This window comes from Amblyomma mixtum, chromosome 2 (assembly GCF_055824585.1).
Source record: "Amblyomma mixtum isolate Tamu chromosome 2, ASM5582458v1, whole genome shotgun sequence".
In the NCBI taxonomy this organism is placed as follows: Eukaryota; Metazoa; Arthropoda; class Arachnida; order Ixodida; family Ixodidae; genus Amblyomma; species Amblyomma mixtum.
The window spans coordinates 285,074,803-285,145,998 of record NC_143013.1 but is presented as its reverse complement, the minus strand read 5'-3'; the positions used below and the strand labels follow the sequence as shown (position 1 = coordinate 285,145,998).

The 71,196-nt window shown below is 45.2% G+C and overlaps 4 protein-coding genes and 1 long non-coding RNA gene across 5 annotated transcripts in view; all 5 read left to right on the top strand.

Annotated features, from left to right (window-relative positions):
* Positions 1-4,718, top strand: part of LOC149364338 (carboxylesterase 3-like) — an 8,766-nt gene extending 4,048 nt beyond the window's left edge. The window contains exons 4-5 of the mRNA XM_089570084.1: positions 2,932-4,377; positions 4,580-4,718. Coding sequence (XP_089426210.1) covers positions 2,932-4,377; positions 4,580-4,718 — 1,585 coding nt within the window. The remainder of the gene's footprint in view (positions 1-2,931; positions 4,378-4,579) is intronic.
* Positions 4,719-6,709: 1,991 nt separating this feature from the next.
* On the top strand, positions 6,710-14,630 carry LOC149364337 (uncharacterized). The gene is made up of 5 exons (XM_089570083.1): positions 6,710-6,980; positions 7,651-7,723; positions 11,858-11,864; positions 12,164-12,253; positions 14,302-14,630. The coding sequence occupies exons 1-5, from the start codon at positions 6,905-6,907 to the stop codon at positions 14,542-14,544; spliced, it is 489 nt and encodes a 162-aa protein (XP_089426209.1). The 5' UTR covers positions 6,710-6,904; the 3' UTR covers positions 14,545-14,630.
* A 2,274-nt stretch (positions 14,631-16,904) lies between these two features.
* Positions 16,905-27,985, top strand: LOC149364336 (uncharacterized). The gene is made up of 4 exons (XM_089570082.1): positions 16,905-17,162; positions 24,184-24,278; positions 26,031-26,132; positions 27,756-27,985. Exons 1-4 carry the CDS (start codon positions 17,111-17,113, stop codon positions 27,906-27,908), a joined length of 402 nt encoding a protein of 133 aa, XP_089426208.1. The 5' UTR covers positions 16,905-17,110; the 3' UTR covers positions 27,909-27,985.
* Positions 27,986-32,940: 4,955 nt separating this feature from the next.
* Positions 32,941-37,586, top strand: LOC149364335 (uncharacterized). Its single transcript, XM_089570081.1, has 4 exons — positions 32,941-33,088; positions 35,028-35,074; positions 36,214-36,318; positions 37,452-37,586. The coding sequence occupies exons 1-4, from the start codon at positions 33,043-33,045 to the stop codon at positions 37,554-37,556; spliced, it is 303 nt and encodes a 100-aa protein (XP_089426207.1). The 5' UTR covers positions 32,941-33,042; the 3' UTR covers positions 37,557-37,586.
* A 12,307-nt stretch (positions 37,587-49,893) lies between these two features.
* Positions 49,894-59,768, top strand: LOC149364334 (uncharacterized). Its single transcript, XR_016288222.1, has 5 exons — positions 49,894-49,912; positions 51,790-51,872; positions 55,666-55,718; positions 57,843-57,929; positions 59,667-59,768. It is a non-coding gene; the product is annotated as an uncharacterized LOC149364334 (long non-coding RNA).
* The last annotated feature ends 11,428 nt before the right edge of the window (positions 59,769-71,196 follow it).

The window sequence follows — 71,196 nt, the reverse complement described above, 5'->3', positions numbered from 1 at the left end:
TTGACGGGCGATTTAGGACGAGCTCGAAATAGAGAAATTTCCTGGTTCACATTTTCTCTTTTCTCCATTCCTGCTCGTCCTATCTTGTTCTCGTCTTCCTTTGTCCTCTCTCGGAGTTTCTTGGAGGGACTACGTAGGTGGCACGGCGACGCCAGGTGTTCGTGTTTTGAAGCATGGAAAGGACAGAGCAAAATATCGTTTGAGGAGAGACTAGCAAGAATGGACCAGGAGAGGTGGACAACCAATATATTAAAAAGGAGCACTGAGGAGAAGTTGGCTTGTATAGACAGGGCACCGCGTTCTGGTCGCAAGGGGAAATACACTCTAATCAAGAACAGAGCTTTTATAAGCTAGGAAAGGTCACAATACAAAATGCAGGTGTCGCCATCATCGGCCGATTTTGCAAGTGAAATGCGTACGCCGGCACTTATTCAAACCGCGAATCTCTGAGTCTACGCTGCACCGCCATTGGCTTCAAAACGTTGGCAGCCAGTCCTTTTCGGTAAGGATGCCAAGAGCATAGAGTTTCTTACTATAGCCATAGAGAAAGCTGGTGGCACTTCATCCACCAAGGAGAGGCGGAGAAATGCCGGGAAAACGATGCTTCTTACTTGGCTTGGCTATTATGCGTGACAAGTCATTAGGCTTCGCCTCGGCGAAGCTAAGAGAAATGCTTAGAGAACTGCGTTCCGCTTCACTCTAGTACAAATACAGAACCACTGCTGGCCTTACACGAATCGATGAATGCCTTCCACACATGTCACAGGGGATACTGGGAGCACCAGAGTAAGCCAAGCAACTTTAACACAAATACGAGATACTTTGAACGACAGATGACGTAAGACGCACTCCCATAAAATGATGCAGCAGCCGTCCGTGCATCCAGTAATCGTGGTTGAAGCAGTTTGAAACGACAGTTCATTGACTCCCGTGTTGTTTGAATGAGAGCAGCTTGCCACCAGGGACATGCGAAGTTGAGTGTTTTGCTGGCAGTTAGTTATGCTGTAAATTGTAACGAAAATGAGAAATGCGCGCTTTGTCCCTCTTGAAAGGCGTTAATAGCTAAGGCGCATTTTTTATTTATGTGGAAATTATCCTGACTAAAGCCATGCAGCTTTTGTAGAACATGGAGCGCGAGTCAGGTAACTTACGATTCAATACACAAGCTGCTCGCACGCAGTAACATTTCTTTATGTGACAGCCTAACCAGAGCAAAAAGCCAGCGGCAACCGTCCGGTGTTGTACAGAAAAATTCTGTTTGGCTGACAAGCAGTGAAATCGCTGATGACGTAGTGAGAAATCGCATTGGCTGTAGGGAATCGAGGTCACGGTGACGTAATTAGAACGGAGAATGCCCATTGCCTGGAGGGAAGTGACAACCAGACGGGCAGTGAAGCCACCAGATCAGGTTCGTCTGTGTGAATCCTCCGCCTCCCAACCGCGGCGGTGGCGTACGCGAACAGCTCGGAAAGCACTGCTCGGGAAGAGCAACCTGGGACTCACAAGCACCGCAAGTAATTTTCTCCAAAGGCATGCTTCGAATGCTTTCGCATTGCCAGCATATATTTTAATTAGGCGGCCCTGCGTTTTTACTGCAAGTACGCATATAACGTCAACCAGTGGTGTCGTGTGTGTGCCTCCTTGTTCTTGTCCTGCGTCTGTTTCGCTGGTTCCTCCTTTGCGCATTATGAAACAACTAGCCTAGAAATTTACTCTATTTAACTTCCCCTCTTTGCTAATCAGGGAACACATTCCCCCTTAAATTATACTAAACTATAAAAGTTCTGCGAAACTGGGGTATACTACATGGAAGTATTCAGCGAGACTACCGATCTGCTAAAATTTACAATGCCTTGTCTTCCGCTGTCTCCACAAGCATTGTTACGGGACCTATGAGTTCCGACAGAAGTGTATGTGCGTATGAAGCAGCACAGCTAAGCATCTAAACAAAGCAGCGACGTCAGGAAGCGAAACCAGAGATTAAATGCATTCATGCGTTGTCTTCGGTCATCAGAGATTACCGATTAACTTTTTGAGCTGCGCTTTTGTCACAGCACAAATCGCACCCGCTTGTGATCACCGATTTGAATTTTGTCTCTGAATTCCTACCAACATTCGTGGCTTCTTCCACAACTTCGAAGATTTTTGGTGAGGCTGAGCAAATACTTATTGTTGTCTAATAAACCCACTAACTTCTATCTCTAAATCAAATTTTACTGCTACATTTTACACATTACATTTGTTTTTTTCGCTTGTGAAACCGCTTCATGAACGGCTTCAAAACTGAGTCAAAAGTAACAAGCTTGATGATTAGGGATTAACATTTTGAGCTACATGCTTTGACAAGAGGACTTGTCCATGTCTGGAAGACTCTTCTCGAAACGTTGGAAAGCTCCCCGAGGCACCCCCTCTCTTGTTGACTTTGTGTTTGCATGAAATCCATCTACGTGCCCCCTCTCCACCATGCTGCATGCTTTGTTACTCTGACTCGACAAGCACGATAAGCCTAATTACTTTCTAGCGTCAGAATTTCTTTTAGCAGCAATAAAGTTAACATTATTGTCAGCCAGGAGGGTGTACAGGGTGACAGTTTTGCTGCAGTTTCGTTCAAACCTGATGTTTTCGAACTGATCAGTGTTTGGTTCAGAGTTGAAAGATAACATCGATGCTGCGTCCTAGCCTGGGTCGTCTTGACGACGCCTGCAAATATCACGCCTGTCTGGTGCGAGTTTACAAAAGGGAGTGAGAACTCGTTGGGCCCCATTTTTTAAAAGAAACTTCGGAAACGCATTTTTAAAATATAACCCCCCTGCCCCATACCACCCACTAAGAGATATGCTTATAAATGTGTCTCTTATGTCTGTCGGTATTTTAACTTGACATGGAAGTACCGCAAAAATCTGACATGAAAATGCTACATTGTCCTTGCAGGAAAAGCTGGGTAGCTGTCGGGTTTTCCATTATCGTAATCCTTACGATCACCACCCTCGCTGTCATGTACTTGTGGCCACGCTACCGCCACCAGAGGGTTTCCGCCTCATTCGACCCTTGGGCCAGCCTTGAAAACCCTACGGTGACTAACCTGCCTGCCTGCGTCGATCCATCCATTCAGCTCGCCTTGGCACTACCCGGTGGCACAGTGTTCGGATTCCAGAGTGCTCAAAACAACCACTCCAGCGCTTCGGTTCGACTATTCTTTGGCATCCGATACGGTGCTTCCACGGCGGGGAAAGACCGCTTCGGTCCAGCCATGTCAGCTACGACGTTCGGCGCCAAAGGCACGTTCGACGCCTACGCACACGGCCCTCCGTGCGCCCAGTTGGCGCCTGGCTCATCTGAGCCAGTAGGGTCCGAGGACTGCCTCACGCTCTCCATCTGGGCGCCGTTCATCTGCAGTCCTAAAGACCCATTGAAGAAGGTCGTCGTCGCCTTGGCGTCGGACTGGTTCAATACTGGACGCGTGGCAGAGTATGAACACCTCTGGCTCACGATGGCCGCCGATGGAGACATAGTTGTGGTGGCTCTCAACGTCAGGCTTGGAGTCCTGGGCTACTTGAGCTCGCCCTCCGAGAAAGCACCGGGGAACGTAGCCTTCACCGACGTCTCTCTCGCCCTTTCCTGGATCCGTGACAACATCGCGACCTTCCACGGGAACTCTACTGGGATGGTTGCACTGGGCTTCGGCGGAGGTGGACTGATCCTCTCTACGGTATTTCTTGGCAGCATAGACTCCCAACCTTACTTCCAGCAGCTTATCCTGCACGGTCTGACTCCGACGTCTTTGCTACCACGGAATGGAATCGATAACGTCTTATCTCTAGCCGAGCGTCTCGCATGCAGCGACGCCCCCACTAACATCGACAATATTCTGAGCTGCCTAAGGAGTCGCAACTGGGAAGATGTCGTGGTGAAGAGCCGGTCTGCACCTCCGCTGGAATTCGTGCCTTCCAGGAACGCAGCACCGCTGACGTTTGGTTCCTCCATCCCTAAGTCATTGCAGGGAATGAGCATTCTTTGCGGATACAATGAAGAAGATGGTCTTGCAATCGTGGACGCCATCATAAAGAATCAAAATATGACGCCAGAAGAAGATAAATTGGAAGAGATTTTCGCTCGCGTAGCCCACGTCTTCGCAAGTCCGAATAAAAGCGAGGCATTCAAGGACCTCTCCACGATACCAGAAACGATACTTGAGACCCTGAATGACACCGGAATCCGCCAGTTTCTCGCCGACGCCATCTACCACTGCCCGCTAGTAGAACTGGCCACTGTTACCAATGATAAAAGAGCCACTGTGTACTTCTACATCAGCGTCGATCCTGGCGGCTTTGAACCAACGGAGATCTTGACTGAGGTCATGACATTTGTGAAAGAGGGGTGAGTTTGTTTTTATGAATGCATTTATGAATATATTTTATGGAAAAGATTGTTTTTGTTACATCAGCAGAAAATTTGGGTTAATTTTAGTGCAGCGTAGCTGTCAGCCAAGGACACCGACTTTGTGCAGAGCTTGTACTGTCATTTCGACCGAAGCGAGGTAAAAACTATAAACTGTTTCTCTCATTTTCGTGCTTTGCAGAATACTACACTGGGCGCCATTCGGCGTCTATGACAACGTCATGGTCCTCAATGGCACTGCCAGCGTTTCTTCTTCCAAAATGCTGCGAAAGGAGCCTTGTCGCATCACACGGGAGATCATCGATGCACTTGTGACGTAGAGCGACCTTGTTTATCCCAAGGGACAAGTGTAGAAATACTAGGAGTTAAACGTTATCCCATTCGGCTTGATGCATTGCAAGGGTACCCAATCTTATCAACAAATCAATACATGAAAAGACTTTCCAAAACGTGGTTCAGATATTCGCCAGTTTTATTCTTTTTTATTTCGCTTGTGCCGTTGTATGCATTCATGTGCACTTTTTAACTATAGCAGGTTCATAGTAAAGGCAGTGAGAATATGCTAAATGATGCCCCGATATTTCAGAATGTGAACACTGGTGTTGAAGATTATGCGAGACATCCTATCGCCGCCCTCACCTGCCGTGTATAGAAACGAACTGCTGCTACGTCTATTGTAGTTGCTGAGCCCAATAAGCAGTACTCCTCTTTCAAAGGGCCCACTTTGTGAAGAAATTAAACGATTCTGCGGCTAGTGTATTTCTTGAGCTCTGTAAACAACCTTCCTATGTCACATAGACCTCTTCTACACACACACACACACAAATAATAAACTGACTGCTCCTGAATACGGCCTTTGGTGAGCCCACTAAACCGCCATCGTGGTGAGCCAGATGTTCAGCAAGAAGCAAATATTTAGCGCCCTGGAAAATTGAAGGCTGGAGTGAAAAAATATGCTAAGTCAGCTGCTAAGCAAGAACCAGAAAATAGCACACACACAAAGCGAAGGCAGGGGACACGGATGGAACCAGCTGTTCAACGAGAAACAAAGTTAGCACAGTGGAACATGTGGGCTAAGTAGAACGAGTGCGGAACCAGCTACTCAGTAATAAGCAAGAAATAAGCCCACTCGGCAAGCGATGGCATGTGTGGGACAGCTAACTACACTAGGGCTGGGATTGTGCTGAATCAGCTGCTCAATAAGAAGCCCATATTTCGAACACCGCAAAAGTAAAGGTTCAAGTAGGATCGCTAGCTAGAAGAGTATCGAGCCACTTTCAGAAACAAGCATTGTCAAGTAGAGTCAAGAGCAAGGTTGAATTTCAAAGGAGCATTACAAACAAAAAAACTGGTTTGTCTGCCTCCTCACGCTAATTTCGAAGAAAATAACCTCGTGGGAAGCGAATACGGGGAGCTTTGGTTTCATTCCCGTTATAAATGCTAAATGCAGAGACACTGTTTTTGTTCAAATACTTATATGTTAATGTGAATATTCGTGTTTTGTTATTATATTGCCCTTCTAAAGCAAGATGTACGCGATCGCATAACGTGCAGACACGACCACCTTAACTGTGCGTAGAATATTTTTGTCCACTTCTCACTCTCACTAGCCTGTTTGAATAAACGAACAAAATTTATTATACTGCCGTTCTTGCTCCCGGATAATCACTGCTTAGCCGACACAACCCGGTTCAATATGCAGGGGTGGTCACCAAACTGCTGAAAAGTCTTCGAACGACGTGATATGCACAAGCGTAATGCCCAGAAGTCGAGGACGACATTGGAATGAAATGATTTCAAAAGCGACCATTAGGACTTGTCACGATGTCTCAGAGGCTTCCTTGCCTAGCACTGGTTCAAAATGAGACGTAAGGCAAACCGAACAGAAGGAAGGAAGAGACGATGGCTGAAAGCTTTTTCTTCACAGAGCTGAATTGTCACCTGTCTTTCTGTCACCTTTGAAGGAGGCGCGAACATGAAGACACATCATCTGATGGAGTGAAAGTATTCAGGAATGGGGTGAAGAGTGGGTGCTTATACTGACATAGATTGCCGGCGACGCATGCATGAAGACGGCGACGAGGTCCATTCATTGCTGGGCGTCGCCTCTCGACGCGCCACGTCCATCACGAGACGCAAGGAAGGTCATGCGGAACGTGGCCAAATACGTCTCGGTACTTTCTTCGACGTGGCCCATACGGGCGGCACAGGAAGAATCGATTGTACATCAACGCCACCGGGGCTTACGGACGGTCCCTCTCCTCTCTGCTTCTGACGACGAGCCGCCACTTGCTATTGGAAGACGGGCACCCCCCTTGCGTCTTTCTGTTGTCTGTTCCGTATATCCCGGGCCGGTATAGCAATAAGCTCAGAGACGCAGTGGTAAGAGATATCTTCAAGCTGGAAGGTGCCGAGCGCCATTTTTCTCGAGGAAGACTGCTCTGAACATCGTCCAGCCTGTCCTGACTACGCTGTAGCTTACTACTAACGATATAGGTTTCGTTTGATGCTTGGAATTACGCAGGCTAGCACAATGACCGTGCTCAAGAAAGGCCAACTCCTGATCCTTCTCGTTATAGCAGGTGAGTGGGTTGTGCGCTTTGACCTGGTGAATTTCTTTGCTGGGTACTTACGATACCGGCTATATTGTCACGGACATGTCAACCACAATAGCAATTGTCCCCAGCAAGTTTAAAATGAAGAGCGCAGTCTATGAGTGCTCAGAGAATGTAGAAATCTTGGTCTCAATAACCGTTCTCTCGCTGCGTGCTACGTCACCTTCTCTTGGATAGCTGACACGAAACAGGCACCGAATACAGACATACGGGACAACGAATAGGATTTTTAGAAATTTTTGAAGTTATTCATTCTTGCAACCACAGTGTGTCTCTCAGGCGAGCAGTTGTATAGCGTTCTTTATTTACGGGTTATGTCACATGCCACGTCCTCTGTGTTCTTTTCATGAATCTCCGTCAAGATCTGGTGCCTAAGTTCAGCGAATTAACTTACCCTCTTTGTTGTTTCCTTCGCCTGCACTTACCACACTAGAAACTAAATCAATCCCGTTTATCCGACATTTAACCGAATTCAGCGGGTACATTTCGGTTCCATGGTCTGCTGTGCCTGGTTGTCGCAGCGTGGTAGTCAGCAGATGAGACAGTGTGACCTGAGCCGACGGGTTAAGCGTTATTGTTTCATCTTTTATTTCACGCTTGGATTATGTACACTGTAAATTGACCTGTTTTGCTTCAGCCGCAGTCGCTGCTGCACCTCCCCATCTCTGCGACACTGCGCCAACTCCGAACTGTTCTCTTGTGTTTCCCAAGTATCCTGGTAAGCCTGCGCCACCTGCACCCCTGCTATTTTATACGTGTGTGCCGTCTTTTGCATAATTCGCTCTTCCTACCAGCATTAGCTCTAAAAGCAGGTGACATGGTCAAGTGAAGACCAGAGTAAAATTTCTGTTGTACCGCAGTTCACGCTTTGTGCGATGAACATTTCATGGTACGCGTAGCCTCCTGCATCGTGTCACTCACTGGTATGGCCGGAAACATATCCATATATTAATCGATACAGAAGGGAAATCGGTATGATAAACCACACAGTCTGCTCAAAGCACCGTAACGAGTAACTAGTACTCGGAATAGACCTCAACGGTAGCGCACAAACCAAATTCGCTCATGGGAACTCGCTTTTTATATTCCAAGGGAAAAGGCTTCGCTACACACCTTAAAATTTTGTAATTCTGGCCCGTTGGCTTTGTGAAATACTACTGCAGCATGCAGTGAGACTAAGAGCTATTTAAGAGTGGATATATCTACAGATTACGTAATCTGGTCCTAAAAGCGTAAACATAGCTAGATTAACTGTACAAAAGGCATACGGTTCGATAATGCATTGTGCATACAGCCTTCCTAAAGAACGGTGCGCTGTAGTAAGCGGGCCTCAATGCAAGCAGCATGCGCTGCAACCCGACTGCTGATTTACGTAGTGGACGCGGCAAAGGAACTGAGTAGCCAAGGATCAAAACAGGTTCTCTTGCTGTTTTGTGGGTGCTGCTTGTTAAAGCACGAGTGAAATTGTTTAGCGCCAGTCATGTACAGTCTTTGTCAAAAGTAACCTGGCAAAGGTGGTTTGTTTCTTAGTCGCGTAGCGAAGCACTTATGGCAGGCCTTAACCTCTGAATCGGTGTAAAGTAAGGTGAACCCTTGCCCTCATGTTCTGACACATTTCGGTCTTGAGAGGCGCCGTAAAGGCTCCGTTATACGGTTGAGCAGCAAAAACCTGCTGCTCGGTTACTTTTGGTTTGGTTTGGTTTGGTTTATGGGGTTTAACGTCCCAAAGCGACTCAGGCTGTGGGGGACGCCGTAGTGGAGGGCTCCGGAAATTTCGACCACCTGGGGTTCTGCAAGGGGGGTACATAGCAGAAAATGCGAGCGAGAGCCATGTTGTTATTCATGCTGTGAAATCGTTGCTAATCCGCTATAGACTCATTTCACGCGACAGCGTAAGGGCCCCGCTCTGCAGAAAAGCCATCGTCGGCGTCGCCGTCGTTGTCCGCGTTGTTGTCGCCGAAAGATCCGGGTTGTTCGAAAAGGAAAATGTTACAGGAGGCTCCCATAGATGGCGCCAGCCTCACCAGTGACGTATCGGATCTTCGGCGATCGGAGCAACCGTGAGCAATGCGCCAAGCGTACGGGCCGTCGGTCTCCGTCTCCTTCCTCACCCTCGTATAAACGCGCAGCAGAGGACGGGTCACCTTACTAGCGTCGCCTCTCAACTTGAGCTGCTACGCAAACACACCCATCGCTTATCCCTGACAATTGAGTCAGATGCTACGATACCGCTAGCCGTATGTTCATACGGTTTGGTTAAATTAAGCCTCTGTACGTATGTCGTGTAGTGTTTGACATAAGGATTGTGACTGTGGGAGAGGAAACTGTTTCTCTGTCTGTGTGGGCAAGAGGAACAGCTGTCGCGTCCTAAAGCTTAAAGGCGAAGCTTAAGTATTCTCCCAATTTTGTTTTTTTTTCTTTGGAATTAATCGATACGCAGAGTTGCATTTTAAACATTTTTCATTTTAGGGTTTTTTTTTTGGCCAACGTGTGCACAGAGCACTACCCCACGCAGAATAGCTGAAACGCGCAGAAAGTCTCTTTTCGAACCCGTTTCATCCTGACATCGATGCTATACGTAGCTGGCTATCTATCTTCGGAGAAGCGACGAAATGCCAACATAAAAATGTTTACAGGGCGACAAATAATTCATATATATTATTGGAAACAGAGGTGCAGAGTTCAATACTATCACAGCAATCATCACGACGGTTGGTTATAGTTACGCATCACAAGATGGCGCCACAGTTCTGTTTGTAGTCCTCTGACACGAAATTCAGTCTCTTGCGGGAGATGGAGAGAGGTTCGCCATATGTTGTATGCTGTTTATTGCTCCGAAACTGCATCTGGCTTATGAAAGACTCCGTAGTGGAGGGTTGCATCTTCATTTCTACTCTAATTTCGACCACATGGTGTTTGTAAATGACCACTAACATCGCAAAGCGCACGGACGTTTCGCATTTATCCCCAGCGAAATGCGGCCGCCAAGGATGGCATTAAATCCTCCAACCGCGTAATCTGCAGCACAACGCCGGCGCCACTTTGGCTGGTACACGCAAAAAAGAACGGGGGGGAGCAATCGACGTGGTAGTAAATTGCTGTGAAATGCAAAATTTCTATTCCCACTTGATTATTATCCAATGCATGTACATATTACCAGTCATGCATGTACTATCGTGATTGAAAGAAACGCGAACAACGGGGGCACCTATGCGATTCTGCTGTTTGAATTTCTTTTGATCGCGTTTTTACCTGAGTAGTAAGAATAAAACTTTAGAGTCCTCCTAGAATGAATCACGGATCGAGTCCCACCGAATTAAAAGCGTGATGAAAAGAAATGCGAAAAGCGGAGCCCCTAGGCTCCACTCTGTTCGCGTTTCTTTCAATCGCCACTGTACATCAATAGCTAAAGATTGGTTGATCTGTTAACTTGTGCATTAGTGAGCGATTCTGACTTGGTACCGAGGAACGGCTCCACCCTTACCTCTGCTGCCATGCAAGAGGCTAGTGACGAGTCAAGCAATATTTCTGTGTTCGTTTTTTTTTTTGTTTCTCAGGCCCAGGACTTTCCGCTCGTCCGCCCACAAGTAACTAGAAACATTGTAGTAGGCTGCGCGCACACAAAACAAAAATAACATGTAACGATGATGACTGTAAGCTGTCTATTCGCTAGTGAAAAACATGTACTCATCTACACTAAATCCAGAGCGAAATCATCTGCGATACAATGCTGTGTGGTGGCAGTTTCTACTCTTGCTCTTCGACTGCTGGTGAAAGTTCATCTACCCTGCAACTGATGAACTATATAAAAGAAAAGATAAAGGAAACGAAGAAAAAGTGAATCACGTGGTCAGCAAGCTTAGTGCAGCTGGGGATGTCTCGGAAGCTTCGCTCTCACCAGCTATGTTCAGTTAGCGGACCACCCGATTCACACATAGCTTTTGGCTGTCAGTCCCGAGAGGCTGTTGAGCAGCTGACAAGGGTGATAGTCCAATATGCGACACAGTAACCGGGGCTACGCATCTCTATGAATCGGGCAAGCGCCCACTGATAACTGAACCTGGCCACAGTAGCACTATAACCTCGCCATGTGAGCCTGACGCTTAGCTATACAGCTCAAGGACCTATTAACAATTAATCAGGATATCAAGGGGCTTCAGACCAACCGTAAGCTTCTGTGAGGTTTTACGTAGTGTTCAAAGCACATAAAAGTGTGGTTGGAAGGGAGTAGCAATAAATCCCTAGTAGTTTTCTCTGCTACATTTTTTCCTTTTAATTTTTTTCTAGTCTCCTTGTATGCGCCAGTGTGCGTTCTTATACAGGGTGTTTCACCTAAGACTTTCTGCAATTTTTAAAAGTAAGCTATTTGAATTAGATGCGCGCTTTTTCTGGCATAGCATTGTCAGTGGTGTAGTACATCATAATGCAGCTAAGACGTGCTAACTAGCACGCTTGTTAACCAATATTTAATAGTTAACTTTTAAACTATTACCGTTGGGCTCCTTAATTATTGAGAGGCATGTAGCCCACCGTAAGTAATGTCCATATCCGTTTTTAGAATTTCGAGAACGCGATTATCCTCGGCGCTGTGGCCCAACAAATTTTGGCTATCTCGACGAGTTAGGTACACTGGAGAGGTTGCTTTGACTGCAAGCTTCTCAAACTGCATGTATTTTGGCGCGATGTAGGCGAAATTTGTTGGGCCACAGCGCCAAGGGTAACCGCGTTTTCGAAATTCTAAAAACGGATATGGGCATTACTTACGGTGGGCTACATGCCTCTCAATAATTAAGGAGCCCAACAGTAATAGTTTAAAAGTTAACTATTAAATATTGGTTAACAAGCGTGCTAGTTAGCACGTCCTAGCTGCATTATGATGTACTACACCACTGACAATGCTATGCCAGAAAAAGCGCGCATCTAATTCAAATAGCTTATTTTTAAAAATTGCAGAAAGTCTTAGGTGAAACACCCTGTACATGAAACCAAAGTGTTTCCAGGAGCTGCATTGATACCATTATGATATTAATATTGCTGTCGCTAAAAAAAATCAATGTTTCTTACTCACATGCTAATAAATATGCACGTCACATTGCTCGAGAGATCCAGAAAAATAAAATAGAACGCATTTGTCTTCCATTCGTCCGCAGTTCTTGAACCCGTGCCAATACGTGTGCTTCGAGCGGCTCATCTTGCCCAGCATCTCCGTCCGCAAGCACAATGACGGCACACTCTGCACGGTAAGCCCAAAGCGCGGCCTGTAGCTTTCATACTGCCCCGGTACAGTTGTTGCGGTTCTTCTCTGGTATAACTTTTTTTTTTTTTACCGAATATTTTAAAAGAATACCGCTGACAACTTCACACAGTTTTGGCTATCGATAAAAATCGATTGCTCGACGCGTCGTAGCTGTGGTAACGTTTGTTCAGCAGCGAGACATTTATGCTGAAAGAATTTGATTTAAAAACGAAACATTTTCTTCCTCACCGCTCGATTCAAACTCGTGACATCAAAACCGAAAGTGACTCCTTGAGCAGCTTTTGGAAGTGAATGGGGGCGTAGCCTGGCATCAATGATCTGCGCTATAAAATAGGTATTGACATCATCGCAGTATGCATGCGAAAGCGGCCGGTAGTTGTACCTGTAATCATTGACTGGTCTTTTCCGGCTGATAAAAGCTCCTTTCGCAGCAGTGTCTTTGGCATAACAATGCGGCAATCTATCAATATAGGCCAACTTAATGATGGTTATCAGGAAATAAAAGGCGTGGCAATTGTCTCACTTCTCTCTCGACACCTCAATCGCGCCGTGAGGGAAGAGAGGAAGGTGGGAGGGAAAGAAGAAAGAGAGAGAGAGGTACCGGAGTGGAGGGCTCCGGAATAATTTCGATCATCTGGGGGTCTTTAACATGCTCGGACATCGCACAGCACACGGGCGCCTTTTTGCGTTTCAACTCCACCGAAACGCGGCCGCCGCGACCGGGTTAGAACCCGGGTACTGCCGCTCAGTAGCCGAGCGGCCTAAACACTGAGGCACCTCGGCGGGTACAGGCCAAATTCAATTTGTCACTCATGCACGGCAGGTTCTACAGTTCTACGTGTTCCAGAGGCATGCGGGAACACAGGGGAGGAGAAAATAAGCGCTGAGCGTTTCTCTTCCCTTCTCTTTTTCTTTGGTAGGTGTGTGTTTGTGTGTGTATGTGAGCGCGCGTGCGTGCATGAGTGTCAAGGGGTCCATCCTCTGTCCACTTTTTATAACGTTAATTGACAACTCGATGCATTAGGGCAAAGACTCGGTCGACCCATTCTTATTCAGCCGCACCCACGTCCACTAATGAGCTTTAGCACGCGAGGAGCGTTTGAGTACAGCGTGGTACACCGTTTTGTGTAAAGCACTCGAGCGCTATGCAGCACACAGTAAGAATCGAAACTATAGTCTATAGTTGGTGTGTTGGAGGTGACTTGCCATCTTGAAGGACGGTGCAAGAACGAATGCCAAAACACACTGGAAAGACAGAACGATTCAAAGGCGCCGTGTGTGAAGGAGCGCTAGTGCGAATCTGGCTTGTAAGTTTGTAGGTAAGCTTGTTGTTTGCTTCCAAGCAAACACTGTCTTTAGAAGCAAGCACCTGCATTCAGACATTGCTTTGTTTGCTGCGCAGTGCGCCTTTCTAGCGCACTACACTAAGGTGATGCGCATATGATAATCGAGAAACAAATTCCTTAATTTCGTGATGATTCACAAGGGTAGAAACTTGGGCGAGTCGGTAACGGTGATCCATGGTACGTGAGGTAGCGCAAAACGGGACAAGGGACAGAGAAAGGCGCAAACAACACAGGCGCTGTGTTGTACTGATGTGGAAGAAATCCGAGAGCATTCTTCGCTACTATTTCTTCTTTTGTGCTATCGTTCTGCATCCTAGAGCATGAACTGTACCACTACGACCAGTACATGTACTTGTAACATCACTAAGCCACTATATCATTACTAGAACCAAATCACTATCACCTGCCACTGAAGTGTGCTTCCGAAGTAGCTGTCACCGGTGTTTCAATATATCCGGTGGTTCATTATATCCGGTGTGTCATTATAGCCGGTGTTTCGTTTTAGCTGGTGTTATAGAAGGTGGTAGGTCGAGAGCGGGCATTCCCCCTGCTATGATCGGTAGGTGGAGGCTTCACACAGACGCTGGCGCCGTCATGGCCTTCTCAATGTTCTCACATTAAGAAACACGCACTATAAGAGAGACCAGATTCGCTGCATGTACTCAATGAGTACTCTGTTTCGCAGCCCGCCTTCGGTGCCCTTGGCATCGGCACCTGCCACAACGGCACCTGTGTCCTGCCTGAGAACTCCGCACGTACGACGCATAGGCCCTTGGTTCACATCGACCGGAGCACCTTCGAGCCAAGGCAGCTTACGTCCGCAGAGCGCCCACAGTCTTCGACAGCTGGGACCAAGACCGTTCCGTCCACGGCTACACCAACTAAGCCCGGTGAAACGACCGTCCGTGTAACTCGCATAATGCCTTGAATTAGGGGCAAGCGCCCCCAATGAAACTGTCCGTAAGCTTTTTCTTTCAACAGAAAATAATAATAATACTGTTTTTATATTTCTTACGTGTGTTTTGTGCTCTGTTTATTCTGATTTACAACAATTCTTGGCAAAAGCGTTTTTCAGCGGGAAAACTTTTAATGAATGCAATTTCTTCAGATAATGCAAGATTTTACTATAACGATCATTATATCCGCAGATCACTCGACGGCAGTCTTAAATTCTGTTTTCTGTTAACGTTAACGTTTTTGCGATCGACAAAACCGTTCCCCATTGGTTTTTTATGGAAGTCTCAACTATTCGACGCAATCGAAGGTAACACTTTTAAAAGAAAGATTTTGCTACATATCAGAAGAATGAGCCATTACCTTCAATATTTCCGCAAAAAAATCTTACAATTTCCCAAATTTCAAAATTTTTGTCCGAAATTGATGAACATGCAGTTGCCTTTTACTGTACATAAGGTTGCAAAGAGGAGCCTGGTTTTCCCTACAGCAGGAAAAAGGGGAAAATGGAAATATTAATTGCTCCTTTTGTGTGCATGCTACTTAATTGGAAGACAAATTAGGGAATTGTCTGATAAAAAAGTAAGCGACGTACAAATACAATGCAGTAGAAAAGGAAAGCAAATGAACGGGGCGCGAACTTCACTACAGACATTGAAACTCCAAAGGGAGCCTTGCTGCGACTGCTCCCCTGGACAGGTCACAGCAGCAGAAAAAGCCACGCACAGTCAAAAGTGAAATTAAAGTCGAAAGAGTTCAAATCGTCGAGGCTGGGGGAATGTGCAGAATAAAGGAGGTCCGGGCTTACTCGAGCTGGTTCATAGTTAAGAAATGTAGATAGAACATAGCAGGGAGAAGATATGAAAGGGTGCAGGAAAGTACGCGTCACGTGTTTTCTTTTTTTTCTTTTCTTTCAGAGTTTGTGCTGAAGCTTCCGTAATTGCAAAAAGAGGGTTTCTCAGAGCTACTTCCATAGCTCATTAAGGCTATTCAACCTGTTCAGACTGTTCATTAAGAAATAGCATCTCGAAAGGAGAACGGCGGGGGGGGGGGGGGGGGGGGGGGGGGGGGGTGCAGACGGCGCAAAAGCAAAGTAACCCCTTCATTTTACTGTTTCATAACGAACGCATGCTAATTTGTCCAACTATCATCATTTATGCAGGGTGTGTTCACGGCAGACAGGTGGGGGTGGCGGTGACAATTATGCATTTGAAGCTTTTACTAGCTTCGCTATCAGGCTGATCATCATCATCATCATCAGCCTAACTACAAGGAGAGGGCAAAGGCCTTTCCCGTGTCCTGTCCTTTGCCAGCTGCGACCACCGTATCCTCGCAAACTTCTTAATGTCATCCACCCACTTAACTTCCTGCCGCACCTTGCTACGCTTTCCTTCTCTTGGAATACACTCCGTTACCCTTAAGGGCCAGTGCGGTTATCTTGGCTTCGCATTAGATGCCCTGCCCAAGCCCATTTCTTCCTCTTGATTTTGACTAGGGTATCACTAACCCACGTTTGGTCCCTCACCCACTCCGCCCGTTTCCGACCTCCTAACGCTACACCTATCATTTTTCTTTCCATTGCTCGCTGCGTTGTCCTTAAGCTGAATACTCTTCGTTAGCCTCCACGTTTCTGCTCCATAGGTTAGTACCGGTAAGATACCGCTGTTGTATGCTTTTCTCTTGAGGCCTCCTCAAACCTGCTACCACGCGGCAAACTAGACACACTGTCCAGATACTGTACAAAAGTGCTATATCGGCATCACCGAATATCTTGGCGCACACTTCAATATGTCCTTCATACACGAGATAGCTAGAACAGACGTACGGCTGTTGCGACAGGAAAGTAGACCTATCCAAAACACCACAATACTTCCACAGCCATCGTAACATCTGTCCTGGCTGCCATCCTACTGCGTTTGCACGTAACTTGTGCCCAACTTTAAGCGCTTGCAACGCGTTCAAGTTCACAACATCCGCAAAAAGTGAATCCATACACCAGCTGTATTTCTGCACTCGATAAGAGCAGGGCCCTGTGAACAACAACGAGCATTCTCAGAAACTGTTCGTCTTCAAAGCTTTTCCCTTTATCGACATATTTTTTCATTGTTTCAACTTCCTTCACTCCGTACAGGCTTTGTGCGAAGCGTTTTTCCAAGTCTGCAACGTAGGCAATGCTTAAAAAGTTTCAATTTGTTCTTGCAAACGTGTTCATCAAAAAGGAACTAAAAAAAAAAAAGCTGCGGCCAGACCAAAGGTGAAATAAAATACACGCGCAAAAACAACATTGTCGGGACTCGCAGACAAAGCACAATAAACTTCACATTCAGGTACGACGGTCATCGCGCAGCGACCCGCGAAAGCGCGCTTCTGAGACAATGCCTTCGACGACGATGGGCATGGCTTCGCAAGCTGCTGTTCGTCGCTGTGTGCGCTGAGTTACAAAGGTCGCAGTGTCCGGCTTTTTTACAACACGGCGCTACGGGTGAACAAAGGAAGAGACTCTACTTTGGACTTCTTTTTCGCCGTTGGTTAGCGCCACGATGCCAGCAGCACTCCCCTGGATTCGATGGCTATTCTTCGCTGGTCTCCTGGGTACGTAAAAGCGTTTTGGTGCGTTTTGGTCTCGCGCAGGTATAGACCCCCATAGGTGTTTTTATAAGCCTCATTACGTTCCACTACCGCTAGACCATGCAAATAAGATTAGAGAAATACCATGTAAAACTCAAGCATTTAAAAAATCATTTTTTTTTTCTCAAAACTATAAGCGAATGGAACAAGCTTCCATCCAATGTCTCAACAATTCCCTCAAATGAGGTATTTCTTAAATCAGTAGGCCTATTGAACCAAGCTAGCATATTTTGTTTGTGTGTGTGGAAAAGTTTGGGCAAAGTTTCTTTCTTCATGCACGCACGATATGCTCATGGTACTCAAGACGTGCATGATATGTTGCGTTATCTGCGTTATTTATTGGTTTTTGTTTTCTTCTCCCGCCCACTCAAGCTTTTAATCCTCAGATGAGTTTCTGAGCACCTGGAGGGTTCTGAGTACAACTATTACCTCATTCCTTCTCGCATTAGGAAATGTGAGGTTATGACGAAGGCCGGGCTTTGTAATGTACGCCTTAAGGGAAAAAGAACGCTAGTGTGGTAGAAAATGTTCCCATATTTCTGTGTCCATAGCCACGTGACCACGCAAGAATTCTGCTCACAGAGAGAATTCTGTTAAACTATTGTAATACGTAGTGGCCTGAAAGTGAGGAAGAGCTTAAGGATAAAAGCTGAAGTCAGCATCTCGGTAATCAGAGAAAATTCCCCGCAGAACATTATGCAGTTCCATATAAGTGGAACCTACAGTCGCGACCAATCACTAGCGTCGAAATGACGTCACCAGCTTGTGCCCCTACAGCAGGGTAGTTCAGAACCAACAGTTGTACTTTGTATTGGATTCTTTTCATGGTCAATTAATTTTCCCCCTTGATATTGGCCAGCCCCACTTTTATTAATACCGGAGTTAGTGAGGAGCGTTGCATTTCAGCCATTCCCTCTGACTTCATAAGCAGCCGCTACCAATGGCGGACGGGCAAAAGGTTGGGTGAGGAAAATATTGCTACAAAATACAGCCTCAGAATTCTTCACAGACGTCAATTACAAAGTTAACGACAGTAGTGATGAAGCTACGCATATAGCCATAACTCAATACGTAGCACAGGCAGCGGCATGGAAGATCTTTCAAGGAATATAGAACTTTCGCACAGTGCACAATACAGCCCTTATATGGGAGCATGACAACTCACTGCTAGCATGTCATTACTTTCTTTCCACCGTGCTACCACGTGGGATAAAACAAAACTTTCTGATGAAAATTTCATTGAGGAAATACACGCGGCTCATTCCCTGGAAAACGAGACAGAGCAGAAACTTCATTTCTGGCACCTGATGCAACAAGTGCCTGCGGGCTTTTTCGACTCGCGTTTTGTTGACACGCCTTCGTGGATGCCTCCTAGGTTGTGGCCAACAGTTCTGTTTGCTGCGAGCAAACAATGACTGCCGTGTTTACTGATTATACTTTGGCTCCAGGATTTTTCCTTTCTTTTTTTTTTGGGGGGGGGGGGGGGGGGGCTGCAACCTGCATGCATGTAAAAAACTTCTATGCAGTAATGCTGTATACCGGCCCTGATGACTAATTTGTTTTGGAGTCCGGCTGCTAAACATTATTAGGTCGCGGGATCGAATCCTGGCCCCAGCGGGCACATTTAGATGGAGGAAAAAAAAACCATATGCCCGTGCTCTGTGCTATGTCAGTGCATGTTAAAGAACCTCTGGTGGTCGAATTTAATGCGGAGCGCATTCCAACATCAAGCCTCTTTCTCTCTCTCTCTCTCTCTCTTTTCACCCGTCTTTCATCCTTTCCCAAACGACAGGCGGGTGCCAACCCATAGCGCTTTACCATTCCTCTTAACCAACAATTATTAGTACTCACAGCGTGAACAAGGGAGGGGAAACCATCAGACTGCTTGCCAACGTTTCGACAATAAAAAAGGTCCTCTTGTCGAAACGTTGGCAAGCACCCTGGGGCCTTCCCTTTCCTTGTTCACTTTGTGAGTGTCAAGAAAGCACCATCTACCTACCCTGTCTCTACCATGGGCTCCACTATTAGGACCAGTTGTAGTGTTGTTAAGCGCAGCAATTCATTCATAATAGACGTTTTCATCGAACCCATTGCCCCGAATCACAACGCCCACTGATTGTTTCGGATGAGGGGATAGAAGAGAAAGAGAGGGAGGGGGGGGGAGTGCTTGCGCGTGTGCACGGGCAATATGCGTCGAGCTGCCAACATATCGCAACGCTATGCAACTTCAGCGATGTCGACACACACGACGACGTGCACTCCTCTCTTCCTTTTGGCCGGCAAGCGATGGTGGCGAAAATTTAGCAAATGCATTCTATTGCTTCGAGTGCGCTTGCTTTTGTTTGTGAAGCTCGAGATCGAAGGTGAGAAAAATCGAGTATTGTATTCGCATTACAGTATTCGCAACTCCCACGAACGGTGGCTCCGCCGCGCGGCCCGCACCGAAAACCGCGAGCATGGCCCGACAAAGACGAAGAACAGTTGGGCGCTGTTTTGTTCTTGCGCGCTGCATGCTTTGTTCGCTATGTGTTCTTTTTGAACACGGCATGCTTGCAAGACGCTTCTGATGTTAGTGAAGTGCACTGCTTAGAATGACCAGGTAGAACCCCAGCGACTGGATTCGTTACAACTCATACATTTCAGACACATAGCTCGAAAGGCAACATAACCCCGCATGCGTCTGTTCCGGACGAACGGACGATGCGAGAAGCGGCGAAAAAATTGCTGGCAGTTTAGCATTGCTATATAAGCACGAAATATTGTGCGAAAGCGTGTTTTTTTTGCAGGTGGACACCACCGCCATGTGCCTCAAAACACAAATCAGGTGTCCATTGACCCAGTGAGCTAGTAACACTTGCTATTCAAAGGCTTCACATATACGAACACCGCTGAAACCCGGGGAGTGTGGTTAGAAGTACACGCAGCCGTTCGGTCGGAAGCGAGCGGCGTCGGCGTGCGGCGTGCGGCGCACCAGCTGCGCGGCTGTGCCGTCACTAGGCTCCTCGCGCATGCGCACAAGTGGTGTCGAAGGCCCACAGCGAAACGACGAGTCTGCGGGTCATGTAGCTCTCGCTACAAAAAATGGATAACACATATGCAACTAGCTTCATCCGTAAGCAGTACGAACGCGAGAATCCAGACCGGAGTCGACATGACCCGAACATCGCTGTGGCGACCGATCACCTCAAAGGTCGCCATTTTGGATTATCAACAGCGCTCTCTGTAGTCTGTGAAAGTTACGAATACATCACCGAATTTGGCCGTAGAACAGATGTTTGGAAAGCTGTTCATCTCTTCATGAAACGTTCATCTGGCAAACTTCTAATCGATATATACCTTCAACTAAATTTTATCCATGGAGACCGACGCGCGCTGTTGAAAATTTACCACTCGTGCCTTCATAACTTGAAAGCTGAGGTTACTATCTTAGCTCAGCGACCTTCAGTTATTAAATGAAAGCCTAGAACCTTGGGAAAGAGAGAGAGAGAGATACAGAGAGGGGGAAAGGCAGGGATGTTAACCAGAAAGTTTTCCGATTAGCTACCCTGCACTGGGGAACCTAGGGAAAAGTAACGATTTCGCGCAAAAAGGCATTGCTATATTTCAACTCCTGATTCATGTTATGCTTGCTTGCTTGACTCAGTTCCCGCAGAATCATCACATACGTCATCCTATTGATGTATTAGCGCAAAAATGTGTGCAATTTCTTCTTTATAGGGCTTATTGAGGCATGCCATTGGTTGTAAGAAGCCTGCTGAAGGCTCGTTACCTTGAAGGCGCAGCTATTTTTTATTGTTTCCGAGAACTACAAAAAAAGCCCGCGGTTTCGCTACAAGCACTCCTTATACCATTCTGAGAAGCCGCTGTAGTTTTCTAGCAAACCATATTTTTTTTTTTCTTAAAGTGAACTAATTCCAGAAATCATCAGCACCTTTCGGCACAACACTGACTGTTCCTCCGGATGGGTGCAAACATATAAGAACATCGCTCTAAATAAGTATGACTGCTTGTCAGACCAGACATCCATTATTGGGTGTTACAGACACCCTGGCACTTTAGTTCAGGGGGCGCCGTGATGGGACTTATAGGAATATTAAAACGTCATTAAGAATGTAATTGAGTTTGCAGTGTACCCTTTCAACACATTCACTCATGCATCTTATATGTTTCATAAGTACGTATGTGGACGTTTAACTAAGGTAAATTACCTTAGTTCAATACGCAAGTATACCACTGGTTGTAATGGCGGATAGCATAAATTTGGGGTATAAATGTAGACAGTATCCGGCGGATATATCTTGCTTTGGTCCTAGTTTGTGGAATGGTTGCTTCTTGAATTCTGTGACCTTAGGCGCTTTGTTCGCCTCATTCCATTGATATCTTGAGCCTAGTTATTTTTACAACCATGGCCTCATTGGACATGCCGTAACTCATTGTTGTCTGTGGCAACTCGAAGTCTGTATTTTCTGGAACAAGCCCACACTCGCAAACCATTAACATCCTGCAGGCACAAAAAATGTGCTTTACTACGAGCATGTGTTGGAGGTAGGACACAAATGATTATGGGGTGGTCCTCATGGTGATCACAGTTACCGGACATCTAGTGCAGATTGTGATAAACAGTCGCCATCTTTTTCTTACACCTACCGCCGTTATGTAAGAATATGCGAATAAGAAGAATGAACAGCATCTTACCAAGCAACCACTGCTTTCTCCGCCCTTCGTGTAGAATGTTTACGTATTAAATTGTCCTTGTAGTAAAACTGGTGGAAATTTACTAGAACGCGCATCGTAAAGGTGTTTACTCCACCTTACACCTATTATGGGATGATTAATTGTAAGGGTGTAAATTATAGATGCATTAAAATACCCTTAATAATGCAAATTCTTTCACTGTGACAATGATAGCCTCATCTCGATCACGTTTCCATAAAAGCACCATTTCTAGAGCCCCAACTTTTCGACCACAGTGGCCTTTACAAAATCCCAGGCATGAACTGGTTGTAATTCACATTTCCCTGCAGCTTAAAGCGAGAATTCTCGCTTAGGAAATATGACTGCTACTTATATGCCCTTTATGCCTGAAAAACTTGCGTACTGAGCTATTGGGGTAAAAAAAGGCGCTGAATACACTATTTCTGCCGTATCATTTAACACACGGTTTGCGAAAGAAACGGCGCATGCAAGCAGAGCTGAGGGGCCGTTCAGTTATTGCTGTCTCCGCCTACAGCACATGACATATTTGTGCAAAGGCCGTGTTTGAACATTTCCACTTCATTTAGCACACAGAAAGGCATTTATTATCCCGCAATATTCATAATGCAGCACCATCCACTTAAGCAGTGCTATTTACCAGTGCTACGCAACATCTGAGTCAAGCGCCCTTCGCGATTGCGTCAGCTGTCTTAAAAGCACCCTCTCCTCTATTTGACGGGTCCTCGAGCAGAGGCAAGACGCTTATGACGCAACCGCGTGAAAAATGTAGCCGGCCATTTGCTGTACATTACGAAAGCTGCCTCGCAGAACCCCTTTTGACGTGAGGCGACAGTTTGAAAGCTTGGAGCGGCACGGGACAGAGACGGACTCAAAGGCAGGATGAAATGAAATGGCGGAAAGTAGAAATGTTATAGTGACGGTTCGCAGCCAAAGGAAAGTGCATTACGTTTCTCTGGGTTGTTGAGCTCTGTTTAGTGCATCGTGGTGTGTGTTGCAAGATACAACGGAATGAAGATTCCGGGATTAGGTTACGCGCTTGAGCAATCAGCGTTCATCGCTGCATCTTTTTGCGGTTACCCGCTAACAGTGAGCATAACTTGCATTTTCAGAACATTGCATGGTCTCAACAAAGCAGTCGAGCTTCGGGACGAAGGCGCGATAGGTTGTACATTAGCACGTCAGTAACAGTTAACTTTCAGATAGGAGATTAAACTAAAAAAAAAACAAAAATTAATAGAAAGCAGCAGTTTCAGTGGTGCGCAACCTGAAATGCCGGCATATCTTCTTAACTAAACACGCTGACAAATAGCTCATACAAAAGAAGCCAACCGTAACCGAAACAGAGGAAAGCACAGAGGAATGTTTTTTTTTTTTAATTTGTGGTGTTGGTGAAGTGGCAATTAGTAGAGTTATCATTTTTACCTGAAATATTATTGGTTATTGAATGATCATTGATAAAAGGCTGGACAGCTGCCGACATTCCTCAGTTGGTAGAGCACCCTACGCGATATACGGAGGTCGTGGGTACGGATCCTACTTTAGGCATGTGGCTGTTTTTTTCTTCTACTTTCCAATAAATAATATTTCGGGCAAAAAAAATGAAAGCACGACTAATTTCCCGCTTATCAAGACCACAGGTCAAAAAAGAAGTCATTACCATATGATTTCTTGGGTATCGATGAGTGTTCACTTCCTTCATAGATATGTCATACAAAGCCGCTCACTTCCCTATTCTTCTCTGCTCATTTATACATGAGCCAATATGTTCAGTTCATGGCGGCTACTCCCATCCTCAGCTTTTGAAAATAATAAGTAAATCGGCTTATTCATCCCCGGCTGCTTTCTCGTCTGCTGCGCTGTCGGTTTCTCGCGTTATTCTCAAACAATAAGATTCCAAGTCCACTTTGAGATTCTCTGACATTGGCACGAAATCTGCACCGCAAACACGAGTTGTGCTCGGGATTGCACTTGTGAAAAAAAAAAAAGCAAGGCGGCAAAGTCCAACACCGTGGATATATAACAAGGCTTTCGTTTTCATTTCCTTGTCAAGATGATCCCAAGAACAACTATTGTTTCAGCAAATATCTCGATCGCAACGTTATTGCTGTACGTTCAATGTATCCATAGTCTTCAGTGAAAACGCTAAGACAGAAATAGAAAAAAAAATGGCGAAACTGAGTTTTAAAAGGGCCCGAAATGGCGCTGTTCTGCAGGCGCAGGAACGAGCATACTCAACACTTAGTGTTGCTTTCATTTTTTCTCTTTTCAGCGTTCGTCTGCGCCCGAAGAATCCAAAATACAACCGAAGAAACAACTCAAGAAACGACCCTACCGAAAGTAAACGCAGCATGTAAAGGAGAATTGGTGAGTTCTGTAAATGGCTTACGTGTTTGTGAAAAGCAAAGATTATAAGCTCTGGAAATACGTGGGCTACAGCCGAAAGAGAAGGAAAGTTGTTGCATATATGTCAGTGCAGTCAGCTTATAACCAGAACGACAAAGTGCGAAACTTCATTCATTTCTATTATGTATCGTTATGCAAGTAAAAGGGAAATTATGCAACCAAGAGGGAAATTGTTAGGAGTGTAGCAGCACTGCCTTGGAAGCGGGGTATTAAGAGTGGCATAGTTGTCAGGGCATTGATTCAAGTACTTCTGTTGAAGCTAAGCATAATCACATTCCGAGCAATTGCGTGAAAGTGCCCTAAAAAATAATTTTCCTGGCATTTTCTTTGATGCGTTTCAGTTTAATATTAGTTTACTATGGTCCTCCTTTCGAATCACACGTAGTGTTGATCGCGTACTGCTGGACGTTACTGGCCTCCTAACATGTTCTACTCCAGGTACACTCTAAACACGAACACACAAATTCACAAAAAAAAGCTGGAGAGCTGAACAACAAAACTATGGGGTGTGGTCGATTAGATCACAACACAGTCAGCTGTAAGCAAAATTTCTATACCAAATCACACAAACTTCTTCCTTCCTGCATTTCCATGGACATTAGCAAAACATGTTTTAAAGATGGCAAAAAATGTTTTTTTTTTCTTTTATTTCATTTGGGACTTCATTCCACACATGGGCTCCGTTATATTCTAGGAGCCTCTGGCCGTACCTTTTATGAGAAGGTGATAAGTCAAATATATTGTTAGTTGCAAGTCTTGTTCGTTTCATTGGTAATCTAAATAAACCAAGGGACAGGGGGTTCGTTCCCTTATACTCCCTTTTATTTTTATTTATCTTTAATTTTTCTACTGTCTTCTTTGCTAGAATGCGCGTAACGTCACCGTGCTGTTGCTCGTGATGTCACTCTGTTCAGACCACTCAGCGTGGTGCGTGGCCACGGCGCTTATGCTTTGATGTCATGCGTGACGTCACTGCATGCTGACCAATCAGCATGGCGGAATTTTAGGCAACGTCGTTGCCGCTGAACCTGGAAATGTGCCCTTAACAGCAGTCGCTGTAAAGATAGTAATCAATTATCAGCGTATTCAAATAACGTCTGTCTATTCTAAGAGAGCATAATCGCAGAGCTATGGATAACGGCTTGTCATACAAAAATGCCTCTGGCATTTTTCACTCTTTGCACAGAAACTTGAAACCGCTTGCATGAAACATTCCTGAATCGAATAGACTCTTCCCAAAATGCATGAGCATCATTGAAAATAGAACTCTCTCTCAGTGCGTATTACGTTTGTCGCTCATGATTGTAACTGTAAGCGTTCCATCATTAGCATTTTACGGTAGCCAAGATTGCGTCCTGGCATTTTTCTATGTGGCCCTTGTCTACAACGCCCCAAACCCGTAGCCGCATCCAGCAATAGCCTGCAGTTTTTGACCTGGAGTAGAATATACAGTAGTAGAGTATACAGTGGAGTAGAATGTACCAACTATAACTGCACCTTGAATTGTCCCCCCTTCGGCCGTTTGCAAGTCACAGCCACTTTCATCCTTGGAATAACAGCTGACCTCTACTGCTAACAAAAGTTGCGACGCTTTAACTGTTGGTACAGTGAATTAACCTTGAAAAGCGCCAAACTATAGAACACTCCTTGGTTTTGCTGACTGGGTTGTACCTGATTTCTGATGACTCTAAAAGAGACATGTACGCTTTTCAGCATATTCCTTTCATGCCATGTAGAAGATACTGCCGAGTGAGCTGGATCGCTTTCTTTCCCAAGTATGAACGAGAGGACCTTCCAGACGGAACGAAGTGCAAGGTACGTAGATTGGCCTCTCACTGTTTTTTCTCAGCCTTTCTTTCTGACGGACCACAAGATTACTGACTCCCAATGGTCCCAGCGGTCGTTACAGCGCCTAGGGTTTTTCGTACAACGTCCCTTCTAGGTAATCTTGGTAACGGTGGTAATCTTGCGTGATAGATTGCGCCAGTTTCATGACCTACATAAAGTGCGCATCATATCCTGTTTTCTTTCCTCTCTCCTTCTTCAGCACTCCATCTACCTTCCCACAGCGCAAGAATGAAAACCCATAAATCTCCCCTTTCACCCTCCCTCCCCAACCGCCCTCTTCTCTGTTGCTTTCTCTGCATGCAGAACACTTAAGCTCGCATAGGCGCCTTCCAGCATATAGCCCGGTAAGCGACCAAGCTACTTCCGCTGCGCAATATGTTTTCACAATGCTAAAGCCACGGGAAATTCGAGTTTCTCTGAGGTGATCTGCATCGAGCGGTTTCAGTGTCAATAGCATGAGATAATGCCCAGTGCATTTGGTTTGAAAAAACTGAATAAAACTAAATACTCTCCTTGATTCGTCAGCACTCAGTCCCACATTTATGTATTCGTAGATTTAAATTACTGAACTACGTGACAGTGCAGCCTCCGTCAAATTACCAAGAAAAAAATACTGAGGCAGTTTTCCGTTCATTGCGCAAGGTTGTCCATGCCTTTTAAGGACTCTCGCTTGCACCGCTTCCCCTGTTGAAGTCGTCGCCACCACAGTTAATAGGCAGACATGCATACGACAAACATGTCGAAGCCAAAAGCCAAGATTCGGCACATTTTATGATGCCACTTGCTTATAGCCTTCGATATATGCCGCTTTTCTCGAGAATATTTTCTTCGTTTTCGTATTCTATTTCTACTTCTTCTTTCTTTTAATTAGTCTTCGTCCCCAGGCAGCACAGGCAATCGGCGCAATATCGGAAATGTATTGGTAAATGCCCGTCGTAAACAGAGGACCAGAGTGAAGCCATTCATTTCCAATGTTGGGCCTTACCTGGGCTCCTTGGGCCCTTTTTCTTCTGATGTGCTGGGGCTTTGCGAAAATATAACCAAAAAGCCCAAGTTTAAACATTAGCTAAATATAGTGCACTGTTATGAAATGGACGCTTTGCAATTTGCTTGCCATCGCGAACCATCGAAGCCAACCTTTCACTTCGTTTGGCCTTCTTTCTTTTTGTTGCGAACGCAACACTACGCTAGTCGCCGAGCCATTTCGCGGAGCCGAGGAAAGGCCATACTGCGCATGCGCGTGGAGCAGTGACGTCACACGTCGCACAGCTGGCGCGCCGCCACCGTCGCTGCGCGGGTGACTCAGAGGTGGTGCCGCCGCGCTCGCCAGTTGCGCATACGCAGTAGCTGCGCATAGCTAGCGTGCCGGGGCCGCCGCCGCTGCCGCGCGCTCTCCATCACCTCTCTCTCTCTCCTCGTTGCTTTCGCAAGTCTCCAGGTTTAACCAGAGCTAAAGCACTGCCAATTTTTTCCTTTGCTGCTCAATTTTGTTTCGTCAGATTCTGTTTACCGTTACGATGCCACAGTGAAATATTTCGCGAAATAACAAATGTTCTCCTAAACATTTTTTCCCCCATTTTCCTTTTCCAGAGGCTCCTGCTATTCAAGGGTGTATGCAAGCACGGAAAATGCGTGAAGAAAAAACGCACAAAAGGAACGAAGGCACCGAGGTACAATTACACCGACATAACTCGGACTGCCGAACCGTCTACTACCACCATGGCCACTTTGAGCGCCGAATAAAGGACAAGGCCATAGAATCTAGACGCCCACGGCTAAATGTTCTGATCGGAATGAAAATAAAAGAACTCGAACTGGCAGTCGTTATTGGATATCAAAGAGGCAACTTTACGTATTATAACATATTCTAATGTAGGTAACAGTAAGGCTTTAAGAATGAGGATCTTGTCATCCCCTTTCCACCCACATTTGTCCGACGTGCGTTACGGTCCAGACGTAACATTTCAATCACTAGCGCCCTCCACTGGGGACGGAACTACTTCGGCTGGATGGATGGATGGATGGATGGATGGATAGGAGCGCCCCCTTTGAAACGGGGTGGTGGCAATTGCCACCATGCTCAGCTTTTCTTTATTTATTATTTTTTTTTGTTTACTGTGTTGGCAATTCTCATTAAGATTTCCCATCACCTTTACCTACGGTTTCCTACAATTCTAACTTTATGCCACATCTCTGCTTTTCAGCCACCAATCCTCCAATCGCTTTTTGCTGACTTCCACTGCAGATTTATTTACATGACCATTGTTATCTTTAAACCCTAGGGCCTCAGAAAGAGTGACTGTGCCTGCATCGACATCCGGATGGATACCATCACATTTGATTATGAGGTGTTCAATTGTTTCCACAGATCTACCACACACTGCACATGTGTCATCTTCTTCGTTAAATTTCTTTTTGTAGCTGCGCGTTCTAAGACACCCTGATCTAGCTTCAAAAAGTAGGGCACTCGTCTTCCAACGCTCACGCTACCTGGCGGTCGCAGTCAGAGACGTTTGCTGTAGCATCGCGTCCACATCGAGATCGCGTCGGAATGTCGGCGTCATTCAGCCGGACTTCCTTCCCTCTCCACTTTTCCTTTCTCCCGCCCCAGACCCGTTTTGGTGGAAAGTGCGGAATTCAGAAATTGGGGCACCAGGCCGGCGCTTTAAAAATACACTGAGGACAACTGCGTGCAATTATTTTTCTCGGTAAAAATTGATTCCCTGGATCTTTCTAACTATGTTGAAGTTTGTCCTGCACCAAAAGCAGCATTTATCGGGGAGTAAATTGCGCTTAAAAATTGAATTTTGAAAAAGGACGTGTTGGCCATAGACCTCGCAGATGGAGATGGGCGTCTCCATTCACATCTTTCACATTGCGTTCGAGCAGGCACAAATGCGGCAACTATTGTTCCTGCATATATAGGAACATATATAGCATATATTGAACATATATAGGAATATATAGCATATATATAGAGCATATATAGGAACACTAGCGGCAACCAGTCGCGAAGTTGGGATGTTACACCGGAGGCCGGTGCTAAAGGTAAGCAAATCTTTGCCCCATGTGTCTTCGACGCCTCCTTCCGCCAGCTTCTGCAAGAGTAAATTTGCGAACTCACGCTATTTCTTATATAAATGTACAACATTGTCGGGCAAAAATTTTGAAAATTGGAAAATTGTAATACATTGTTATGTAAATATTGAAGGTAAAGTTCCATTCCTCTGATATGTAGCAAAATCTTGGTTTTAAAGTGTTTCCAGCCACCGAATCGAACAGTTAAGACTCCCATAAAAAACTCATGGGGAACGCATTTGACGATAGCAAAAACGTTAATAGAAAAAAAATGGACTGCCATCGGGTGATCAGTGGATATATTGATTGTTATAGCTAAATCTTACAATATATGAAAAAATTGAGTTCATAAACGGTTTCCCGCTCAGAAATGCTTCCGTCTAGAATTGTTGGGATTGATTTTACACAAGACAACAGCATTTTCCAAAACACGCACGCCTCTGCGCATGCAATCAATCAAAGTAGCTTCAGTCAAGGGAGTAAATATTCATTAATATCCACCTGAGCGGAGCCGTACGGCTACAACGAAAAGCCACACACTTTTCTCAGAACCATCGTAGCTGGTGCGAAAATTCACCCAGATCCGCAGATAAAACCCGGCACAGCCGTCTCTCCATTGCAGTCGGTCTACCAGCTAAGCCAAGAAGAGAATTGCGTCATTGATTAGATTTCTCGGTCTCTTTTTATCATAGAGTTTCCCAAACTGACCTTGATGGAATATAGGCGCAACGTCTTTGCGAAATTCTTAAAGAAGCATTTGAGGACATCTCTATGTAATTATTGTTTTCACTAAAATTAATTTCCCAGCTCTTTTCGGCCACATTGACGTTTTCCCGGTACCAGAAGACGCACTTAAGGCTGAGAAAATTGAATTTATAAGACTTCCCGCCACTCTATAAAAGCTCGTGATGACCACATAGAGAAAGACTGGTTGCCGCCATTTTCAAGGGAATGGCTCTATAGTGTAGACTCTCGGATCCGCAGTTAAAAAATCGGTGTAGACGGAAACAGTTTGCTTGGCGACGCCTGTACTTTGTGTTTGGTTATTTACATCTTTTAAAAGCCCCGTCATCTGGGAGAGTGGTCTCTGTTCTTAGAATGCCGTAATATGCCGGTACAAGACAAAGTCAATTAGTCCTTGCGAATTGTTCTTCCTTGGTGGAAGAACAATTTATCCACAAAAGGAACGCCAGTAAGTGGGCACTTCGGATTTGGCTTGGTTAATCTTGGCCGAAAACATGAATTCTATAGGGCGAAATCAAAGCTGCTCCTCGATGCTCCCCACTATGCGAAAGTTAAACTTCTTGAACCGCGATTTTTACACTTTCGTAATAAGCTTGACGCAGGGGAATGTTCAGTAGCAGACTCATGTCAACATTATCGAAGCATTTCCTAGAGGTTTGGCCCGAGAAAATTTAGGTGGTTGCGAGTGAATCCAAGTTATCTTCTAAAAGCACTAGCAAAGCCAAATACAAAGGGCGGTATTACGAAACGATTAATTTTGTTTTCATTTCACTTGGTCCTCTGACATTGGTCGTTACTCCCGGTGACGTAGGCCGCGAAGGTTGACGCCAAGCTGGTCATGGCAGGAACACACATATGATGCCATTAGGCAGCTTTAGCATACGGTGTACCGTGCTACCGTTACCATTGCCGGAATACCGGCAGCCCGCCCACCGCCAGTCCGCACGCTCTGATTGGTCCCGATGCGACAGGGGCGCGCGCAACTCCGAGTACCTGGCGCTATCTGGCGCCCTCTAGGAGATATGCGCATGCGCACTGGTGTCCCGCGGGCTCCCGGCACTCCGGTAACGGTAACGCGGTACGCTAAAGGTGTCTATCGTTGCCGTTACCGGAGTACCGGGAGCCCGCGGGACATCAGTGCGCATGCGCAGATCGCCCTGAGGGCGCCAGATGGCGCCAGGTAGTCGGCAGCTGCGCGTACGCCTGCCCCATCGCGACCAATCAGCGTGTGCGCACTGGTGGTGGGCAAGCCCCCGTACTCCGGTGGGTGACGGTATTGGAAACGCGGTAAATGGTATACTAAAGGTGTTACTTGCACAACGGGCACAACACCCATGGCGCACTGACGGACCAACGCCCACGCAGAAGAATGACGGAGCCTGGTGGCACGTTTGCACGTCTTCTGAGCTTCGTTGGCCCTAATCCAGTCTTTGGAAAGAAATTGTGCGGTGGCTATGCGACCTACTTGCGGAGCACGGTACCTCTGACTCGGCCGGACTGGATGCGGCGGCGGTAGGAGGTCTATAGAGGAGGTATAGGGGGGGCCTATAGCGCGCGCCGCAACCAGACCAGCCGTGCCTGTGGCTGGTCTTACGCTTCCCCACCTGCTGTTGCTTTAGTCACGATTGACGTAACGAACAAATGAAATGAAAATGAAATGATTTGCTATATAATACAGCCTGAAAGTGTTCATTTCTGGCATCCCGGCGCCTGCCCAGTGTGGTTGAGCGACCATGGGCCTCTTTTCTCTTTCGGTAATTTTGAGCAACACGACGCTTCACGAGACTTTCGAGATAGAAAAGGCTAACGAAGTGCAGACAGTCTTGGCATGCAGAATTCATCAATCATATAAGCACAAGCTGGCATCCAACTCGACTTAAGGGTGTCTCGACGCGGTATTACACTCTAAACACAAATACACCTATATGGAAGTAAAACAAAGTAAGCTGTGTCTAGCGTACTCCCTTTTTTAAAGTGTGTGCGCTAGAGGTCAACTTTAGTTCCTTCCGCATGAGTACTGTGCAATTCACTAACGCTAGTTTTTTGCGTGTTCGAGGTTACTTTTAGAATCATCATCATCACCAGCCTGACTGCGCCCACTGTGCACTCTAAGCAGAAAGGAGTAAAAAGGGAGTAAATTCTTCCTCTAGCGCACATCCTTCAAAGAAGGGAGTGCGTTAGAGGACAACTTACTTCTTTTACTCCCATATAGGTGTATTCGTGTTTAGAGTGTAGGGCGAAGGCCTTTCCCACGTCTCTCCAATTAACCTTGTCCTTTGCCAGTTGCGACTACCGTATCCCCGAAATTCTTAATCTCATCCGCCCAGCTAACTTTCTGGCTCCCCCTGCTACGCTTGCCTTCTCTTGGAATCTACCCATTAACTTTAAGGACCAGCGATTATCTTGCCTTCGCATTACATGTCCTGCCCAAGCCCATTTCTTCCTTTACTTTACAGTCGCTGCGTAGCAACTTGTTTATCAACCCAAAATGGCGCGACAGTGAAGGAAAAAACGTGATACGTGAAACCTTATTTCCAGGTCTTTTGACTTTCGAGTGTCTGTATAGTCACGCGAAAGCGCCTGTTCACTGGGAACAGCTGCTGGCCAAAGAGAAAGAAACAACGCGCTTGGTATTGCACGCAGAAGCCCTCAGTCGATTCCCTGGAAAGATTTTAAAAAAAATGCTACAATGCTTCATGCATCATTGCCTCCTGGCCACTTCGAAGCTTTCCAACACGAGCTACCGACTTATCTTTTTCTTTTTTTTTGTGAGACCCTCAGCGTGTCTACAGAAAACACGCGAAGCTTTGCGGTAGAAAGACAATGGGCGATATTCTCTGGCACCGCGCTTAGCTAAGACATGGCGACAAATATGAATGTGGACAAGAAGCTTAGCCGATGGGGGGCAAAGAGACACCTAAGGGCTTAACTCCAAAGAACAATACCCTTTCCTTTTTTCTCGGATGCTGACGCCTCGAGGAACCTTTCTCCCCGCACGTATGTGCTGGCAATGGTAGCCTGCTGCTGATCAAAAAGCTCAAACAACGCGCTTTTTATGATGATTGCTGTGGTCTTACTGCTGCTCCTGTCATTTTCCTTGGGTGAGTGCAGACTGCCTGCAGCGGAAGCGATCACGTGTGCAGCATAGGTTCACCTACCTCGAACTCTGACTTTCTCGTGTCCTTGAACTTTTTGTGAACAACGAAGCCATACCTAGCTGGTAGGCCTTAGTGCTTGCAACCGAAGAAAAACGAGAGGGAAATTTTTTTGGCATCAGTCTCGCGATCCTCATTGAAGTACGCAGTCTTTAGGATAGCGTGAGCTCACTCAGAAAACGGCCGTTCACAGCGATGTAATCGTCTGTGTCACTAGTTATTAGATACCTCGTAGATGACGTTATCTTTCGCCACAAGGGTTAGAACCGTTCTCCGTTGGAAGTAAAAGCTAATAACTGAGACCCTTCCGTTACGCTACCTACATGCTCTGACATAATCTCGTACTCCAAAGCGGAATACTGCTATGCTTGAAGCGCGTCCAGTTACTTGCGTCATGCCATGCGTAGCGAAATACGTCGCTTTGTTTGCCTAGGCGCCTAGCTTTACCATTGAGCATGGCGACACCCGAGTGCAACTTACCAGCACTTACGAGGAGTAAGAGTTATCTCAAGCACTCCCCATACTCTTGTCAGAGCCGTCATTCCTCTTCACGATTCACAAAGGCATATCAAAGAAACTGTGTCGGCGTCACTGTTTTACCATTTCTCGCGGCCACTCTTAAAAGCAACTATAAAGCGATATGGATGAACCACGAGCAGCCGGTCGTGGGATGAACAATACAGGAGCATAAAAATTGTCTCAGTGTATCGTCATCAGGCCTGGAGAAGAGTAGCGTTTTTAACTCCGCTATATATATTTTAAGCTTCTGCTTTCCCCAAAACATAAAGAGGGCGGGAGACGCATGTTTAACAGGTTGTGTGTGTAAATTTTCTACGTGCAGTACGGTTTCACGGATATGAGACCCTTCAGAAAGTGGTATCGACAACTTCTGTCACATATATACTCAAACATTGTTGGGCAAGATAAAACTTCTTCGAATGAAAAATGACAAATAACCGGACAGTAAAGCACAGGAAACATGCGGTTACTTTGTTGCAGGTAGTAGCATGCTATTTAGTGAAAGCAGCCATCTTGGAAGGCTATTCAATGCATTATTTTTGCAACAGCAAAATACCACTAAGTGCAGGCACTCTGGGTCAACTTTGATTTCTAATTCAATTTGGGCTCCAGGAATAGGCATTTTTCTTTTCATGAAAAAAATATATATTTATTTCGAACACTGAAAGCGCATTAAAATGTACTCCGTTATTTAATTCACCAAAAATTTTGCTGAATGGCAGGCAGACCTGGTGATTATATGCCTGCAAGAACATGTGATATTACATTCTTGACAGCGAAAAAAAAAAATCACGCCTAAACAGAAAATATTTTAAACCTCGCAATTTATTTGCGTGACAGCGCTTGCTTTCAGTGTTGATTGAATATATTTAATATCAGATGTCCCTTCTTTGTGCAAATTTTGTAAAGCGGAAAAGTAGCTTAAGGTAAAAACTAGAAACTCAGAAAAATTATTAGCAATTCGAACCTTTTTTTGTGTGTGTGATGCGTAGGAAACTTCGTATCAAACAGCTATTTTCATTTAGTTGCAGGGAGATTCTATTGCTTTCATGCTTATAGAGTGATTGTGGAGACATATTTTCCCACGGGAAATGATTATTTCCTGTTCGCTCTCATTTTGTGATGACCTGAAACGGGTGTTCAATAGGTTATTTTCTAGGCAAACTTTGATGTTGTGAGGGAAATTATTAAATCTGCGTACCGAGAGCAACGAATCTTGAGGAAAACTGAAGTGTGCGCTGTACTTAATTACTCGAATGTATGAATCATATAAGACAAATTCTCTGGTGCCTGCTGTGTTGGTACAGCTAATACTTATACGTACAGCTAATACTTATACGTCGTTCTTTGTGTATTTTTTTTTCAGTACAGGGGGCTAAGCGAGAAAAAAGGCCCAACTGTACACTGACATTTGTAAGTATCAACTACAAGAAAGAGACACTGTGGATATTATCTCGTTTACAAAGTAAATGTGTTTTTGAGCACCAATACCCAAAGCCCCTACCTGCCTATTAGAGGCACGCCGTGGTGAGACTAGAAGTTGGTTTTGACTTGCGAATGCATTTCCAAGTGCACTGGAATGATAGCTTACTTTAGCTGTTGAGTTTCACCTTATCATAGCTGAGAATTTAGCTTGCGAATTAGAGTTTTCACCCAGTTTTATCTTGCTAATTATGTTTCTAGCGGGGGAAACTGCTAATTTTCCTATAACTTGCTTCTGTACTATGCGCTGATAAGTGCTATTTCCCTTGAAAATCATTTTAATTCTGATTTTGACGCGTATTAAAAGCGCCATCGGGAAAACAAGGCGGCGTCCGGCAATATTATGTACACTTGCACCTGCCACCGGTAAGGTGGCAAAGCGAAGAAATCTACCTCGCCAATTGCAGGGGAGAGGAAGCAATGACCGGGAGACAGCGGCTACATGAAAAATCAAAAAGAAAGAATGACTAAAATTGATGTTGGCTAATAAAGTATAATATATATATAAAACATTATAATATATACAGGAATAATATAGAAAAAAATATGAAGACACGATCAGAAGTGTCACATCAGTGATGAAACGCAGAAAGATTAACGCTAAAGGATTGTGATCGCACAATGATAACTAAACTCTCCCGTAATTATTTTCATTCTAGACGTAGCGTTCATGATGCCGCGATGCGGGGAGTGAATGCATTTGGTGCATAATTGTAGCGAGGAGAAAAATAAATTGAACTGTGCATCCTCGGGACCTCAAACGGTGGACTTGTATGGAAGCGGCCGAAATGTCAGCAGTTTTGGAGACCATATTTCGGTTTTTTGGCCTTCAAGTACCGTAAAAGAGAAAAATTTAAGAGCTTTAGTTAACCACCTGCCTACTAACGCTTACGTAATTTGAAATGTTGGAGATGACAACATTTCGACAAATGGTGGCTCTATCCGGATGAGCCAAATGCACTTGAACAATGCTCGAGCCACAATGAACAGGATCGTCGCCACCTTCGCCCCGGCACCTTCTTGCCAATAGTTCAAAATAATACAAAAATTATTTTATTCTTGTTCTCCAGAATGTACCCATATACCCTTGTAAGGAGTTTTGTGTCACACGAAGGGTCGCCTATTTGTTTCCTGTCGGGAAGATAATAAACAAGACGGATAATAAGCCCTGCAAGGTAACTATGCCTGACTTCTATTAAACGTGTGAAAGTGGATGAAGCGACAGAAAATTACAACATAAAAATTAATGAGCTTTTAGTTCACATATTCATTTATTTTTCTATACCTGCATTGTGCCATCATTTCCGAGGCAACAGCATTACAGTCGCTGGTAGAGAAAGATAAGGTAGGATGGTGTATAAGGCGCTACGAAAACGATGACCCGGAAACGTTTTTTATTACTGTTTTATTACTGTTTTTTATTACTGCATGTATACCGTTGCGCAAAGCGGAACCATGGTTGACCCAAACTAAAGAGGTGTGCAGTCGCTTAACTGTCCCCCGAAGCTGTCATGATAGCATGGCAAATGGTATGTACAGTCTTTGTCAAAAGTAGCCAGGCTGCACGTTTTTCTTCTCAGTCGTATATTAAAGCTACTGTGCCAGCCCTCAAGCTCTAAATCTCTGTATGGTAAGAAGAGCCCCTGTCTTCACCTTCAAAGAACTTTTTTATCTTTAGGGAAGCCGTGAGCGCTGTTATACGAATGAGAAGCAAACCATGCAGCCTGGTTACTTTTGACAAAGACTGTACCACGGATACATGTACCAGATGGGCTTCAGAAATGCGCACCTTTCTTTTTCTTTTTTTGTGACAAGAATGTCTGACAGAAATAGCGAAGAGACCAAGCGTGCTAGATGCTAGATAGAGGGGCATAGTGAGTGACACTTCTGCACAAACGTACTATCGCGCTCAATATGAGTTGCAACGCGCGGTCATCGACCGGGGCTCGTTCCGTGGTGTGCCTCCTCCAAACAGTCGCTCGGAATTCTGAGAGAAACTGCTGTTCCAGGAAACAACAGCACCCCCGCTCAGGAAAAAGTTTCTCCCAGAATTCCGAGCGACTGTTTGGAGGAGGCACACCACGGAACGAGCCCCGGTCGATGACCGCGCGTTGCAACTCATATTGAGCGCGATAGTACCTTCCTGTGGCCTATGTGTTTTTATGTTTTTATGCAGCTTCCTACATTCACTCCATAATAAAGGGAATCAAAAGGCGAAACGTAGTTGTAGCTTAAGATAAAAAAGGTTCAAGTCGTTATCTGGATGTAACCTTTTAGATAAACGCAGCTGTGTTGCATTTCTTTTCAGAGATTTCTCAGTGGCATACAAGGACACTGCGAGAAAGGAAGATGTGTGATGGGTGGTGTTCTCGGCTTTCTAATAAAGTTGACGCCGTTCAAGAGGTTCGGATAAAAAAGTGGTTCATAAACACGACATTACTATAAACTATGACGTAAGCTTTCTGGTCGGCGTCTATTCCAAAACATCGAAATAAAGTACGCTTTTCCTTGCTGAAGATTCCTTGTCGTAGCCGCTGCCTCAGCCTTTTGTATGAGAGGTCTTTGACCAATAACTATGCAAGTTTGTAGTTCGCGACGCACCGCTCAAAACCCAACCAATGCTTTAGTGCTTCGATCCTAAAATCCGGTAACATCTGCCAAGTGACTGAATGCTTAATACACAGCCATACTGTCGCAGAAATTCGCCGTAATGTAGCTTTTTCCGTGATGTGACTTCAACGTTCGAAGGCAGCACGCAATAAAACATCGGTTGGGGCAGTTAATGCATGGTGTTCTTAAGGTGAAAAGGTGAACGAAAACACAAGGCTACCCACCAATAAGAGACAAGGGCAAGCGCTACAGCGTCTGTCCTTGCATTGCACGGTGCGAACCTGCAGCCGTTGTAGTGAGTTATGAGAGCATGCGACAGCTGCTTAACCACTCGGTTAATCCACGTCCGCCCTTAGAAAGCATACAAACAAACTATCACTTCTAAATGTTAAACCTGGCTAAAACATCATAATTATCACCTTCAGCCCGCGTAAGTCCACTGCAGGACTCAGGATTTTTTCAATTATCTCCCACTGCCTTTGTCATGCTCGAGCAGCGGGCGCCTTATGCCTGCATGTCTCAAAATCTCATCACCCAACTTGACGTCCTCTTCCTTCACGCTGTCTTCTTTCTCTCGAAGTTCAAAAAAAAAAAAAAAACTTCTGTATGTGCGCTGGCTTCATCACGTTCATCGTGCGGCAAAGAATTACGGGTACTTCTTGACATTTCTTTTAGTGACCACTGCGCGTGCAAAAGCACCTATAGCAGGCGAAATGCTTCTTGCCATTAATTAAATGCACATCGGTGACTGCTGCGCCAAGTATGCGTTCATCGCATCACACTGAGCGGCGTCATCTGCGCTTTCGTCACGGCGAACGCGACAAGCCACAGCGAGATACACGACGGAGTGTCCAGAGACCCGTCCACGACCTCCTGCATAAAGCGGTGACGTCTAGACGCGGAGGAACCGCCCGTACTTCTCGAGTCAGTGCCATTCAATCTAATAAAGCTCTATCATTGAAGAAATGTAAACTTCCACATACTTCCCGCGAAAGGTAGGTCGCCGTAGTATGAGGAAGGTTGGCCCTATGCTTTACAGGCGTCACCGGTGACCTCTGAAACTGTGAGCATTTTCGTTTTTCTTTTCACACCAACTGTTGCTTCTCTCCAAGCACGTTACTTCAAGATTTTGGCCTTATTGCACTGAGAAGACTGTAGTCTATTTGGTTAAATATGAGTTAATTGATTATAAGGATATCTCATTGGGTATCATATGCCCGCCGTCTTTGGTACCGACCTTCTCATGTTTATGAACAAGAAATTTGCTGACGTCACTGCGGTAAAAACAAATGAGCTTTATATAGGCAATGAACGTGAAGCTCGTTATACCGTTCGCTAGCTTTCATTCTGCTTGGTTTAGGTTTGGTTTATGGGGTTTAACGTCCCAAAGCGACTCAGGCTATGAGAGACGCTGTAGTGAAGGGCTCCGAAAATTTCAACCACCTGTGCTTCTTTAACGTGCACTGACATCGCACAGTGCACGGCCTCTAGTATTTCGCCTCCATTGAAATGCGACCGCCACAGCCGGGATCGAACCCGCGTCTTTCGGGTCAGCAGCCCAACACCATGACCACTGAGCCACCGCGGCGTCTGTTCATTCTGCGTTTTCAGCTATGGCACAAGTTGTACGCAAGCCTACCGTACACGTTTGTAATGATGTAAGCATGGTGGCACGCCATCGTCATCACCACCGCCGCATTTTGGCGGCGCAGAAAGGGCGCGTCCAGGAAGAATTGACGCTCTTTTCGTGTATACGCGTATGAACATCTCTGTCCTTATGTTCCAACACTCTTGAACAAAATGGCAGTGATTGCTGGTCCCTGGACTCGCATCGGACAGCACTGAGGAATCGATTCCGCAGATTCTGATTGGTATAGTGGCACCAAGGCAGAGTCACGATTCGACCGTACTCCCGGTGGAGTGGAAGGAAAGCCGCACCGACGGCGCGACTCCGCGTGGTTTCAAAACGGCTTGACACGAACGGATCAACATCTCGAAAAAAAATTTTAAACAATTTTAACGAAAAGTTTGAAGCCAGGTTTGATTTGAAATCTCCGGGCAGGTTTCGGCGTATTGTTTGCATGAGAGCTCAGACAAAGAGGTCTAAAAGCTTTTCGCGTTTCGTTATCTTTTTTTTTAACTCTGCTCTTTTTTTTTCCTCCAAAACGAAAATGAGAGCGGACGCTTTGCGGGAAAATAAAAAGTCTATAGCACGCCGCATTTTTTTTTCTTTTTTCCTCTGCTCGCAAGCTTCGGCAGTGGGTCTTGTGCGCGCACAACATCAATGACGTATATCAGGTATGCTTCGCTTCTTTGAAGGTATTTAAAGAATATTTACGAAATTTTATAATCTACTTCTACGTGCCAAATCAACGGCTGTGTTGCCAGCAACTTGGGATCAGTGTCAATTGCTGGGAGTTTTGGGCATCGAAATATCTATTCACGTCGTTCTCTCATTTCTCCTGCATCGAAGTGCATTTTTCCGTAGTCGGGAAGCGACCGCTCGAGTTCCACCCATAACGACGCGTATATTTTCAAGGTGCTTCGATCGGTCGCAGACATTTTGAAACATTGTAGTTATCTGTGCAAACAATAGCGCAGTTCATGGCTCCAGGAATAAGAATTTCAACTTTAATGCAGCTCTCGAGAGCTGCATCTTACGTTCGGCAGCCACTTTGCTGTGAAGTTAACAGTAGAGATGAGCCGGTACTTCTTCACTTTTGGCAGCCTGAAATAATACTAAAGGTTGCTCACTTTGAACAGTCCCCAGCGCGATAACAGTTGAAAAAAAAGAGGGCAATATAGCTAAACGGCTAAGCATCGTGATACAAAATACCAAAATTGAGCACCCTGCATTGCTTTTCGCTGTAGTGTTGCTAAGTACCCATCTGCCATGAGTTGCACAATATCTAGGTGAACATATTATTTAAAAAAAAAAAACGGGTGGCAATAAGGTAATAAGTAGCACACAACAAAGAAATGCTCTATGCTTAAGACTTTTTTTGACATCTAAATAACGACTGTGAGCATTAAATAATACATTGGTTCTCGGCCATTATTTTATCATCAAAGACCGGCTTTGCTAGCTTTGATAGAATAATCTGATTACACGGAATGACAGCTCGTTTCGGCCAGAAGAGATAGCAGAGAAGCTCAGCAGATGTTGGTTTTTGTGGTATCACAATACGTTAGAGTCATTTAACCAAAAGCATATTATGTTTTAAAAATCGAAATTATGCATTTCACCATCATCATCAGCTACATCTCTCAGGACAAGCCCGCTAAAGCACAATGGCCTATGCCCATAGCCCTATAGGCTTTAACAGTCCAGAAAGATGGACCTACCTACATAAGATGAAAACAAAAGTGAAAGGGTGCGGAAAGGCGGGAACAGAACAAATGGTTTGTAGATGAAGGGAGGATAGAGAACAAATACCCTGAGGAGCCCTCTAAGTAGTTAAATTCAGAGCTCAATTTTTCTACCTTCTTTCACTGAAGTCAGCCAGAAAAATAATGTAGGTGACTGAAAAAGATTAAAAGGTACACCAAAGTTCAGGGAAAGATTTGGTCTGCTTCACAGGAGCCTACGAAAGGTACCTCTAAGACAACCCTCAGCCACCGTCCTCGCGAACGTTATAATTTCAACGATACCAGACTCTCTATGGGTAGAAATCCAGTACGAGCACTCTAGACACCCCTTATTGGCAGCAGACGCGCGCCCTGTTCGCAACGTTGCGCCGACTATCGCCCGTATAAGGAAGGAGGCACACCTTCGCGGTAAAGTGCTAGAGGTGGAAGGCTCATGAATAATGCCGGCCAGCCGCGCTTGTCGGCGGAGACCGGCCACGGGACGTCATTCCCCTGAACAAGCAAGCACGGGAGCATTTCCAGCAGCCGCTGGGGCTGGTTAACCACCGCATACAAGCGACGTTTCGTATTAACAAGTAGCCGGAAGCAAGATGGCAAGGAGGCGACCCCGCGCGACCCACGCCAGCCAGGCCACCTGCTTTTTGTCACTTTCATTCTTTGTTTTCGTCACGTTTTCTTTACTTCCTTGCACCCTCTGTCGAACCGGCGAAACGGACCTCGGTGTCTAACAGCTGTTTGTTGGTACGCGTAGTATTCGCAACACGGGGAAACTGTCTGCCCGTTGGCCACCGCGACAGAGGACTGGTTAGGCCAATGTAGCAAGATGTCCGCTGGCCGTGATTTGAGTGGTCTGTGATAAGCGCCGACGAACGTGGAGTTGGAGGCCTTAGGTGTGGGGCGCCCGACATCTTTCACGCTGAGGTGTCGTTGCACAGCTTAGGTGTTCCGAGAAAAACGTGCTTCGGCGATGACGTGTTAGGTCGGCGAGAAAGGTACGAAGCCCCGGCTCGGGCTGCTGAAATTTTCTTCCTGCATTTGTGGTAGTGAAAATGTTTGTGCAGGATTTTGTTCACTTTCTAAAGAACTGTGTTAGCATAAGTTTGCGAAAATTGGCACGACGATTGGAAAAATCTTCAAAAGAGTTGACTGATGGGTAAGTTGGTACCGGAGAATTCTGCTGGAACGTTTTCACGACAAAAATGATCGACTGCATGGTGAGTGCTTTAGCTTTGGTCCCACTAATTTCATGAATTGCACCGTCTTCATGTTGCAAGGAATGCGCAGATTTGCAATTCGTTGAGCTGAAAACATACATTGCAAGTACTGCTCGCAAAGGCTAGAGGTTGAGATTTTTTTTTTCGTTAAAAAGTGAGGAAAGATAAGGCAGTTTGGAAAGTGAACGTTTACACAGCATCGTATTCAGCCATTCAGTTTTGTTGTAGTGAAGCAGGTAAACATTATCGTTTTGTGGCTCTAAGCTCCCTGACTGCGACTCCATCGTAATGTGATTGACTGAGCAAGGCAACGACTATAACAATATAATCGCTCACGGTCTCAATGCGACTGGCACAGACCTTGGTAAGAATGTTATAACCGCGAATTTTAGTTCCATTTATTTTGTGTTAGTTCCTTTTCGTCTCTTCTTCTTGCAAGTTGTGGAGGTCATAGATACACAAGATCCTCGTGCATTCGAAAACTCAGCTCCCAACTAACCGTGTCCGTACCGTGCAGCGCATACTGTGGATGCATTCATTGCTTACCTGAAGTTCAAAGTAAGAAAATTGTCTGTCTTGGGAATTAAACGCATCCCATAACTACTCGTTTCATTAATGCACTAATAAGAAAACAACGGAACAAAAATACCATCGCAAAGTGTACCACGGTGGCTCTATTTAGCCAGCGGCAGCTTCTGAAAGGGATTGTTTCGAGTTTGTTCTATTAGTTCTATAAAGTCAGATTAAAGAAAGCGGTTACCACATCCCATTCTCTAGCTATCGCTCAATTCATTATTGCATTTTGCGCACACACATAAAAAAAAACAATGTCTAATGTTTCTGCCGCCGAAGAAATTAACTCAACTCATGGTATATATATGATGACAAGGCTGTACGGGGTGGATTTACGGGCAACTTTTCGAAGGGGCGGGATTTTGTTAAGGACGAGCAGAAGGGGGAGGGAGGCGGAGGTAATTTCGCGTTCAGTACACCAGTCTCTCCTCTCCAATCCTACCGCTCCTCCATAAATCAGCCACAGAAAGATTAATCAATTCCCGCCCAGGTGGCGCAACGAGGCACGGCGCATTCAGAGCATTCGCATTAATTTCGATCACCTGCGGATTTACATTCCGCGCACTGAAATCGCAGTAAAACAAAAATCGGAAGAAAGCATGAAACTGCAAGTAGTAGTTATTCACAGACAAAGAGATCATCCAGACTCGACCAAAAAGAAGCAACGGCACTGCCATCAAACACACTATATATATATTCGTTGAGCCAACACACTCAGCGGGCCTATTCAGTCGACACGTGATACATAAGAGGCTCCAGATCTCTCCTCGGTTCCCCCTTGTGTGCAAATACGAAACCGTGTTCCTCGCAAACGCGTGTGCCCAGGAATAAGTCGCTGGGCGTGACAATCTTGCGCTGAGCTGCACAGTGGATTCATTAGGAGCGGCATTCATGAGACACGCGGCGGCCTGCTTGGGGCGCGCTCGCACCGAATGGTCTGCATGCATCAAGCCTGAGACACTTTCCGGTCGCATTTCTTGCTTTTTCGTGCGCTCCGCCTCCTTCCTTGCTTAAACCAAGTTAGTTTCGGTTTAGCAGTGCAGCCGTCTTGAAAATAAGGGTCTAGTGAAGCGGTTCGTTCGAATCAAACCTCCTCCTATATTTTAGCACCTAATTAGTGTAGTGCTAATTAGCAGTACAGCCTCCATTCTGCCGCTTAGCCGTTGTCTGTGCGGTCCCTATGTGTGCCCACCGGGTTGTGGGCAGTGTGCCCTAGGGCACCTGCCACCTATCTACCCCTCTAGGTGGCAGGTGCGCCATCTTGGTCACGTGGTCTTATGATGTCATCACAACCTGCTCACCGGATTGTGAACAATTTCGCCTATATGGGCATTATTCCATTACAGCATTGGCGTCATATCCTTAAGGCGGAGTTTGCTTACCGTCTAGTTTCAGTACGCGAGCACTAAGGCCCCCACTCACCTATTTCGCCGATTGTTGTCTGAAGCCTGGTTGAGGTTGAATTCCCAGCCTCGAACCCAAAACGAAACCGAAGTGATGCTTTCGCGCGTTTCGAATTGTTTTCGTGTGATAGTTTCGCGCGTTATGTTTTCTGTGCTTAGTGTGATTCCTACAAGTGCAGGCTGCGATAGTAAACTTGAGGTCAAAGCATCTTGTTTCCCAAAGCATCCAAATCCTTAGGGAAAGTCATTACGCTTGTATGCAGACGTTATGCTCAGCCTATCGGTGGCGGGGGAGATCTTTTAATCCGTTTATTTTGTGTGTCGAACTCAGTTTATTTCCAACTAAACACAGTTGCAGTGAATAAGATGAAGCTTGTTACTAGTGAGCCGTCTGCAACCATAAATTCGTAAGAGAATCTTCGTACTGTGTGTGCAGTGGTGCCATCTCCCTGAAACTTCTCCAGTCACAAAAGCTACCTTCGCAACGATAAAAGAAAACCTATCATTAGAACCACTTACCGTATGCAGCCGCCGTTTACTAAAGCTGCTCACAATGCATGAAAAAACTCGCAAACCACGAAAGCAGTAGCTGAACACGTAGGCTTCTGGCCACAATCGGGACGACGTCGGCTTCTCTGCAGTGCAGAAGTGTTTAGAAAAGAAGCGCGCAGCTCAGCACCTGTGGGGAGTAATGCAGGAATTCCAGTGGTGGCTAAAGGCTAGCGTCCACTATTATCGCCTTATGAGCTAGCGTGGCAAGGCCAGGTGGGTCACATGATAAGATGGCAGGGCAAGGCTGTCAACGCGATTGCGGAGCTGATAGCTGTGGTAAAGCTTAACGGAAGTAAAAATGTGAGGGATATTTGCGGAAAGATTTTAGCACAGCACGGAGACGAGACCTTAATCCGCGGTAACATGCTCAAACTGGGAAAAAGCTTCGGACGCCCAGCATGTCAACGCATAACCACAACCATTAGTGGCTTGTAGATTAGTGCAAAACGTCTTTTGAAAATTCCGCATGTGAATTACTTCACGGTATTCTTAAAATTCAACGCAGATCACATCCAAGTTATGCCGGCGAAACGAAAGTAGGTATCTGTGAGAAGAATATTCGTCCTGTGTGTGCGGTGGCGCCATCTTCTGGAAACTTCTTTCAGTCACAGAAGCTACCTTCGTAACGATAAAAGAAAATCTATGATTAGAACCACGCAGAAGCATGCTGATCGGATCATCACCATAGATTAAAGTCTGGCGTCTGTGCATGGTTACCCAGTGAAAGCATGCCGGCTAGTTACAAATAGGAGCATTTTCGGCGGAGCTGTCGTTCGAAGATGATCTGGTATTATATTTTTTGGCGCTCAAAAGGCAGCATGTGGTCATTCCGAGCAGTGTTCTACCCACCAATCGCTTTTATTATCGTTAGATCCCCAAATATTTGCGTATCTCTCTATAAAGAAAGTCAAATGAGGATCGCGAGCTTTGTTACAGAATATACTCCATTTCTAGCAAACAATACTGGCACTGTTATTCTAACAAAATTTGCATGACAAAAACTCAGATGCAAATCACTGCGGCCCCTTGTTAGCATCCCTGATTACGTTGCAAGTTATCCTCATCGGTTGTTGCAAAGAGCCACAAGACGACCTTTCATTTCAGCAGAATCAAAAACGTCATCCCGACAATCACACGACTGCAGGGGTCTGAGACATATAATGTATTTTGCTGGTTCTGAAACACAAGTTAAGAAAACCAAGTGTTTTCTCTTCGCCTAGATATTCTCCAGCTTTTCATTGTGACAAAACCAACATTCTAAGAATTATTTGAAGAAACTGAAGAAAGACAAGAAAAAATTACACTGCCGCACTCAGCAGTGCTAAACAAACCGTAATTGCATCTCAAGCGAGTGTGTGAAAGACTATGCTTGCAGATGAGTGCTAACATAGTGCACTAGAGAGCACAGAAACAGTGCTTTCGTTTTCACAGCTCCTCGTCTCGATGAGGAACTACCGAAGCTGAGACCGCGCTCACCAAAAACTTTTGGGCAGTCTATAGATTGTCTTACACTTCTGTCTATAAAGTCTATAGACTCTCTATAGACAAATCCTAGAGATCAGTCTATAGGCAATCCAAATACTATATACAATCTATAGGTAGTCTATAGTTTTATGGCTATACACTTTCAGTAGACTTTTGTCTAAATACAGTCTATAGCATTAACACCTCTTTTTGGGCTAGTTGGTGCATACTTGAATTAGAGGGTTTGGCGCTAGTTTTTTCCCTAATTTTAGTCTATAGATTTTACAGTCTATAGACTATGAATAGACAAAAGGAAATACCTATAGAAAGGCAACAGAGTCTACAAGAAGTCTATAGAGTATCTATAGTCTATTTTTATAAGGGCGATATACGCCCTTTTATACCACTCACAACGCATGACAATGCGACCTTGTGCACATGCTCGAGCAAAGAGAAAAGAAACACAAATTCTTACTCAGGAAGTGAAGGCATATGCTTACACCTGCATAAGGCTTAAAAGGTAACAAATGGTACATGCATCTTGAGCAAAGCTACTCCGAAAAAAAAAAAATTTGTCCTCTCCATAAGTCTTTGAAGGTATTCTCAAACCTCATTCTAGTTACATTTTCCGTTTCGTAGCGCTTAGACCTGTTTTCCAACAACTTTTGTGGGACGGAGGTATGCATCTAAGTGTTGCGATTGCATAGCGATGATCCGAAGTCACTGCGTGAATTCCGTATGAACGTCTCAATAAAGTTGGGTAAACATACCAGAACCTTTTCTGCTCAGTGGCTCAAGGAGTGCACTCCGATTTCGCTTCAATATTTACACAGACTCTGTCGCAGCAGGCGTGTCAGTCGACCAGACGCACAGAGTGATGAGGGGCTCTTTGATCTACACCGTCAAAGACTTTCACGATGCGAGGAAACTTCTCTCGTGGACAGCAGAAATGTTGGCGATGCCGCAATAACTCTGAGAAAAAAAAAAACGTAGCCTTTTATATTACAAGTGTAACGCGAATAATCCACTTTAATTGTAGCACTCGTTGTTTCAACGCATATCTTGTCATGATTGCAGATAATTAAGAATTTCAAGGTGGGTGTTTTCTCCAAAGCATCTCGTGTTTTTCATGGTGCATCTTCTCTGGCAAAATCGATTACTCCATACTGCACAACTGCAGTTTACTTTGAAGAGCGGAACATACGCTCGTATTTTACTCGAATGTCAAGGGCAGATATATAGACAAAAATATCCTTATCGGTATAGAATGAAGGTACCAACTAATGCACCACCAACGTTAACAAGCATACTGAAGTCGTTGACATGCCCTACACAGCGACGCCATGGCTTGTATCTATTTTCTCACCTTGAGGACAATTTGAGGAGGAGGTGAGGAAGAAAGTGAAGATGTGCGCCTGAGTGTCAGACAACTTTGTCAGAGTTATTACCTCAGCATTTTCAATGCTAGCGCAAAAAAAAACTGGGGTGCTTTGCCTGAAAGATTCATCCATTCGAATCTTTAAATCTCGTCGGTAAACGTGTCGGCTTTCCTTTAAACTGCTCCAAAGGAGTGGCACAAGCGCAAATGGTCAACTTACGCAACTGTTCCTTAACGACTAGAAAAAGGTCGCCCGAAGTCTCCAAAAAAGGCTCTGTGATTTTAAACCTGTTCTTGTCCGCAAAGCTCTCATATCCCTCGTCCAATGCATAATGCACTAGCGGCGGCTCCTACTTACCTTTTCTCCCAAGATCAAGACGAGTACTGTACCGTTAAGCTTCCGCTAAAAGGACAGCTGGATTTGTCGCCTGAGCACCTCGATCTGGCTTGATCCGCCCACCGCCGTTCTTCGACAGACCCTAATTTGTGAACCACGTTAGCTCCTAAATTAGCCGCGGCACTTGGGCTTGTTTTGCGTGCATAATAAATTCGGCCGGAATTCCTCTGCCTCTCCCATTGGCCCGACAGTCCTGTCCACTCCAAAGAACGCTGCCAATTAAGAAGGTCAGTGCCCCTCTTTCATCGGCACGCACCAGCAAGCTCCGCCTGCACGTGTACAACATGGCTCGCGTGGTCACTGTCGACCAGAAGTTCCGGACTGGGAACAGTCTCAGGCGAAGATTTGCTTCAGTTGCAAACTAGACACCACACACGGTGATGAAACGTCGCCAACGACTGACTATTTTTAGAAACTCTGTGGCAAAGTCAAGGCTACAAACAAACAAAAAAATGGCACCAGTAAGCAAGACTAAGAGGAGGCGGACAACATGCAAAGCCTTGAATACACGTTGATCTTGCTTCCCGCGGTCAGCCCTGTCTATACGTGCGCTGCTTTCGTAAGCCTATTTCAATACGGTGAGAGTCGCAGAACAGCGCCTACACACGAAACGGCAGAGCAGTGATTTAATACTGAAATGGAGAACCCTGACTTTAAAAAAGAAGCCCTCCTGTCAGCGTTTGTGCTGGTTGCGACAGAAGGTTAACATATATACGAGTAAACCGAAACTGAGGGTGGTATCAGTATTCATCAGTTCCACAGTAGACAAAGCGTTCGATTTCTGCGAAGTTCTGTAGTTATTTACGAACGGTGAATGACCTTCGCCAAGATGTGAAAGATACTTTTAAGCTTCCTTAGGTTCAGGTAAATAAGTAACACTTGTAATGTTGTTACGCAAGTATATTGGTTGCCTAGTTATTAGATTAAGTAAATTTATCTTGGTATCTAGAATGAGCTCCTTTTTTAGGCCGCCTTTATGAGTTCACACTTCGCATTCAAAAGCGTGGTCAAATCAGTTCCGCTTATTGTTTACAAATTTGCCTTTCCATCACTTCCTCTTCACCCTTAGAATTACACCGCAACATAATCCCTTATATATGTGCCATACGTTGCGTCACCGCGTCAAATGATGCGATTAAACCACCTTGCAACTAAAATGTGTGTCCCAGTGCTTCGATGTTCGTCATACGCATGGTATTCTGAATAGCTTGTATGAGTTTCACATCTAGACATGTAACCTAAACGCTTACAAAAAATTTCGTGCACACTTTAGTTTACTTTCAGCCTCTCTTCTTCATCAGCTAAGTGGAACCATATTTCCTCAGTAAATGCGGTCATGGCATCCATGATTTTGCGATGAACGAGACAATTTGAACTCCAGAAAAATTTATTTCCTGCGTTACAGTCGCGACTGCACGTTATTTTGTTCCTCAATTTAGTTTTTGTGACTAATTCCTCTAATATTTTTGAACCTGAGGCCTGAATGAAATAAAGAAAATAAGCTATCAGTCCCAGGCCAAAACAAAACGAAGCTATCTAGCTCCTTTCCGGGGACACGAACCGCGCCCTCCTTTACACGTGCGGTGTCTGGAGTCTTGCGTAGAAAGTGGAGATGGCGCCTCGAGCGACGCTCCAATCTGGGGCACATTCAAAATGCCAGCTTTTTGTCCGCACAGCTGCAAGGGTTTAAGAAACTTTGCGCGAGATGGCGCGCGAAAGCTACGAGTCACACCAAATCTGGCCCGGTCTACCTTTAAGGACGGAGTGAGTGTTTTAACCAGAAACCCCAGGGCGCCGCCATCTTGGCCGGTTAGTATAAAAGCTTTCTCACTTTACCGCCTACCGCGCTCTGTGTGCCCGCAGCTATCAGTGAAAATCAAAATAGTCGCACCGGCTTCTCTCGGGCCTGGCTCAGTCAAATTAGGAATGTTAATTTTTAATTTTTTTTACATCGCGGCTTTTAGCTACCAACGAGAGCAGTAAAAGAAGGAACGGTTTATGCAAACTTAATTACGCCGAAATGTTAGCGTCACTTTGGATTCCTTCCGCAAACCCAGTCGTCATCACCCACACATTATGCGTTAGAAGTCGACTGCAGCGACGATATCTGGGAGGCGTGATATAGCCTCTAACGCGCAGATCACAGCGAACCCCGCGAAACGCACTGCTCACTGCGCACACCGCACGGCTGACTTCGCTCGGCTGTCGGCTTCACTTGCTCCAGACACTCGTTCGCGTAATGAGCGCAGCAGAGAGCTGTAAATTCAAAACTAGCGAAACCCAGCGCTAAGCCACACCATCCCCCTCCCTCGACCCCCATCTTCCCCTTTCCGCCTCCCACTCCGTCCTCGCTGATGCGGCATAAACATTTCACGGGCCGCGACAGCGCCAGATTGGAGTCGGCAGAGTGGAGGGGGGCAGCAGCCAGCCCCTTTGGCGGCAATCAAGGCGCTGCGTTAGGACGCGCGTCCGTCGCGCCGCTGTTCCTTGTTTACGCGGGACCGCGCAAGCTGAGTGAGACGCTCACGACCTCACTTTTTCCCCCTGCCCCTTTCACCTGCCCCCCCCCCCCCCCCCCCCCCTTACTTTGCCCCAGCAGTCGGCGTCGTAAATTCGGAGGCAAATACTCACCACACGAGGGCCCCCACGTGCTGGGAGATTTATGCGTGCCTCGGTCGCCAAAACGAGCGGCTGACGCTAACGGATGATTGTCTAGAAGCTCCGAGCTACGCGGCCAAAGCCGGCGGCCGAGGTTGCGGATAACCACTGGTGCGACGAGCCGTACACAAACAACAATAAAAAAAGCGAGGAATCACAATTAACGTGACGGCGTTGTTCCAGGAGGGCTACGCATTTTGGCTCTTTTTATTTTTTCTGGATACTATAGGTCGGGGAAACAGAGAACGGGGGAAGCGCATTTTCATCGGTCAAATGCACGCCCAGGAAGTCCGGAAACAACTGGGCGCGCGACGTATACAGAGGGTAGCACGGCTTGTTTCCCGTGTCGTGAGCCAATTAGCGGTGGTTACGCGGCCTGCCTTTCCACTCACGGGAGTTGGGTGCAGCACTCCCGAAGCTAGGACGCGCGAACAGAGCATGCTTTGACTAAGCTGACTTGACTAGCACGCTGATTTGTCTTTTGGCTCTAACTGGTGGTGAACTGCGATTAACGGAACAGTACGGGATACCTGTGCGATGACATATCAAGGGGACCGACGAAAATCCAAACCGAGAACAAGTGTCGCAAGCGTAATCTCAACGTTGTGCACCGTTTTACTCTGGAGGTACGAGGACCCTTGCTCCTAGAAATTAGCCCGACAACGCATAAACTGTGCGACTTGTGACCCCCCAGACGGTCTGTCGCGGTGTTTTGCCCGCAACGAGTGGTTTGGGGAGAATGAGAAAGTTAGAGGCTTGGTCAAGAAATGCTGTTCATCTAATTAGGCGGACCAGTGACCCAGCTGCTATCACGTGCACATTTAAATAAAATGCACTGGCCAGGGGGGAACGCCGCCCAAAGAAAGGAACAAGCTTGTTCTTTTTGTTTTGTTGTGCCCTTTTTCGCGAGCGCCCATTTTCGTATTGTGTTGTTGCCCGTCGTTTCGTCTCTTTTTCGCGTAAGGTTTCGTGTTTTCCCATCGTATACACATTACCCTGACGGCCTGACCCGCCGTTTCTCGTTCTAGGCGAGAGTGCGCAGCCTGACCCCTGTCGGCAGTGGCCATGCGTTTCTGGGACTTGCTGCATCTCCGGATCTTCTGCTTGGCCGGTGAGGCCGCTTTCGTTGTCACGTCCTACCAATGTTTTCAGTGACATTTAGCAGAAATTGGGATCCTTTTAAATTGCATTTGCAAGCGTGCAGTGTTATACACAGGGCATGATTAAATTGAGTTCCATATTTGCGAGCCACCGTTAGATTAGGAATTTAATTGATTTGTCTCCAGCTACGACTTGTACCCACACGGGGGCAAATTGATGTACGACCTGCTTCAAAAAACTAGCTGCACAGTTGCAATTTCTGCGGTGAAGGGGCTCAAGTGTTCATAAAATATATGTGGTTTCCTTAAGATGTACTTGGCAGAAACCACCGATTGTTGCTGTGCGCTGAACTTGCTTGGCTTTCTAAACAGCTATTTAAAGAGAGTGCATCTAAAATTATGTAAGCTATGTAGTTGACGATAGTTGCTAGAGTTGACGATAGTTTTTTCATCCAAAAACAATGTGTTTGTATTGGATCCAGCCTCGCTCCCGTTCTCAGCGATCTGTTCTTAGCTTCGTGCGATAGACAACTTCAAGCCAAGCTTGACGGCACCGTTGTTAAGGTTATGCGTTATGTAGATGACTTTTTAGTATTTTATCTCAAAGGTGACGCCCAACAAACTGTTGCTCAGATTTTTGACCTGTTCAGTACTGAACTTAAGAACCTACAATTGACCACAGAGCTACCTACTAACAACAAACTAAGGTTTTTAGATCTGGAAGTTGAGCTATCGTGTGACCATATCTGTTGGATGTATTCCCCGCGATCCCAGAAGAGCCTGCTCCCCTTCCGGTCGGCCCATTCTAAGATAGTTAAGCGCGGGATAGCGAAAACATGCTTGAAAGCCGCTTTGTTTAGATCATGTGCGCATAAAACCCAAGCCAGCTTTGACGCACAGGTTACTAGGCTTACCGCTGCAGGCTACCCGCCGAAGGTCTTATCTAGCATAGCAGAGTCGATATTAAAAGAATGCAGAATTCAGAAGGAGACGCGCAAACTGTACAGTAAGAACATAACATGTATTCCGTATGTTCATCAAGTATCGCACAACCTGAAAAAGATTGTGAACAAAGCCGGCGTGAAGCTCCTTTTCTCTGCCAGGAACAAGTTGGGAGGCCTGTGCAAGAGAGTGAATCAGGAAAGTGAAAAGAAGGCATGTCAGAAGAAACACAGAAACAAATTTGTCAACTGTTGCTGTGGTGTGATCTACAAGGTTCCACTGTCATGTGGCCGATTTTACATCGGGGAGACCGGACGGTGCGTAAATGATCGGCTACGCGAACACGCGAAAGACATAGAAAACAAGTCACGCCGAAATAACATGGTCATTCATTTCGCAGATTGCGACAAATGTGAGGCGTGTTTTTAGACCAAACCACTATCATCGCCAAGTATAAAGATCACACCTCACGCCTGATATCGGAGGCCTTTCACATTCACACATTAGGCAACTCATGTGTAAGCCAACCATCAGTGGCTCTATTCCCACAGGAGATCGCTTTTCTTAATCATTGATGATATCCCGAATGTATGCCTTGTCATGTTTACACCGCAGTTCTTTCCCTTCTATGCTTTATATTGCACTCCTCTTTCGCAATAAACCATTTGGTTGTTAGTTCAGCGCATGTGTTTGTCTCATCTTCTTCCGTCCCGTCCGTCAGCGCTGTTTTGCCGTACCATTGAAGCTATGTAGTATGTGTTTTTTTGATAGAAGGTACTTACAGCCTTCTCTGGATACCAAGAGAAGATAAGTGTAGCAGGGAGCGGCAGCAAGTTAGGTGGGCGGATGAGGTAGAAGTCTGCGGGTACAAAATGGCCGCAGCTGGCACAGGACAGGTTTAATTGGAGAGATTTGGAAGGGGCATTTGTACTGCAGTGGGTGCTGTCAGGCTGATGATTATCATGACTTACAGCTGGAAACGCGCTGTTTGAGCCATTTGAGCCGGCACAAGTTGATAACCAGATAAAACATCCTTGCTGAACCCCAGACTTAAACGGCGCTATGACAAATGCGGTTAGGAAAATAGAGAAAAAACAAGTGTTTTGTGGACATTCAGCTCAATGTATTGCTCTGCCGTGACAGTTCCTCACTTGTGGTGATCATGTGGTTTTGTGTGTGTCGCATGTGCTCGGTTAAATTGATTTGCTTATTTTTTATGTTATGGACTTACACGACACACGCCAGCGACAGCGATTTCTGTGCGCTAGACTTTGCTGAGTTTGTTAACTTCAAGGGCAAACATTTTCATGCGGCCAAAGAAAGGGCATATGTGAACAGGGTGACCTTAGTCGCCTGAACATCTAGAGAATTTTGTGACATTATGAGCTTTTATAACATATTTTTTTACGTGCCTGGAGAACAGAATGGCAATCACCTCCAATGGTAATAGTACAGTGATAATGGTAACATTCATTATGAACCGCACTAAACCTCTAAAGAAATCTCTTTCAATACTAGACTGATTGTATATGCGGCAGTTCAGATAAAAGTGTATAGAATACAATAACGGTTAGATACAATATGGGTGTGAAGCAATGAAACATCCATCGTAAAGGAGTTTAAGCGTAAATGAATTCTCTCTTTAGGCTCGTAATGCTGCGGGTTATAGAGCCTGCATAACCACCCAAGGCTGCAATTTGTATCAGAGAGAGTCTAGTGTTCAAGGTGCAGTTTTCGAGCAAAATATAAGTTAGAGGAAGACCGTGCGCATGTAGAGAGTCCGGAGTTTGATCAAGATTTCTGCAGTTGCTATCCCACTGGGCGAACGACACTTGGGAGTGCACGACTAGAAAATAAGTGATAGTTGGGCGAGTTGGTGTATGATGCAAGTGAACGGTGGTTCAACTACGACCGCACAAGAAAGAGAGCGTGAAGTTTGGCTTGATGTTCATGCACTCGACTTTAATATGCGAGTCAAAGCCCAATTCCCGTGTCGTTATAATGAACTCAGTCTGTGTGCACCGTCACTGAAGGAGGTTGTGATTACGCATTTCACTACATTGACTCGTGAACAACAATGTATATGCATTTAACATCGTGGTTGCAGACCGCCCGTGCCTGGTGATCACAAGTGATCACAAGTGAACATCAAGGTGATCACAAGTCTAATCTTGGTAATTCGAACTCGAAGAGGATCAAAAATGTATTCAAATTATGTGGGGTTTGAGGTAAAGGAAGCCCTTTTAATGCGCTTGGCTATGACAGGACCAAAGCGTCACTTCGAATTAACCGAAAGTTCGAACAAAGCAATTTTTAATTAAACAGATTCTACTGCATATAATGAAAACAAGGACGGAACGTGACCGTTATTTTGTGCCTGTCTTGATACACCGGAAAGAGAAGTGAACATCTAAGTGAACGCTGAGAAAGAAAAGTAATCTTTTAAAGAAAATAGAGGTAATACCTGTTTTTTGCTATTAGGTGCAATATTGTATGCAACATTTGTCAGTCTATCTATTCATGCGCACACCATGCTTTATTATCTTTATTTTGCTACAAAAAAAAACACCGGTTAGACTCGTTAGTACCTGTTAAAGCTGGAGAGAGCATAGAAAAAGAGTCGCGAAATGACAGTTGCCTACAACACAGGTACTTGTGTCCTGCGAGCCTCCAATACGTACGTCCTTGATCAAAACAGTAAAAGGCATCCCGTTCTTCCCGGCAACCTTACGCAATCCGATAAGAATTGCGAACTACCTGCGAGGTGGTCAGCGAAAGTCATAACCACGCAGCTAGACACACCTTAGAGCACTTTGCGAAGCAAGAGCTACAAGGATTCTTTTGGTTTTGCTTTGTTTTTAGCTCTGGTCGTGATGGCGCGTGGCAACGTCCCCGACCGCTGTCCCGGAAAGATTGTAAGTGACCTTTCAATGAGCATTCTGCATACATCATGCTTGTCTTCCAAATACGCGACTACAAGAGCCAGAAAGAAGGAATATTTATCCGGGTCAATCAACCTATAAACTCTGAGATCATTAATCGCATTTTTTTTTATTCTTTAAGAGATGTGGTGAATAAAGAAAGTAAGAAAATAGCACTAGAGTGAGGCGAAATCTTAGGCACGTTCCAACGTCTTCTTCAAGGCACTTTCGAACACTAAATGAAAGCGAGACACATGCAACCTGTGACGAGTACTTGTTTCCTTTCTTTTTAATCAACAGGATTTACGCACTTTCAGTTTTCACGCTTCTCAAGATTTTACGTGCCTGTCCTCTACAAATTATTCTTGTTAGTTCTAAGTACACTTTTCACTGCAATAAAAGCCCTACAACCATGAGTCGCAGCGTTTGAACCAATAAAGTTGAAATCAAACTGAGTAACTATTCATTAGCAACAACCTGAGCTAAGGCATCAAGCTGTAAATGAAATTTATGTATTTATGCATTAAACTATTCGACTTATATTTAATTTAAATTTGTCTGAGATTGCGTATACATAGTGCAAGAACGACAGCGTAGATTTGAATTTTTGCGCTGAGCTGCAATACAAAGCCGCACACTAAGAAATTCGCTTCCAACATCCACAACTGATTATAAATATGACTATATAATTTCCCGCAACTATTAAGCCTCTCCAGGAAGTTGAGAAAAAAGACTATCAATTCAGAGAAAAAGAACATGTATGTTCAGCCTGCATTCATGAAGTGGCGTTTTTAGGGCATGCATTAGAATAGATTGCTTTTCCAGCAAGCAGTTACGTTTTGCGTTGTGGCCTGTACCCTCTCTTTGGGCCACCTCCTACGCAATCAGCACACAATCATTCTCGGTTATTTATACCGTTCGTGTATACTTAAACCAGCGCCTCAGCAAGGGTGCTCCAATTTTCTGAGCCGCGGTCGTTCTGCTTATTTATACATGCTGAACACTAATATTCTCGTCACTTCACTGTACGTTAAACGAAAAAAGCTAAAGAACATCAGCGCGTCTTAAGAGACTTGACTTTTCAGGTCAGCTAGGCTTTCGTGTCATGCCGGCGCTTAACGTAATCATTCAAACAAGTGCGTGCGTCAGGCGCGGGAAGTGTTTACTCGTGATATATTGAGTTCGTGTCCGCTTGGGACTAGAAGACACTAATGCCGACTGCTGAAGCATCGCGACAGCGTACAACTTCTAAGCGCCTCTCATAAGCTCTCGCTTGCATACGTCAGCGGGAATGAACGCCATCTAGCGACGCTTCCATCCTCTTTCCGTAAGCTGCCCTGAAAATGACGGAATCATATCCCAACGTGCCTCGACGTTCGTTCTTAATCAGCGCGTTCTTGACGAAGCTGAAAATGTCAAACGCAACATGAAAAAAAAAAGTAAAAAGAACGAAAGGGAAGGTCTCAAGAATTGGGGTGAAAAGGGTCCGCTAGGTGGTCGTTTTAGCATGCACGGAAGGTCAGCGGATAAATGGAATCAACGAAACTGCACAAAATAAAAATGGGAAAGCTCGTACCTGCACACACAAATATCACCACGTTCGAACGTCAGACCATGTGGCTCAGAGGTTTCGTTTTCACTTGTGCTAAGACTGGTCGCAAGCATTGTTAAGCAGGACTTTCTCTTGCACAACGAAATCGAAACAGAACGGTAAAAGAGAATCAGGGGGTAGAAGTGTCGTAACACGCCCTAATTAATTCTACAACGTTGCGCTACCGACTAAAACGAGCATTGGGAGCAGCGTTAAAGAAAAAGAGCAATAAACGAAAAAGACATAAACCAAACGCCAAGATAGAAAGTACGGAGTACATGGAAACGGCCTCACATCTCTAATTCATGGTCTCAACCAAGATTTGAGCATGGAAAGTAATCTAATCTGTTATACGGCAATGTTGCAGAACCCAATAATTAGAATTCGTGATGCAACCTCGCCTCTGGCGTTGTTATCGCAACCACGCCAAAACACACACAAAAAAAGGGTGTTTAACTTTTAATTTCTGTGAACGCTAGTTATGTATCAAATTATTTACACTTCGTACCACATTGGTCTGCTTTCAGAATTTCAGGCAATGCTTCGTTGCCTGCGAGAAAGGGAACGGCCGGGGTTACGACATCTATAACAAGAGGGACGGTACTCCCTGCAAGGTGAATGACCCCCACTGTTTGAACTGCGGCCCGAACTGACAACCTTCTGAGATGTGCCCTCATCATTACTGAGTCTGTTTAATCAGAAATTCAAAGACGAGAAAGCCCATGTACGTTAATGCAGCGAAGTGCGTTTCTAGTCTACAGGTAAAACAAACTCAGAGTTAATGACACCCGAGCTGAAATCAGGTGGAGAAGAAATATAGATTGGGGGGAAATCGGATGTAGAGAACAGATAAACGTCGCTCTGTTAGGGTAACTGAGTGGGTACCAAAGGCTGAAAAACGGAGCTCGGGGATGCTGAAGTCATCTGGTGAGGTGTGGTCAGTATATTTGGGAAAATAGGGTGTGTGTGTGTGGGGGGGAAGGGGGGGGGGCGCACTTGACGGAGGAGAAGGATAACTTGAGGTTAACGGCAAGAGGTCAATTAAGTAACCCATGTCTTTCGCCACCGAAAGCATTAGCTGGCCTAAAGAAAAACTTGCTGTAGTTCTAGTCCGTCCAGTGCGCATGTTTGCCTACCGGCATGTGACGAAGTTTGCCGCAAGTTTTTCGCGTGCACAACCAAAAGCTACGTCTTACTGTGATTTTCCCTTGCATCAGTATCCAAGGTAACGTCAGGGGCGCCATTTTGTTGTACAGCGAGTAGCGTCATCAGTGTAAGCCAGACCAGGTGGCGATAAACAAATTAGATACGCTTGCATCCTTTCGCTATATTTCACTATACTTTCGCCACGGTACGTGCAACACAAAATGGCCGCCTCTGTGGCGTCGATGCATACCCCTATACGCGCAACGCTTCAGAAGAAACCTCGCGAATGCATTGTGCTATCATTTCGCGATATGGGAAAGCAACTATGTAACAGCTATAGATAAGAACAGATTTGAGGCAAGCAGTTTCCAGCAATAACACTGAAGTTATTTCGAACAAGTTAGAAAGTGCAGCACATGCACTGGTTATTCAGCAGACGCCTGTCCCGAAAGCTGGGCTCACCTTCACGATGGCAAAGGCGGTTGCCGTAGAGAAGAATGGGGTCATATACGACCCATGCAGTTTGCTGCCGAGCGCTAGTGTACCTATACACAAAAGCAAGTTCGTCCTCTTCTACACAGACGACGAAACGCAGCCTCTCAGATCAGATTAGGTTAGGCTAGGTCCAATTAATAGGTATTTAAGACGTCGTGATGCTTCAGACATTGATTATTTAACAGACTTGAATTCATACTGCATATCACAGGTTAAAAACATTAATGATGCTAACAATCCACTGATTGCAATGAACTCATTGTGAACTTCATTTCCGACACACTGATCACATAAGCAGTGAACAGCCGAGTGTTTGCCGGAGCATGCACCACGCTATCGTTACTGATGTTCTACACTCAATTCCTGAAAGAAAATGCGCCCTCTCGTTGAACTATTGTCATTTGCTGTTACAATTGCTGTCGACAAAATTTTCTTTTTCCTCTAGCAGGACGATTGCATCGCTCCATTGCTGGCAATGTGCTCTAGTGCAATTTGTCAGTACGCCGTGGTTAACACACCAGGCGCTTTTAGCCCAAGAAACGACGATGGTATCATTGCTAGCATCAGCACCTTCTTTATTTTTTATATATATTTCCAAGGTAAAGTACCGGTCGAAAGATTTGTCTGCTGCTCGTGACGAAAGCCGAATATACTCCTAGCGCATTCCCACAGTAGTCCTGCTTTGTACACCTGCCTCTTTCCTCCCGCAGACGGTGTTCCTCAAGGACGGCACCTGTCGCCAAGGGCGCTGTTTCACGGGCGCCGACGACCCCGTCAAGATATACAAAGACTTCGTCGTGTCCGAGTCCTGACGACCTTCGGCGTTCCAATAAAGAACGAAAAATGGAAGAAATCTGCCGACTGACGGCGTAAAGCATTTGGACAATTAAGTAAAATGAACCTTATTCATCTTGAAACAGTTGAAAAATGATGCGAAAAAGCTGGCACATAGAACACTCTAAACAGAAAGGTGTAAAAAGGGTGTAAGGTGTCCCCTAGCAAACTCTCATTTATAAAAAGGAGTGCGCTACAGGACAACTTATGCCCTCTTTACTACCATATAGGCTTATTCGTGTTATGAGTGCAGGGTATATAAAGGGCACACATGATCAAGGGGAGAAGATATGCAGGGTGGTATATGCAGCCTGAAGACCCGATGACATGTGTGACAGTCGTGTTACCATTACCAGTACACACCATCAGAGGTCACGTCCAACATGTCGATCAGCAAAAGTACAAATCAGCGATTTTTTTATGGAAACACATTCATTAGCTTCCGGGGGTCACTCAAGGCTGCATTCCTCCGCGCCACCCGGAACTGAATTTTCACACGAACATTAATTGCCCTCGCCAAGTTATCCCGCCTGCACTGCATTCATGGACTAAAGAGCCCATACATTTCTACAAAATCAACTCGTCTCCTTAGTCTCCCCATTACATCCGAGGCTTCCACGAACACTCACATCACTCAAAAGCATAGAGGAACTCTGTATCGACCTCTGCATTAGGTCGTCCATATAAAACCATCCATCACGTTCACCCTTCCTCCTTGGCCTTTAACACTGACTTTACTTAGAAGATGCGCTTGTGCTGCGGCTTGTCCAGCACGTGATGGAACGCGCTGGGCGGAGATCTACTAGAGAGATAACCACTTCAAGGTCCATAACTCTAGTCCGTGATCATGGAGTGTGTGTCTAACATTTATTGCAACCTTTGACAAAGCAATCTAACAATATTTCAAATGCGAGAACATCTGCAGACATATGCGCGCAGCTGCGTTGTGCTTCCTCTTGATACACTGCTACCGGAAATTACTTTTTGTGAGTGCAGTTTTCAATTTGAACACGAAGCTGTGATTCGAAAATTAGTATTCATAAACAACTTGAAACCACCTGCTAAAGCAACGTGGAGCGCAACACGGAAGATTCGTTTTTTTTTCCCCTGTGGGCATAACTGATGCAGTGAACATCTATTTTGTTACGTCCAATGAAGACCAACGAGATAGGTTGTCTGTAAAATTTCTTGAAATACTGAGGCACCATCAAACCAGAAGGATGTCCTCTTGCACCCTGAGCTGCTAGCTACACATTCTGCCACACGCAACGCCTCCAGTGCAATGCAATTCTTTTTCCAGGCTATCGAAACCAAGTTTCAATCACTTTCGTCTGAGATCGGCATCTGTTGCGATATACGACCGCTGTATGCAACGTTCCTAGTAACCTAATACGTTAGCAGTGTCGTCGCCCTGCAAACATAAAACATGAGAGTCATTGACAAGTGGTGCAAACACAGGGTTATTAGCACGTTGAAGTTGTTTAGTGTTCTCGACAACGTCGCTAAGACAGTGATTGCCGAGAATGTAACCGCCTGTTGCCTACGGTTCCCGCCTCGTCGCGCTCACGAAAAAATGGCGCACGTACTACCATAGTGGTTGCAAGAACACGCGTAATGGACTGTCCGCCATGGTTGCGTAAAGTACGGAAATGGCCCATTTCCGCACGATCCCGGGCTTAGGTGGAGCAAATAAATCAGCTTCCCTCTGTTTCCTCCTACATTTGGTTTGCTCCAGTCGCCCGCAAGCAGCGTGATTTGTTATCCGGTGTGTCGACTACAAAGCCCACGCCGCTCCTTACTTTCTAGATATACAGGCGCTCACCAAAACCCGGCAGCACTATTATGTTAAGACTATGGTTTAAGCTAACCAGCGGCCAAATTTATAGCACTGATCGTAAGTTAGGGCGTCTGGTGATTATAATCACTTGTTTTATACGACACAATGAAGTACGGCCCTTGTCAAAACTATACAGCCGAAGGGGTCTCCTTCCAAGTCGTTTAGTGAGGCTTTCTGGAATATTTGGCATCACTAAGCTCGGGAGCTTTGACAGTGTGAGTTTTTTTCGTCTCTAAGCGATTAGGGACGCTAAGGATGGAAAAGAAGCCACGCTGCAGTGCTCAGAAAGAAACCGCTCGGGCTGTACATTTTCGACAAAGGCTGTACACTGACATGGAAAATGAAAATTAAAGGCTCAAAAATGTCGCCAGCAGAAGCACTGCTGCCAGAACGGGAAAAACGATCACAGAAGGGGCAGAAACAACAGCACTCAAAGCGTGAAAATACTACAAAACACCCCCCCCCCCCCACCTCCCCCCACCAAAAAAAAAAAATCTGCATACCACTCTCACTGCACTACAAACACAGCTTACAAAAAGCAAGGCGATCTATTAGAAAACAATGTTTTAACATGCAGCTTGGCCCCTGGATCCTGCACTGAAGACCCCGGGTATGAGGCATTACAAAACAGGTGAAAAGTGGTGGCTAAGAAACACATGCACTTCGCGCTTTCGTTAATGTGCATTAAGCAATCGTAAAATATTTTTGGTCAAGCCTATGGGAAACTTTCAATTTATTAGTCTCCCTCTTCCTTCTAAATAGTGAAAATTTTTATAGAGTCGTTAGAACAGCTCTTGCTAAGTAAGAATTGAGTGAGAATACCTTTCGCCTCTGTGGCACTTGCCGCCCATATGTTAATCATAGGTTCAAAATCTCAAAAACAAAAAAATGGCTGAGGCTTAGCTAAGGTTAAGCCTAGTCAGATGCGAAGCATATTGATGGCTAGGCTTGGTAATACATGGCTTTCCTTTTGTAGAACGTTGTCGCCGAGCCGCATATTGAGCACGCCGCTTAGCCAGACGTTCATCCCGCTCTTCATCGGTCTCTGTGGCACGCTGAAGCTTTCGCTTCTCGTTCAAATCAGCCCTGCTTCTAGGTGGCATCCCAACACCTGGCCGCCTCGTAAGTGCCCGGAGAGCGAGGCAAGCTCAGCTTTATACCGCTGCTGTAGCGTCACTGTGGTCAGCCGCCGCGCCTCTGATGTGGAGCCTCCACCGCCGCGGCCGACCGCGCGAGCCGGCAGCCCATCTCTCCTCTGCTGTGACGTCATGTTGTCACGTGGTGTCACGTGGTCACGCCAAAGGTCAATGGTAGCTCCACCGCCGCGCTCGACGGGCTGTAGTGTAGCTCTAGTAATATGCTTCGCATAAAAACGTTGCGTAACATTCAGATTAGAAGGCATTCGTTGCCTCAGACGGAAGCTACCGAGTAAATGCTATATATATATCGCATCAGTCTTTGTTTTGTTTTGATTCAGAATCCGGACATTGTTCTTTGTAGGCAACGGAAATAAGCACGGCGTTCTTAGGGCTGCACTAGTGGTCGTGAGAATAAAGACAGAAACAAAAACAAAACATTTTCTTCTCAAATTTCTCGTCACTAGATGAAAATCGCTAACGGCTTGCAGCCTTTTCTTTTATTGGTGCTATTGCCACTAAAGGCTCTCAAAGAAAAGGTATTATAAAGTGGGAGCACAATGTATTCTGATTTATCTAATTCAATTAACTCTGTTAAACAATTAACAGAAACCAAGAAAAGATAAATAAATTTAAGACAAACCAAAGCAGTAAGATTAGATGCACAAAATATGTAAGTATCATGAAATGACGCCATTACACGTATAGTCCAGCGAACGTGCTCTTTAAATTTTTGTGGGCCTATTTCCGTTGCGGTGTCTTGCCGCAGACTACTCTTTTGAATGTCCTTGTCGGCAATGAATGAATCGGCATCGGAAATGAGCGACAGCTAGCGCGTCTAACTTTGAAAGGATGATAGCGTCTTGGAAGGGCGTCATGGGGAAAGTGAAAGAAACTGTCTTGAAGTGACGGACGGCAATAAAGCATTTACGGCTATGTGAAAAGTTTTTCAATTAGGTGCGCTCTTCTAGAATAAAGCGCGAGTAGTCTGAGAAGATGATTGAACAGCATGGCTCTACAAAGATTCGATATCAGTGATGAAATAGGCCTGGACAGGGTCCCCAATTGTTGCTGCGCGTTCAATTTGAGGCAGAATTACAGTGATGCAAAGGTGTTTTTAAACGTTGATGGGTGCGTGTTTGAATTGCGTCTGGGGAGAGAGTGCACTTTTAATAGACGCTACAGTGATATTAATATGAGGATCGATGATCGGTCAAATTGAAGGTGCACCCTAACATGTAATAAATGTTCATGTGACTCACTTGTGTACAGCGCTATTGTTAGATATTCAGGCAATGAATTAGATTCCATCTTGTCTTGGAGTGACCATACGGACTCAATTTGCAAAACACACCGAGCTGTTGCCGCGAAGATTTACCATATGAAAAGCTGCACAATTATCAGTTTCAGAAGAATGATATACCAAGAATTTGGGGCATCACAACTGCGGTACGCCCTTACATTATTTAGGTTTTGTTCACAAACACTAAGAAAAAAATTACCTGTAATATTCACAAATGTGTCCAAAATACATTGTGTGGTATATTCATAGAGGATAAAGATAAAAAAAAACACTTATTTAAAGCAGCATACCTCTTACCACTTGAGGAATCCCGTAACTACATTTTATATACGAGGTAGCATTACAACAGTAGTTTCAAGTCTGCGAAAGCCTAAAAGCAAGTTTACTTTAAAGAAAACGGAACTTCTCAGAGTCCTGAAATGAAACAGCATGTTGTAAACACATTTCTATGCTTTCAGCACACTTGGGCTCAAGGGCGGGGGAGGGGGGGGGGGGGGGGGCTCCCGATGTCCGGGGATGGGGGCGGCGGTAGGTTATTTATGCACCAAAAAGGAACTATAGCTTCCTTTTTGGTGCATAAATACTATCCGTAATTCCAGGGAGGGGAGGGGGACAACCACCCGCCCCACTTGCACCCCCCCCCTTCCGGACGCCCATGCTTGGGTTCCTTAGGCACAGCAAATACAAGTGAAAAATTTATCTAGCACAATGTTTCCATCAACCCTCTCCCCTTATACCCATAAAAATCTCTCTATATAGACCTGGCGGCTTTATTTTTAGCACACGGAGTAAGTTTTGACCACTTAGATATTCCCCAGTTCCTTGATTTCTATTTCGCTCGGTCACATTACAGCTAAATACATTTGCGTATCTTTAGTAAATATAGATTAAATGAGATTAATAAAATCCGCAGCTCAGTCAGAAACTGACTATACGCGCGCGATGGGGTTTCCGAAAAAGGTGAATTACTGGGGACATACATGCCCCACCCCTTTTTCATCTTGTATTGTTCGTCACGAAATCGAACGATTTGCGTGTTCATAATCTACTTGTGTTAATTGCTCCCCGGTTCCCACATTCCCGCTTAAACTCTCAAAAAAATTTAAATTGTCTAAAATTTGTACGTGTATTTGTATTTCTAACTTCTTCATGATGAGCCTACTCAAGCTTATCCACACACAAATGGAACTGAGGGTAAGATCCGCATAAACCAGGATGTCAGCAGCACTGCTAAGAATACTCCTTGATGAATGCTTTGACCAAAAAAATGCATCCTTCTGGCGCGTACTGGGCTCCTTTGTTGCTCCAGCTTCCAATCATAATAATTATAGTATCACAAATGCCTTATCCTGACACCAGTATTTACGAAACCAGTTTTTACATGAAGTAAGACGCAGCAGACAAGCGAAGTGAGAAACAAAGAAAAAATTCTGCGCAAGTTGTAAATCTGTGAAGATAACAGTAAGGCAACCAAAATATTCAATTTATTTGAATTTGCGCCTCTCACCGTAATTTTGTGTACTTTTCACCGCGGACAGAAACTGCGATTCGGCAAAAGAAATTTTGGGCTATTGAGTTTGCACACGACGTCACACAGAAAAGAAAACTAAGCATCAACATAGATTATTCGAAAACTTATGTACGTTAAAAAAAATTCCGGGGGCACTTTGACGATCTAAAGTGCACGAAGCGAAAGCATCGCCACCAACGAGTCGGCAGCCGTGGCACACACGAGGCGGCTATGGAGCGACTTGGATTGGGTAGTTAATTAGTAATGAAGAATGACTAACTAGTCATGATTGGTTAATTACTAATCAGTCATGACTAATTAGTAGATGACTAGCTAGTCATGATTGGCTAATGACTAATCCGTCATGACTAGCTAGTGATGACTGGTTAACGACTAGTTAGTCATGACTTGCGACTAGTAATGGCTAGTTACGACTTCCACTTCATATCTAACGAACGGACGGACTGAGTCATGGCCGCGAGCATGAGCGCTTAAAGGCATTCGCCTCAAAATTTTTTGGTACCAGACCCTTTTGAACCGATTCATTCGGTTTAAACATGAACGGAACCCGGAACGGAGCCGAACCCGGAACTGATCCTGAAAGGCGTGAACCCGAACCGAACGCCAAAAAACTTCGGTTCGACGCCCTGCTCACAGCGTTGGCATCACATTGCACAGAAGCAGGCTAAACAGAGTTCATATTTTCTGTTCTCTTAAAAGTTAAAACTTCACGAGAATAAACAAACGAACGAACTCAGTTTGAGCAGCTGGCCGGTGTCAACGACTTTCAAACTTTCGTTTGAGCAAACTTTCGTTTGAAAGTCCCTCAGCGGGACGTGAATCTAGCTCGCTCGGCTTCCTTGCGGGGAAAAGCACACCGGCGCTCACCGTAGAGGCATCGCATAGATTACGAGCTGAAATCTGACTGCCGTCGCATCGCGCTAGAACAAAGAGCGGAGCCGTCTGTCTCCTTTTCTTCCTTTATACCTTCGTTGCCTCCTATCAAGTTAATTTGCCTTGCCTGCCTCTACGTTTTGGAGACATTCGTTACATTTGCACAAAAGCTGGATTGCTCCCTTCTTCTAAAAAGTGAGCCGAAGTACCGAGCCACGGTTCTTTGTAGTTGTTGCTCTTGCGTCTAGTCAGGTAACGTCAACGTTGTTGTTGTTATTGTTGTTGTTTTGTTCAAGCGGACGAATACGCCTTTCCTGCGGGAAGGATTAATTAATATGCCCCCGGAATAAGCTAAAAAGGTAAAGTTGTTTCCAGCAGGCGAATGAATTCTCAAATAAATGGTTAGGAAGGCTGCAGCTACGCACAGACGAGGTAAGAAAGGTGCAGAGAAAACTTTCCAGCTGTTTTTCTCTAGACTTGGCGCATACGTCATCGTAATTCTGCCCTTCTCTGAGTTCTCTTCCGTGTTTTAAGGCGCAAAATTTATTCGTTTAGAGCGTGGCAGCCTCGCTCCTTAATTCAGCACTTGCGGCGAAATCAAATTTAATTACCTTCATTAAATTTCTGCGCAGTCATCTATTCCCATGCATCGCCTCACCTCCGCAAGGAATTCCACTGGAAGTAAAACAATGATGATACTTTTTCTTTCTAATGCGTTGGATTCGAGAGCATTAGATGATTCATCTACATGGAAATCCGGCGTCGCCCAAAAAATGGCGCCGTTACAACTCGCGATTGGTCGAAACGGTGTGACGTCATCAAAGGCGGCAAAATACGAAATGCTAACCAGTAGTCACTACTAGTCCTTATAACTGCACCAACAACAAAGGAATAAAATAAAACGAGATTAGAATTAGGATAGAAATGAAATAAAATTTCAATAGAATTGAAATAGAATAGGAATAGAATTGCAGTGTTTTCGCAATACTCGCACGTAAGTTCCGAAGTTCCTTAAGTGCAACCCGTAATTTCTGCACTTATCCTTAATAGTCTATGAGTTGTGGAAGGCAGCAGTTCAAATTGTTTCAAGAATATAACGTGAAGAAACGGTGAGTCGTACAACGGCCACAAATAGTAAAAAATGCTGCTTTGTGAATAACGATGTTACATAGTTATATGGTCGAATCTGTTTGGTAGTACATGAAAATACAACGACAATTGCAACATAAATTATTGGCTTGTCTTAAAAAGGATCACAGCAAAAAATAACGAAAGCGACCAAGCGCTCAGTAAATGCTGTTCCGACCCTATCTGTCTGTCCGTTCGTTCATCCATGCTTACTTTCATTTGCAGATATTGAGAATGCCGAGGCAAAGGCTCCAGAAATGAAAGTTCAGAGTACCCCGAGCGCCTTTCAATGATACATTCTGCAACATTTTATCAGAGGACCACAACATAAACAAAAGTTTCGTTTCTCGTGAAGTACAATGTAGACACGCAGATGCGATAGCTATAACATAAACGTGCGAATTTTCGATATGGTTCGATATAATGGGTAACTTCCGAATAGAAAAGTATGAGTTAATAAATTCTGAAAGCTTCGGGAAACGCACTTTCGCTCCTGGCACCTGTCATGAATTTAGCAATATCTCCAAGCTATTCTCAAGCATCTGGTCAGCATAAATGGTTCAACCGCTTTACTCTTCTTTGTGGCGTGTGCTGTATGCGGATATATTTTGACGTAAACTGGCGGTACTCAGCAACATAGACCTTGTTTATTTAACTAAATTAGCTCGACTAAGGTGTCCCGTGGGACTTCACATGTGCTTTGGCAGCGCTGTCGCCGTACAGGTGCTGTTAGCCACGATCCAATAACGCCTATGGTGGCCCGTGCCGCGAACCAAGACTTGGATGTGACAAATGGTTCAAAGCTGATTTATGCTACTAGCCGAACGGCAACGGCGGCAGAGCATAGTCACCGTAATGATGTGTAGACAGCGGTTTTTTAGCTCATTGTAGGATTATATTAACCGACTCACACTTCGGTCGTGGTACAGACAATTTAAGGGTTTCACGGCACAACCGATTAAATGGTGCGATTTGAAAATTTCTGTGAACACTTTATTCTTCTTATATATAGGGGAACAAAAATTAACGAAAAAAAATTTGAGGGGTGGGGGAGGGGGCACTTAAGCTTTGCCTTAAGGGTATGATGCGATAGTTTTGATGGGTAAATGCCCATGTGTGCGGAATTGGTCATTCTCGACAGTCATGCATGCCTGGTAGTCCTCATACCACTCCTGGCGCGCAGTGGCGCAGCGCGGTTAAGCGATGCACCAATGCCCTGCGATGGCAGGTGCTGCCACTGGTTGGGCTTGTACGAAACAGGTTGATCTTCCCGAGCGACCACTCCTGCCAATCACTGACCCCCCTGGCACTGTGGTCAGTTTTCTCAGAATCCAGTCGGCAGGTTGTGATGACGTCACAAGGTCACGTGACCCAGGTGTCCCACATCGGTTGCTTATGCGGGGATTTTTCGCTCATAACGCCGACGACACCGACGACGACGAACTTTCTGCAGAATGGGAGCTTTAACGCTATAGCATTAATATTTGCCAACTAATCACTTTTCCACCCACCGACCGACCGAGTGAAAGCGTTAGGACTCGTTCAACTGTTGCACAGCGGTAGAATTGTGCAACCGCATGCATACTGCATGCTGTGAGTTCTGCCGACGAACTTTCTGCAGAATGGGAGCTTTAACGCTATAGCATTAATATTTGCCAACTAATCACTTTTGCACCCACCGACCGACCGAGTGAAAGCGTTAGGACTCGTTCAACTGTTGCACAGCGGTAGAATTGTGCAACCGCATGCATACTGCATGCTGTGAGTTCTGCCGCAATACGGACTATTCTATATGGCGAGACCTCTAAAATTCAGCGGCTCTTTTATGAAGACTTGTACCGTCTAGACAGCCGATACGCATTCACACGTTTACCTGTTTTGAGGGGACGTTTATCTTGGTCTTGTTCCTGTCCACATGAGACCGTTGTCCCCAACAAACTCCCCGGAATGCTTCACGGCGACGCTTGCCTTAAGGTGACATTACGATAGTAAGAAAAATTCTGTTCGAAAGCACGATCATACCTACGACCACTGATGCCACCTGTGAAGAAAGCCCACTGTTGTGGTGCACCCTCAGAGTAAGTATACTTTTTGGGTGCACAACTGGTGTAGGAAACATAATGAGGGTCAGCAGCTATAGTGCAAGCCAAGAAAGCAATGGCCCATTCGTAGTTTTATTTTTTTTACATGAGCTTTATTTTTTTTTTTTAGACGGACATGAAAGCCTAACTACTGCAGGATTGTCCGAATACGATATAAAGGGTGCGTCACCTAAGACTTCACACAGTTTGTAAAAATAGGCTTTTTGAGTTAGAACAGCGCTTTTTTCGGCATATCATTGTCAGCGGTGTAATACATCAGAATACAGCTAAGCTGTGCTAACCAGCAGGTTGGTTAACTAAAACTTAATAGTTAACTTTTAACTATTACTGCTAGGCTCCTTAATTATTGAGAGGCGTGTAGCTCACTGTACGTAATATCGATATCAGTTTTTTTATAATTCGAAAACGCGGTTACCTTGGGCGCTGTGGCCCAGCAAATTTTGGCTACATCGCGCCAAAATACATGTGCTTGTGAGAAATTTGCAGACAAAGCAGTGCCCGTAACTCGTCGAAATAACGAAAATTTGTTGGACCACAGCGCCGAGGGTAAACTAGTTTTCGAAGTTCTAAAAAGTGATATGGATATGACTTACGGTGGGCTGCACGCCTCTCAATAATAAACGAACCTAAAAGTGACAGTTGAAAAGTTAGCTATTCAATATTAGTTAACCAGAATGCTAGTTAGCACGTCTTAGCTGTATTCTGATGCATTACACCACTAACAATGCTGCGCCGAAAAAAAAGCGTTCTTCTAACTGAAAAAGCTTATTTTTTAAAATTGCGTAAGTCTTAGGTGAAACATCTTGTATATAACAGTGAGGATTCGCAAGTAAACAGGCGCCCCGGAAAGCAAATTAAAACTGGTGCATTGCAGAGAGGCTTCCATTATGCTTTATTTGGATTTAGTGAGCGCTGACTTCGATTTGATGTGTTTTACAATATAGGAATTTAATAAAGAAACCGGCTTTCTTAATGTCTAGCACACACAAGGCATCAAAGAATTGCACCTATAAGGGAAACTGTATTCGATGGGCATTAAGAGGTGCCCAAACCTTTGCGATTTTTTATGCATTTGCTTAATCCTCGCCCTTTTTAACTGCACTTTCTTTTTGACTACTCTTTTTAACTACTTTTTTTAGCTACTCTTTTTCGATGGCGACAGTGTGACCATTCATGACATGTGACAGTGGTGATAGTAGAAATATACAGCAACAATTAAGACATCAATGTCGCCATGGGCCGGCGTTATTGTCGAAAGGGAACGCGGAGATCGTATCGTAAACACATTCCAAAAAAAAAAAAAAGGGAGCCATGAAAGACGAATCCTTCCGCCGTGTGCTTTGTGTGTGCCATTGTAGCTAGGGATAAAGCCTATATAAAGCATGAAAAACCAAGAAAATTGAAGTTCAGAAGCTTTTGTAATTCCAACACCGCACTTGCTCTGTCCCCTGCATTTTAGCTGTAGCCGAAAGGTGACGCTCCCGACTCCCATACAT

Bases quoted from the DNA above. Each gene is read 5' to 3' on its own strand.
- LOC149364337 (XM_089570083.1), top strand. From the start codon at position 6,905: ATGCTTGGAATTACGCAGGCTAGCACAATGACCGTGCTCAAGAAAGGC. The intron at 6,981-7,650 runs GTGAGTGGGTTG...GTTTTGCTTCAG, and splicing joins GATCCTTCTCGTTATAGCAG to CCGCAGTCGCTGCTGCACCT. The intron at 12,254-14,301 runs GTAAGCCCAAAG...TCTGTTTCGCAG, and splicing joins ATGACGGCACACTCTGCACG to CCCGCCTTCGGTGCCCTTGG.
- LOC149364336 (XM_089570082.1), top strand. From the start codon at position 17,111: ATGCCAGCAGCACTCCCCTGGATTCGATGGCTATTCTTCGCTGGTCTC. The intron at 17,163-24,183 runs GTACGTAAAAGC...TTCTCTTTTCAG, and splicing joins ATTCTTCGCTGGTCTCCTGG to CGTTCGTCTGCGCCCGAAGA. The intron at 24,279-26,030 runs GTGAGTTCTGTA...TACGCTTTTCAG, and splicing joins CAGCATGTAAAGGAGAATTG to CATATTCCTTTCATGCCATG.
- LOC149364335 (XM_089570081.1), top strand. From the start codon at position 33,043: ATGATGATTGCTGTGGTCTTACTGCTGCTCCTGTCATTTTCCTTGG. The intron at 35,075-36,213 runs GTAAGTATCAAC...CTTGTTCTCCAG, and splicing joins CCAACTGTACACTGACATTT to AATGTACCCATATACCCTTG. The intron at 36,319-37,451 runs GTAACTATGCCT...ATTTCTTTTCAG, and splicing joins CGGATAATAAGCCCTGCAAG to AGATTTCTCAGTGGCATACA.